General features: G+C 38.0%; 3 protein-coding genes across 3 annotated transcripts; 2 read left to right on the top strand and 1 right to left on the bottom strand.

Moving 5' to 3' along the window:
* Positions 1 to 23667: 23667 nt before the first annotated feature.
* On the top strand, positions 23668 to 62221 carry LOC307157421 (uncharacterized protein). Its single transcript, XM_079869359.1, has 4 exons — positions 23668 to 23843; positions 28271 to 28569; positions 59809 to 60111; positions 61037 to 62221. Exons 2-4 carry the CDS (start codon positions 28542 to 28544, stop codon positions 61189 to 61191), a joined length of 486 nt encoding a protein of 161 aa, XP_079725485.1. The 5' UTR covers positions 23668 to 23843; positions 28271 to 28541; the 3' UTR covers positions 61192 to 62221.
* Positions 30635 to 36660, bottom strand: LOC307156985 (uncharacterized protein; the record flags this gene model as incomplete). Its single annotated transcript, XM_079868715.1, has 14 exons — positions 30635 to 30875; positions 31757 to 31959; positions 32100 to 32153; positions 32337 to 32405; positions 33343 to 33402; positions 33518 to 33586; positions 34131 to 34199; positions 34500 to 34553; positions 34655 to 34723; positions 34851 to 34925; positions 35423 to 35479; positions 35906 to 36048; positions 36211 to 36304; positions 36468 to 36660. 14 exons carry the CDS (start codon positions 36658 to 36660, stop codon positions 30684 to 30686), a joined length of 1401 nt encoding a protein of 466 aa, XP_079724841.1. The 3' UTR covers positions 30635 to 30683.
* LOC307157422 (uncharacterized protein) lies at positions 37705 to 54272 on the top strand. The gene is made up of 8 exons (XM_079869360.1): positions 37705 to 37813; positions 37980 to 38109; positions 38184 to 38324; positions 38474 to 38637; positions 39654 to 39792; positions 41245 to 41400; positions 51218 to 51300; positions 54125 to 54272. Exons 4-8 carry the CDS (start codon positions 38606 to 38608, stop codon positions 54138 to 54140), a joined length of 426 nt encoding a protein of 141 aa, XP_079725486.1. The 5' UTR covers positions 37705 to 37813; positions 37980 to 38109; positions 38184 to 38324; positions 38474 to 38605; the 3' UTR covers positions 54141 to 54272.
* Positions 62222 to 72089: the final 9868 nt, after the last annotated feature.

Raw genomic sequence — 72089 nt, 5'->3', positions numbered from 1 at the left:
GGAATGTTCTCTTTAGGTTATAAATTAAACCTAAAAATAACATACAGGGAACGTTCTGGGAACGTTCCCTTAAAGTTATAAAACTTGGTTGGACGTGCCCGGAAGACCTTCCCAGGAAGGCGTCCAGAATGCATCCGGAACAGATGCCCGAGCCACCTTAGCTGACCTCTCTCGATGTGGAGGAGCAACGGCTCTACTCCGAGTTCCTCCCGAATGACTGAGCTTCTCACCCTATCTCTAAGAGATCGCCCAGCCACCCTGCGGAGAAAGCTCATTTCGGCCGCCTGTATCCGGGATCTTGTCCTTTCGGTCATGACCCCAAAGCTCATGACCATAGGTGAGAGTAGGAACGTAGATTGACCGGTAAATCGACATGACCTTACGGCTTAGCTCTTTCTTCACCACGACAGACCGGTACATCGACCGCATTACTGCAGAAGCTGCACCGATCCGTCTGTCAATCTCCCGTTCCATCCTTCCCTCACTCGCGAACAAGACCCCAAGATACTTAAACTCCTCCACTTGAGGCAGGAACTGAACCAAACTGAAGTGGGCAAACCACCCTTTTCCGACTGAGGACCATGGTCTCGGATTTGGAGGTTATAAAAAGTTATAAAAATAGAACTTAAAAATAACCTGCAGGGAACGTTCCCAGAATGTTCTCTTTAGGTTATAAAATTAAACCTAAAAAATAACCTACAGGGAACGTTCCCAGAACGTTCTATTAAAGTTATGCAGATAGAACTTAAAAATAACCTACAGGGAACGTTCCCAGAACGTTCTCTTTAGGTTATAAAATTAAACCTAAAAATAACCTACAGGGAACGTTCTGGGAACGTTCCCTTAAAGTTATAAAAATAGATCCTATAAATAACCTACAGGGAATGTTCCCAGAACATTCTCTTTAGGTTATAAAATTAAACCTAAAAATAACCTACAGGGAACGTTCTGGGAACGTTCCCTTAATGTTATAAACATAGATCCTAAAAATAACCTACAGGGAACGTTCCCAGAACGTTCTTGTTTGGTTCCCAAAAAAATAACCAAATGGGAACCAAACGGGAACGTTAGGGGAACGTTCTGTGTTTGCTGGGGTCTTCGTGTCATTTGGAGCGACCACTCATCATGTGGTGCGACCAATATAAGCAATCACTGTATTAAATTTAAAATAAAATATCTTATTTCTGTGGCTGAAATATCATTGATACAGTATGCTTTAGTAAATGAAATTTTTAAAACATTTCTATCAGTTTTATGTGATTTTCAGGAAAAATAAGTCTGTTAACTAGATTTAAATTATAGAACAAAAAATGAGATCATTATTTACAAAAACTCAAAAGAAATGCAAATACTTGGTTTCTAAACACTTTAATTACTAAGAACTTGTAAAAAAAAATTAAGCATGTTAAGAAGATTTATGAATTTTAAGATAAATCACGGTCGCGACACATGATTTTTTTTAAGGCTATTGACAATTCATCTGAAGAAACACTAAAATCACTTAAATTACATTTTTTAAAATGAATTTAGGTGTACACAACATCCTTAATTGTTGTATTTTAAAATTGGCCATTCGAAAATCCTTATACGTCTTTCTGGGATGTATGTTCATTTATAGATCAGTTTGTCTATGATTAATGCAGAAAAGTCTGTTTTAAATCCTCAAAAATATTAGACCCACCTAAATAAATATTTTTTCTGATTTAGCTAGAGTTCTAATATTTATATTAGTTGTATGCCTGAGATTTAGATGCAAACCACAAACACATGCAATTTGGTTTAATGCTTTTTCCAAATATCTGCTTATCTTCCCTCCCTAAAAATGGTTTAGTCCGATCTAAAGTATTTATTAATTATTCAGTCAGTCACAAACATCAGATGGACCCAATAAAATTGTAAGTCCCACCCCAGCTCGTGAACAGAACCAATCAGAGTTGAGTCGGCAGTGCCTGAAGTTAACGATGAACTTGGTGGAAGAGCAGGAGACTGACTGACTGAATGAAAAATGTTGGGGAAAAGAAAACATAAATCAGGGAACCAGAAATGCCATGAACAGAAGGGGAGGGGGCCAGGAGAGTTGTTGTATCCCAGTTGATCAAGACAGGTTGTATTGTTATTTCGCTGGGAATAAGAAAACTCCCGTCTCCCGTGTCCTGTCACTCTTCATTATCGGCGCGCACCACAATCGACCGAATGATTACGTGGTCAAAATTCCTGTCTTATACACTATTGTAAATAGAGTTTAAATTTTACACGAGAAACGATGCATTGCATTATGCACCTGACCTGCCGGCTGATGATGTATTACATCAAGAAAACACGAATACAACACATTGCACTTGGTTGAATACATTTATTAGCTTTATTTAATAATATTTTTATTTAACTGCATTCTTGTCAATTTCTAAATGTTTACTTTTTGATTTATGAATTATAACAGACTAATGGGAAAAAAACATTATTTTGCTGTTACTTTTTTAAAATTGGTTTTATTATTATTTAACAATTTCTTGCTTTTTGTTAGTTTTTATTTGTTGTAACTTATATATAAACATTTAACTTATAAAATAACATCACCATCTTCAGTTATATGTGGGCCTCCATGCTCATCTATTGTACAGTATATGATATTGGTGGTGGGGGCCCACATCAGTATTTTTTCAGGGGGCCCCGAATCCTCTAGCTAAGGCCCTTTGTGGGACTCATTTTCTAGTTGAGGGAACTTTCACGTAATATTTCACATATTTTAAAAGTAGCCTATTGCCTATATCTTTCGTCTTTTTCCGTCAGTTCACCGCAGAGAAGTACGGAAGCCCTGAACTGCAACGTTAAAAAAAAAAGTTAACAGAATTTCGAGAATAAAGTCGAAACATTTCGAGAATAAAGTCGAAATATTACGAGAATCCAGTCTTCCGTAGAAGTTGCGTGTGTGTGCATTCATAACGGTGCGCATCCACTGGCGCAGAGCGTGTGTTACCAATTCATTACTCACGGTGTGTGTAAAGAAATGCGCTTGTGAAGTCGAACTGCCTCGGACATGGATCTACACAAAATAGCTTTTTACTTTTATCTGGACTTTCAACAAAAGGAAATTCTACACAGGTGCCAATCTACCATCATGCATTACCATGGAATTGCCTATAGACGAGCACAGACTCCGCCGGAGTAGGTATCACAATCTGGTCCAAACTTTATGTGGCAGTGTTTTTGACGTGTTTTCGTGCTCGTCTATAGGCAACACCATCTGGGTCGAGAACACTTGTAGCAGGGTGGTTGAATCCACCTATTGTAATGTCATACACCTGCGCTTAGTTTATTAATTCCCCTCCCTTTTTGTTGGATATATAAAGGATGGGTTGTGGCCACTTGGCATGCGTCTTGGTATTGCCTTTGTGACGTCATCCGTGGTTGCCGCAGGTATGTGATTTGTTTGGGGTGAACTTGTGCTTCTCGTGCTGTGGAGGCGGTTGATGTGAATTTCTTTCGTTGTCAGGCTTAGGCTGTACGCTGGTTTCCCCGTCTGCTGTGTGCTGGCTGCCCACCCCTCACAGGTATGAGTAGCCCTTTTTTTATATAACAAGAAGAAATTGACCACGGTTGGTTAGTTGCGATTTGTTACTTCAATTTGTAATTGTAACATAGCCATGATTGTAACATATTATACCAATTATTAATTGAACAAAGTATTTGATTTTTTTAATAACTATGAACTTATGTGAATGTGTATGAGCAGACCTACACAAAACCATACCTTAAACAGAGATGTTGCTTTTTTAAAGGCATGCAGTGGAACAGTGTCAGAGTCTGAGATAGACCATAGGACAGGCAGCACGAAGCAGAACACTCCTGATCCCCTGTCAATGATTGACCTACAGCCTGACATGGACACTGCCTTGACTGTCACAGGAACTACCACAAAAGCTGAGGCAATGCTCATGATTATGAGCCATGCAGCAAAGCATAAAATAACTGGTTGCCAGTTACATGATTTACTGCAGCTGATAAATAAATTGTTTGGGCAAGAGGTTGTACCTCGATCCAAGTATCTTTTTAACAGAGTGTTTAAAAAGGGAGTTGTGAGGGAGTAGAATTTCGGTTCTACTGTGAAAGTTGTCACTTAAACATAGGAACAGTCCAGAAAATCAGTGACGAACAAATTGATGAATGTGGATCATGTGGCAACACTTTTGATTCTGGTTCTGTGAATGGTGGTAACTTCTTTATCAATGTTCCTCTTGCCCCACAAATTCAGACTCTGCTCGAAAGCACAGAAGCGAGTGCCCGTTTGAATTATAGGTTTGATAGGCAAAAGAGTCATAATAAGATGTTGTCAGACATCTATGATTGTGAGAAGTATAGACATTTGTCTGGCCCAAATCAGATCCTCTCAGATTCTCACAACCTATCATACATATTTAACTCCGATGGAAGCCCTGTGTTTAATTCTTCAAAGTTCTCTATATGGCCCATCCACATAATGATCAATGAGCTTCCCCCTGAACTTAGGTTTAAGAATGTATTGCTTGCTGGCCTTTGGTTTGGGCCAAAAGACCCTGTGATGGAAATCTTTCTGAAGTCATATGTGGACCAGGCCAAGACCCTAGCTGACACTGGTGTCACAGGGCATAAAGAAGGGTCTGTTATTAACAGCAAAATAGTTGGCCTCTGTTGTAGTGTTGATTCCAAAGCGAGACCGCTGATGCAAAACACTACCCAGTTTAATGGATATTATGGCTGTGGATTCTGTCTGCATCCTGGGAAGCTGGTTGATAGGGTAGTAAAGTATCCAGGTTCAGCTGAAGAATATTGTGACAGAACAAATGAGGAAATGGTTAGGGATATGGAGTTGGCTGTAGAAGGTGGGACAAATATTAGGGGCGTAAAAGGTCCTTCTCCACTAATCAACTTGCCATACTTTGATGTAAAATGCAGTATGTATAGAAACAAATGTAAATGTCAGGTAAATGTTATTGAGCCATTCTTTTTCTGAACTATTTTGGCTTTCATAAAATATTATATTTGATTTGCTCCTTTTTTATCTTTATCTTTGATTTAAAGCAACCTGATGTAAGTATTTTAAATAACTAGTGGTATTATACCATGGAGCCTAAACATGAACTTAATAAAGTAATGTCCACAGAAATATCATGCATTATGTGTATTATTTAAATAACCTCCTTCTGTATACCTGACCGATTGTATTTTTTTTTTCTACAAGCCTGCTAAATTGAAGTTTGAACAGAGAGTTTCTCTAATAGTGTAAGTGTAAGTGTAACCGGTGGGCCAAGCCTGACAGATGTGCATCCAAGCAGATGTAGCTGGGGTTAGTGACACCAGTTAAAAGACACTAATAACCTCTGCGTTGTGTAGATTTGAAGTTGCGTGGACAATCAGAAATGGAACAGCAGGCCTTCGTTCGCTCCTGATACAACACACAAAAAAGAATTGCCCTTAATGTTCTTTCTCATGCGCTTACAAGGCAAAAGGACAGAGGAGAGTGAATCTTAAATTGAGTGAAGAAAAATCTATTTAAACAAGAATATAGTATAAAACAGAAAACATACCTGATACAACAAACAAGCAGCCCCTTTGAATGAATTGCCCTTGAAGTTCTCTATAAAATAAATATGATACACTGATCACCATGTGCTCTCATATCTACGTTGAGACAAAAAATATTGGCCAACACAAAAAATGGTAAAATTACAAAAAATAATCACACAGGTAAGTAAAATAACATTATACGCACAAATTGAGGCGAAAATATGTGAATAAAAGTGACAATTACAATAAAGATTAAATAAGATTATCAGAATGTCAAAATAAAAACTTACCTCTCCCATAATAGGCGTAATTTGCGGGTGAGACATGTCGCCACATCTTTTTGCCACAACTTTTTGCCTGGGTTTAGATTATTGCCCCCACCAATTTTACAAATGTATCAGAGACAAATGAAGCATCTTTAGTTGACAAGCAGAGTTAAATAAGAGGCGATCTGGCACTGGTTTAATGTGTTGTTTTTAAAATCATGCAGTAGTAGATGTAAAGATGATACTATCATAGTAAACATGAGTTCAATGTCGATAAATTAAACTTAATGTGCTATTGAAATTGGTTTCTGGATATCGTAATGTTATTACGTGAGCACACACACACACACACACAGTGAAGTTCTCACTGACTAAAGTTGAAGATTACGCCATCAATCTACATAGGAAGTTGTGGGCTACTGGAGCTTAATATTAGCCTGGGTGCCAGCCCGAACCCCGCCCACAACATTTTTTGGTCGGGAAGTTCGGTCTGGATCCGTTGAGGAGTAATTATGCTCGGCTCCCAGAAGGCCGAGCCAATCAAATTGCCAGGGCGGGCTGTAATCGATGATGGACAGATGATCTGCAGTTACGTAATCACCCACGTCATCAAAGAGCGCTTGGGTTGAATTTATTTACAACAAAGATGAGGTGAAGGGGCTGTTGATGAAGGTGGGCCAACAAGGGAGTTCTGTCGTCTTCTCATGGGCCAGCTCCAGGAGCACCATATTTTTGAAGGGCCTTCCGAATCACGAGCTTTGGCTCTAGACAGTGTTGGTATGTTTGCTTTCCACACAAGATTTGAAAGCTGAGACTTTGTTTCATATCAAAAGTACCCTGGTCTGTCCTGTCTGTCAGTGTGTTGTCAGTGTCCTCTCTCCTCCGCGATGTGTGTTTCACTGCGTGAGAACATGGTGTGGCGTGAGAGCGGTGTGGCTTGTCGGACATAGCAACAGTAACTAAGGGAGGTGGGTCTTTGCGAACAGTCAATTGTCTATAAAGGACAAATGGCTTTGAGAGTTTGTATAACTTCAGAAATTTCCCATAAGTGAAGCATCAAATTCTCCTCTATTGTTAACATGTTAATAACATCTTAAGAAGTCTATAAAAACTCCATAATAACCATCTGTGACAACTACAAACTGTCTAGCACCCCCCAGCAACCGTTTAGAGTAGGGCTGCACGATACAAGGAAAAGCAGCGATGTGCGATAACATTGTTTAATATTGCGATGACGATATGACTCGCTATAAATATTCAAATGTGAATGTTAGCTATACTGTTCCCATGTCTTAGTGCTTTATTGAATAGCCTATTGCCACTGAATAAAGAAATCAAATAGATAGTTTTTGACATGCTTTTATTGAACAAATTACACATAAATGAGGGGTGGTGTGGCGCAGTGGATAAGACACATGCCTTTGGTGTGAGAGACCCGGGTTCGAATCCACTGTGAGACACCAATGTGTCCCTGAGCAAGACACTTAACCCCTAGTTGCTCCAGAGGCGTGCGACCTCTGACATAATTAGCAATTGTAAGTCGCTTTGGATAAAAGCGTCAGCTAAATGAATAAATGTAAATGTAAATGTAAATAAATGAGGCATTATAACTATAAGAAATTAACGTTCAATTTCCCCTGCTCCTTTTAAAATATTTTCTTGTAAACTCAACAAAAACATCTCTCTTTGAATAAAACAAATGTGGGGAAAATAACTTTTATACTCAAATAAATAAATATAAATAAAAATGGCCATTTAAAATAACTGTAATGGCTCATAAAACCAGCAAACAAATATTATGCCCCTTAGGACAAGTTACTGCCTTGGTTATCTCTTTAGGGCAAGTTCTTGGCCAAGAAAACCAGCATTCTTTGCTAGGTTTCAAACATGTACGTTGACATGTTACCACATTCCCAGAAGTGCTGAAGAGCCTCTCGGAGGGAGAACTGGTCGCAGGTATACAAAGATACTTCCGAGCAAGTTTGGTCAGCTTAGGGTAAGTGACCTGGTGGAGTTTCCACCAGGCTAAAGGGTCTGCTTCACTGTGAATGATGGGGGAGAACAAGTAGCTGTTAAGTTCAGCTTCAACAGCTTGCTCCAGATGCATGAAAGATGCTGTTGGAGTGGGGCTTGGATTTGTTTTGAGCAAACTGCCCAATGATCGCTTTGTCTTTTTTTCGCTGGGTGGCTCCATGGTCTGGGCCTCTGTGTTCTCAGAAGGTGTCCCCTCCTTCTGTGCTGAGTCTTTCATTTCTGACATGATCCTGTTCTTGATGTCCTCAACTTTTACACTGCTGATGTATGTGACCTTGAACCTGGGGTCCATGAAGGATGCGATGTCCAGAAGTTCTTGTGTTCCTGGGTCATCATACTTTGTATTCATGTAATCCAGGATTTTCACTTTAATGGACTTGGTTAAATCTGTGTCATCTTACTTTTCTACAAGAACCGATGTCTTTAAAAGATTAAGGACGGGTTTCACATATGAAACACTGACATAGATTTCCCCGGAAAGAGCATCAGTAAATTCCTGCAAAGGGCGTAATGCCAGGTTTACAGACTCTAGCACATCCAGGTCCTGCCAGGAGGGAACCAGATGCCGTGTTTTCCGGTCTGCTGATAGGACATCAGAAATGGCCCGCCGCTGCTCCAAGACCCTCTCAATCATCTTTTGTCTTGAGCCCCACCTAGGCTGCATAATTAACTACAATTCTTACACAGTGATAATCAAGTCCTATTAGATAAATGTTAGATAAATGCTGACCATGCAGTGGGGAAATACAACTTAAATTAATATGCTTAATTTTACAAGTGCTCAGTGTTTGCTATTGTTTATTTCAACTTCATAATATTCAGACAGTTGCCTACATGACATCACATGCTTTTCCCCACATATAACTCGATCTTTGTCAACACAGTGCAACTGACAAAAATTAAATTACGTAATAAACCAGGGCAGATATAATCATCTTATGATATGACTAATATGGTCTGTTGTTCAGGTAATAAAATAATACTTGCAATAGCCTACAATCGTACCATTTATTACGTGGCTTGGTTGTAGAATGCGGTCTGTTATTTCTTGATAAGTATAACAGACCGTTGCCATGAAAAACAGAGCGTTGCTATGGACTCACAGGATTCTAACCGTAGAGACGAAGCGTACTATTTTCTTTAGCGGAAGCAATACAATTGTTTTTAAATCAATAAACTCCTTTTTAAATCAATATTTTGTGTCCAATTATTTATTTGGAAGGTAGACATGTAATAAGCGGTTACCGCCTCGCTCTATCATCCCTTACGTAAAGAATATATCATTTACACTTACCAATGGCAAGATGCAGCGTATGGCCAAAGCACTGAAGTCTGACCCAGTGGTTGAGTTCTGTGGCTTTCACGACGTTTGCCCCGTTGTCGGTGGTGATGCAAACCAGCTGCTCTTCCCGCAAATGCCAGCTGGCCAAAGCATCACTTAGTCCACAGGCAATGTTTTCTGCGGTGTGCTGTCCGGGGAAGTAGGCTGTCTGTAGACATCGTGTTTTAAGTTCAAAGTCTTGATCCAGAAAGTGCACAGTGAGGCTGATGTAGGGCTCTGTCGTTCGACTGGACCAAAGATCTGTGGTACACGCGTAGTGTTCAACTTGACTCAGTTCCGATTCCACGGTCTCCCTGCATGTGTCATACATTTTTGGAATGGCGACTTGCGAAAAATAAGTCTGTGATGGAATCTGGTATCTTCGGTCCAAATTGGTTATCAGGCTCACTAAACCTTCTTTAGTCACTGTGTTTATAGGCATCATGTCCTTCGCCAAATAACGAGTTATGGCTGCTGTGATTTCTCTGTGGCATTTGGATGTTGTGTCATAAGGAGTCACACTCGCAACTCTGAGCAATTGACTGTTGTTGTAGTGATGGCAAAGTTTTAGATTTGTTACTCGATGTTTTTGATTTTGTCGTTTGGCTAGTTTTGAATTGTTCGTGTAGGTCTTTATGATTGTATTGCAGGTGGTGATGGAGGTTCGTCGTGTTTCCTTTTGAAGTTGCCACCACTGTTCGGCATGTCTTACACAGTCTGTGTTTGTAACGCGTCATCTCTCCTAAATCCAAAATATTTCCATATAGCTGAAGTGCTGTTCTTTTTCACCACAAGGTCTTCGTCAGCCACCACATTTTCCTCACTCCTCTCTCCTCCATCGTACTTTCTAACTGCACAGTGTCGCAACTAAATTGACACCTCACAAATCAATCTGAGAGTAGCTTACACTTCCTGGGGCTTCACCTGATTGGCCAAATAGCATGAACGTGCCAACCATGTCTTCAGGGCTAAACGTGATAGGTCAAAAGTTTAAATAAACATATAAATTTCAATAAACTGCTTTCCCTTATTCATCGTGTCAAGGCTGTCTGTTGCGATGTGTTCATCGCGATGACGATGAAAATTCAATGTATCGTTCAGCCCTAGTTTAGAGCAACCTAGAAACCATATTGCAACATATTTCACCCCCACAATATCGTACAGACATGGTTGTTGGCTCGTATGCAGTCATGTAAAGCACCCTAACAAACGATTGCTGAGTTTTGCCACAGCAAGCACCACTCATATTTTCTCCAGAAAATGTAGATATCTGCCTTCCATTTGTGCTTTACATTCCTTTCCTTCCTTCCTTCTCATACTAGATAGCAAGTGCTGGTACATTAGAGGAGGCCAGAGAGGCAATCACTGGAGCCACAGATGAGCTGTCTGTTATGGGAGCTTTATGCTACCTAAACTCCATGGCCCAGAGAGACGAACTGATGACAGCAATCCTGGAGTTTTACACAGAGGGCCGTATTCATGCCGCAATCCAGCAGTAAGTTATGGTTTAAGGAATGAATAAAAATGATGAAGAGGAATTCTCTTGTGTGGCAGATACATCAATAAGTCTTTATTCCAGCTAAGAGACGTAATGAAGCTTGTAAAGCATTCAGATTCAGGGTGTGGAGCTTGTTTTTACCATGATAAGATTTCTTAATTTCTTACAGTAGTAGTGTGATTTTAATAAGTGTAGTGCTTGTGAAATGGACTGTTTTTATAGTACATGCAAAGTTGAAAATTTCTTCAATTGTGTTAACCCTCTGAGGATTTTCTTCACATTGTAGCACTATAAACTTAAATTACTCCGTCATTTATGGTCATACAGAAAAAAGAAATATAAAAAAAGAATCTGTGATATTTTTACTTTTGTAGGTGTCCACTTACAATCAAATCAAAACATTGTGCTTTTGTAAAATAAAGAAAATAAACAGGGTGTGCGTTCTGCCTCTCCGTCGCGGTGAACTTTTTTTTCTTGAGCACATCTATAAACTGAAACAAAACTCAGCGAATACTTGTCACACATTTATGAGCCATATACCTTTATAAACATTTAAGTGTGTACTTTTAAATGATCGGATTCAAACTGAAAACAAATATTCTCTGTTTAAGTAATTTGTATAAAACCAACAAGATGTCCAGCTTCTCAAACGCTTGCTCATTACAGTTAATTTGGCCACGCCCACTCGCGCAAAAGACATTCACATGCAAATCTCCACATGGGACGTGAACGCGCTCGTTACTTCAAAAACAAAACACCAAAACACTTCACAAGTCTCTGCTTTTCGTCGAGTTTGAAAGACGCGCCGTGAGCTTACATTGGAATTACCTCAGAAGAAGAAGAACGCGATTTGAAGACAAGAAAGATGTAAGGTAAGAAATTCTTACATATTAGTTTGCATAAATTTCACATTGCAGTTGAACTGTTGCTAGATATATGGTGAATATTATAATATTTAGACCCGTGTTTACTGTTACTGTGTTTGTGGATATCTGCTCAAATGTAGATATGTATATGGTAACCATAATGTTTTATATTTGAGCACGATCGCGTTTGAATGTATCATATTTTGGATCGCGATCGCGTTTGAAAAGCACCAAACGGCTTCATGTCATGTCATATCATCATAACGAATGGAAACATTTGAAGTAACATGATAATCAATGCATTTTTCTCTAGCTTAGTTGTTACTGAAATATTTTGGAAGATTTATTGGCTGCTATGGTTATTGTTATTATTATTTTATGCAGCACTGCACATAGCCAATGCCTACAAGGCACAACAAACCTGGTGTTCATTATATTATATATTGTTGGAAACATTTATGTGTGTGTGTATTCTGTGAATTTTAAAAAGCAATTTTAACCAGAAAAATCTCAAATTTATTCCCAAAATTGTGCAGGCCTATAGTTTCTCTTGATATCAGTATGTTACCTTTTTTTTTTTTTTTTTTTCAGGGCCCAGATGCCACTCCTGCTGACTTCAACATTCACATGAGTCTCTGTACATGAACATGGTAAAGTGAAAATCAAACACCTTGGAAATGAAAGGCATGTACAATGTGTAGCACCTCTTTGCTCTTATAATAGTTTTGAATATTGTTGGAAAAATTTCAAATAATAAGTGCAACTATGATTTTTATTTGGACCAGTTAGATTCGACTATGGAGCCTGTGATTAATGTATCTTGTGATTAAAAGACTTGTGCAGATAAAATGATTAGAGTTTTTTTTCACCAGCTGGATATTTACTATTTTAAATGGTAAATAAGGGAAAATATGTAAACATCCCAAATGGAACAATCAGACATAAAGATAACAACAGGATAAACAGTATACCGGTATGACAGAGTACAAATGTTAGATTATGCAAAAAAAAAAAAAAAAAACATAATTGATTAACATGATTGTAAATAAATCACACTTATATGTATATAGTCAAATCAAATTGGGTTCACATCCGTCCAAATGTGGATTGCACAAATTCAAAATGTGAATCAGTTAGGTTTCTTAAAATCAATAAAGATTTAGTTCAACAATTTCCAGTTCTTTGTCTCCAGTCAATTCTTTGCAGTTCAAGAAAGTTAATTCCTATCACGTGAAGGCGCAGTAGGGAGAAGAATAAAAATAAAAATAAAAAATCCTTTAAACGATCCAGGAAAACAAATTGCTCTGTTTCAGTCGATAAAGGGGGAAAAAAATATGTGAGCTGAGATCCCACCTCAAGTAGAAGAAAGACAGTAGAAATCACTGTATGACGTTTAGGCCTACTCAGTCAATCTAGTGTCCAAATCCGTGGGGGCTCGCCATCAATTTAATTTCCAGAACTGGTTTCCACAGGAACAAAAAACCTGACCTGTAGTTTAGGCCAAACGATAACATTTAATATTTCAAAGAGAAATAACAATTAAGACAGTGATATGCTAGATTACTATCTCATTACAGCAATAAACTAAATAAACATCTCACATAGAATATAGGTTAGGACAAAACCCATATTAAAACCATAAATACAAATTCAACATTCTCAGAAAAAGACATACATACATATTTAGAAAACATAAATTTAAAAGATTATCACACAACTGTGTAGACACTTGTTTACTGATCGTTATCGGATTAACGTTTGTCTAAACCTTGACAAAAACATACAAAAACGTTGAACACTCACCAAATCCGTGCTAAATGATGATTTTATAAATGTTTAGTCTCAAAGTTCGAGTTTTAAGCACATTTATCTGTAGCAGCTCTGCTTTGGCACCTCGTCACAAAATGGAGGATTTAACTCTCCCTCTGCAAGAGAGCACGTTCTTCTTCTTTTCTTCTTTTTTTTTTTTATTGGCGGGTGGCAACCGACATTTAAGGTGCATAACCGCCACCTACTGTGCTGGAGTGTGGGCCAAAAATGCAAAGAGAGCACGTTCTCCAAAGAGCAGGCTTAAAGGGCCAGTAACACTTTTTTTTACATACTGCAACCAAATGGAAAACTCAAATAAATTAAGAACTCATACAAAAACATTTTTCCATTTTTTTTTTCACTCAGAATTAAAGGCATAATAAGAAATAAATGTTTTTTTTTGTTTTGTTTTTTAAATAAATGAATTATAAAATTAATGAAATAAACATAAAATGCATTAAAACACTGTTGTGTATTGTGTTTCTTTTATTATGGGGCTGAATCTGAGTGTCTTAACCACCTGTGCTACAAATGTTTTTAGGAATGGCACAAAGGTCTCTGTCTTTGGATAATTGTTTTCAATGAGTGCTTATTTGTCATTTGTTTTGTATCTTTGGATTATGTTGTGTTGTAAATAAATCCAAAAAATCTAAAAGCCATTCTTTTTTAAATCTCCTCATTCTTTGTGCAAGGTTGCTCAGAATGATAGGGCCTGATAGCTCCTAATAGGGCCGGTTAGGGGAGTGTCTTTGTCTTTCTCAGGCTCAAGCTTTTTCACACAAAACACGTCGTAAATTTTTTAAATCAATATATTGTCTTATCTGAATGAGCAGTCAGGGTGATTTTCACATAGTTTTAGAGCAAATATTCTAGGCTACATCATACAATTTTCAAAAGTCTTGTGAAGAAATAATCTGTATGGGTTTCATGACCTTATTTCAGTGAGAATTTTTTTTTGTATTTTCACAAACCACGCATAAATGTCATTATCTCAAAACAACAAACTTTTACATACATGCTGCTGATATATTATTGTTTAGCCATGAAAATGTCACAAGTAACAGAAATAAGCACAAATGTCAGAGCATGTCAGAACACCTCCAAGGCCCAGAAAGGGTTAATATTAATCAAAGTTTACAAAAATTCTCAAAGAATTGCACATTGTACTTTCTGGAACCCAGATGTCATTGAGTGGTCAAATAGGTTTAAAAATGTTTACTCTGTGATATATTTAGTATTTACACAAAATATTTTTCCTACTACCATCTTTACTTTAGGTTCAAAGAAGGTCTAAATGCCCTTGGGCTCCTCGATGAGCTTGTGGCTCACCCAACAGTTTTTCAAGAACAATTTCTGAAAACTGAATTGATTCAGAATCGTGCAGCTCTACTAAGTACTTAAACGAAAGAGTTTATAATCATACATATTTCTCATCACTTGACAGGTGGAGATGCAGCTCCAATTTCTCTACCCGATATTTTAATATTTGCCACAGGATTGGAGAGGGTTCCAGCAATGGGGTTTCAACCCCAGCCAGAGCTGTCCTTCCTCCATGAGGGTGATGAACGACTGGCAATGTTCCCCACTGCAAACACATGTTTACTTATTTTAAGAATTCCAGTCAAGAATACCTGTAGGGAGTTTAAAAGTGCAATGGAAACAGGGATTGGCTGTTCAGACCAGTTTAGTTTCTAGTAAATGTTTTATTTTTTTGTAGACAAGTTTTGTATTTTTTCTGAGTTCCTGTCATGTTTTGGTTTTGTTTCATGTCTGTCACAGTCCTGTTATAGTCATGTGATCCTGCCATGTGTTCCTCATGTGAATGTGTCATGTTGTCCTTGATTGATTGTCTTGATTATGTTTACAGGTGACCCTTGTCTAGTAATTAGTCTTGTGTATCTAAGCCCTCATGTTAGCCGTGTGTCTTTGTCAAGTATTGTTCCTGTATTCACTGTTTGTAAGTCTATGTTCACGTTTTTTGTTTTGAGATCCAGGCCACGCCATGCCTTTTTTTTTTTTATCTTGTTCTGAATAAATACTTCACTAGGGTTCTTCAAACTCGCCTTCAGTGGATATTACTTACATTTGTTCCTTTCTAACAAGTTCATATTTTTTTATTCCTGTTTAACGTGTTTGGATGTTTTTACTGAACTGTTTCCCTGTTCACTATGTTCACACAATAAATAGGCTGAAATATTTTATTATTTTCAGGCACATTTTCAGGTATGTTTTGAATGTAAGCAAGTCCCAGCCAGGTTCATCACTTATTGGGGTCCCTGGAAACATTTCCGTTGTGTTGTGTGCTATTTGCAGCGCATTTCTGTATTTGGTGGTGTTGTGAGTATATGGAGCACACGTGTTGTGAAACTGATGAAGATGTTTTCTTAACTTGCGGCTGTTTTTCCATTTGCATGTGTTTTCTTCAGTTGGAGCGCATTGAGCTCTCTCGGCCACCGTACACTTCAGATCACAGAAAGAAGTTATTTCAAACACTCGACTGACCAATAAAGTGAGTTTGGAGTAAAAACATGGCTTTAATCTCATAAATTGTCATGTTTTGATGCTGTGCTAAGCTAACATGTTAGCTAGCTCTTATGCACCTGTTACCAGGAACGATTATGTTTTGATTAATTTCAAAAAGTAAAGATCATTGGAATGCCTTTCTTTTTTTTTAAGAAGGGCATTTGATACAAAGTCACAGAAGGTGAAGTTTGATCAAATAAATACTGGGTTAAAATATTGTGATTAAAAAAGCTGAACATAATAAAGACAAAATAATAATAATGAGAGGAATATCCAGACTGGAGAGGTGTGAATGTGTGCAGGGAAGACTGAAACTGAATGAGGCAGTTTACACCATAAAACAATAGAGACAATAGACTGAATGATGCTTAGAAGATGACAATAAACAGCATTTTAAAGTTTTCTCTAAATTAAAGCACATGACATGGCATGTCTTATGACCTGAAAGACATTTCATACAAATAGTGATTCTTCAATTAGGGGAACTTTTATGTCCCCAGGTTATACATTCATGTTAAAAATACTATATTATAAAATAAATAGTTTAGTTATTTCAAATAATATTTATTGAACCACCAAAAAATGTTATACACTAAAATCAGTATGATTTCCATTTTTAAAAATGTTTTCATCACTAACATTTGGCTACTAAGGCCTTGTCCCCAACCCAGACTTTAAAACTTATCTGCTCTGAAAATGTGATAAAATGTTATCAGTTCATAAAAAAATCACAATATATGTTTAAAAAAATAACTTAAAAAGGCACTTGATGCATAATTCGGGTTCATATCTGTGGAATTTGTGAATATTTTTAACAATTTAGTATTGTCCACAACAATACTGTCATTACCACGACAGTCTACGATTACAACAAGGATATTTTTGAGGGTAAGACTTGTTTATGCTGTAACCATGGAAATGAAGACTAGCAGAGGAGCACATGTCAGCCATGAAAGAACAGTGATATTTGATGTCTGAAAAAGTAAGTAATTTAATCATGAATTCCTTCTGATCATGGAGTAGACTTATTCAGCGTCATTACTAGGGATGTCCCGATCCGATCCACGGCATCGGTATCGTGCCGATACTGGCCCAAAATGCTAGATCGGATATCGGAGGGGAGAAAAAAAATTATCCGATACCTATGATCCGATACCCATTAGGGGTGAAACGGTATGTATTCGTACTGAACGTACGTTCGGTGCATGGATTTACACAGAGAATACACGGTATAAAAATAAATAAATCTCACGTGCACATTAATTAATGTAATACGGAACTAACGTTACTGTTAGATACGCGCATATGCGGGTTCTTTAGGGACACCTAATCTGTAGCCCGCCTTATCTCTGAACGCGCGTCTATATCGCTTCAAACGCTCACTTTATCATTATACGCGCTCGGCGCGTCCTATTCGCTTTGGACGCGCGAATGAATTCAAACTGTTCAAGCATCGAACTAGACAAGATAGACGCAAATTTGACGCTCTATTCGCGTTTGGTGTGAACGCAGCAAAATGAACAGGCTGCGATGTCAAGATTGCAATGCTGGAGTGTGTGTGTGTGTGTGTGTGTTTGTCTGTGTGTGTGAGTGTGTGTCAGAGAGAGAGAGGCACGGGCGCGATCGAACAGTGGAAACATAAAAACATACTCCGTCATTTTCATATGGACATCATTAAAACTGCAAAAAGTGTATTTGTGTATTAGCTTACTTATATTTGTGTAAAACACAACATTGTGCTTTTGTCAAACTGTAAACTCTTGTCAAACTGTAACTGTCACCCAACCAAAATCACACACACACACACACGCTGTTTAAAAGCAAAAATGATCTCATCTTTTGGACATTCATCATTGCATTGGTTTTCATTTCTTGTCCTAAAACAGAGCACTAATCTTTTTATTTTTAAGTTACACATTCTACATTGAATAAAAAAGAAAATCAAACTTGTTTTTAAAAGTAGTATTATTTTATACGGAAATAAATTATTTATAATTCAGATGAGAATAAAGTTAAAGTTAATTAAAATTTTAAGGAAACAAATATATTGATCTGAAATATAGCAAATTAATTTTAAATTCATTCAGGTTACCAAACATATCTCAAGGTCTTTTGAATAAAGGCTGGCAGTCTTTTATTATCAACTGTTATTGTGGACTATATACTGGAGAAGTATAAGAATTTGAGTGAGATGTTTTTATGTGGCTAATTGAGCAAAGTGCTTCCATTAAATTTTATTATTATTAGTATTAGTTCAAGGATAAAATAAAAATATCGGGTTGATATCGGTATCGGCAAATAGCCAAAGCTGCGGCATCGGTATCGGTATCGGAAGTGAAAAAGTGGTATCGGGACATCCCTAGTCATTACCATAAATGCTGTAGCAGCAGTATTTTGATAAATGTATATATATATTCACATGCTTTATGTGTATTTAAAGTTCTTTTTGTACTAGCTGCTGAGTGATGTTAGCAAATCCATGACCTAGCATCTTTTTTCCTGAAAAAATTTAAAAATGTCATTACCGCAACACGTCATTACCAACACAAAACTTGTTGTGATGGTAATGACAAGTGATGGTGGTAATGACATGTGCAAAGTCTAAATTCTAAATAAAACCTAATTTTACAACAAGGACAATTCTTTATGAAATTAAATTAGCTTATTTTAATACCATGAGCAAGATCCTAAGCAAAAACATTGGGTTACCACAATACTCCCACATGACACACACTGGCATTGCTCTTTGACACTTTGCTCATTGAGTGACTACACTATGCCTGTCATTTAAACTAGGGCCCAGTATCTCTTTCTCTCCACATCCCATCCATCTCCCTTTATCATCTCTAATTCACATTTTGAATGTTCAAATACATGTTTGAAAGCAAACACATTTTATTATGCATTGTTAGTTTTAACCCAATGCAACTTTTATGAGTTTTTAACCCAAACATATAGTATTTCACCTAATGGTAATAGTCATAGTTATGAAATGTTTATGAAGGATATTTTTATGCTGTTTTATCCCATTGTGACAATTGATTCTCTAGAAAATATTGTATGGTTTCTTCATGATTGAAATAAACACGTTCAAGTTAATGGTTGTCATATTTATATATATATCCTCACATCTGTCCATTTCTTTCAAAAACACTCACCAGAAATCATTATTTAAGCCTTTAAATTTGCCTTATGTATCAGTGCACTTTTCATTTATGTCATTACCAAAACACTATGTCATTACCAAAACAGTATGTCATTACCGCCACGTTGCTTAATTTACAAGAAATATACCTTTAAAACGGTTTTATGTTCAATCTTGAGGTACTAAATGAAAAGCCTAATGAAATACTCATCCACCTATTCAAAGAAAAAACATCTAAAATTAATTTTCCAGAAATTAAACAAAAGTGTGCTTTGATGAACACAGAAAAACACATTTTGATGGTAAGAACAAGAAAATATATGTAATTCGCTGAATGGAAACATTTTGTTTTTTTATACGTATTGTTGAAGGTTAATAATGCTTGCAAGATAAATGAGTTTAAATGATCTCCTTGATACATTCTTTGCATTATGAGACTTTTTGATGTTGTGATGGGAATGACGTTTTGCAGTGCCAGTTGGCAAATAGATATAAAATACTCAAATTATATTTAAGCTCAGTCGCGGCCATTATTATATCTTTACATCAAAGCATGTAAACATTGTCTTGACATAATTCTAACAAAATTCAACCAAATTTCATTCATCAAAATGTAAGATGGCAAAATAGCCCCCAATTGAAGAATCACTTAAGTTTTTTTCCCCCTTTATTACAACAATTAATTCTGACTTGATGACAACAAACTACCTGTGGCTGTTTACACCTGGCCACTTCATGTGTTTTCTCAGATCGGATAGCTATCTGATTTATCAAAACGATTCCATTTACACCTGGTTACATAAATGTGTTTTTGCGAAACGGATTTAAATCCGATCTTCAATTCACGCGCTATATGCAGATTTAACGGAGTGCACGTCACGAAAGCAGCAGATATGAGCTGCATTTTTTTGATCATCAGCTAAATTTTCTAAATCAAAGGCCGCAACAATTGAGAGCAGTAACAGCCCTGGTGGTAAGATAATTTCGTTTCTTTAATTTTAATGATGATGATTGTGTGTTAAAGGAGAACTCCGGTCAATTTTAACATTGAGCTCATTTTTTTGTACATTTGGAGTGCTGTCAATACAGAGAACAACGACAAAAATCGGTGTTGCCTACACCGAGTTATTCTATTTTTAAAATTTGCACCCTGTTGACTTCATCCTTGATGTGTCATTACAAGTGCACAGAAAATGTGAGTGATTCCTTCTGAGTGAACACGAGTGAATCTGACTGCAGTAAATGTGAAAGATATGAATAAAAATGATGTTATTTAAGCCAGCGCAAATACATGTGTTTACATCCTGTTTTTCGGTTGAAGTCCAAAGTAGTCGATTGCAGAGTTCACACGCATAGGTTTAATACCTATGATCACGCGCGTGAACTCGGCAATCGACTACTTTGGACTTCAACCGAAAAACAGGATGTAAACAAAGGTATTTGCGCTGGCTTAAATAACATCATTTTTATACATTTCTTTCACATCTACTGCAGTCAGACTCACTCGTGTTCACTCAGAAGGAATCACTCACATTTTCTGTGCACTTGTAATGACACATCAAGGATGTTAAGAGGCTAAAAGCAGGTTTAGTACTTGCCCCATTGAAGTCAACAGGGTGCAAATTTTAAAAATAGAATAACTCGGTGTAGGCAACACCGATTTTTGTCGTTGTTCTCTGTATTGACAGCACTCCAAATGTACAAAAAAATGAGCTCAATGTTAAAATTGACCGGAGTTCTCCTTTAAGCGTCTGCGACTTACTTTCACTTTGATTTGCGATAGTTTGCACGTTGGATTAATGAATAGATGCTCTGCTCATCTGCGGTGACGCGCGTGTTCCAGTAGCGTCGTCATATCTGGCTATAACATTACATACCCAGATAGCAAATAGTAATTGAAACGATGTTAAATTAACATCCCGCTGTCAACAATAAAGTCATTGAATCAACGTCGAACTCTGATGTTGATTCTTCATCATGTTGCACCCTCTATTATCATTGAAACAACGTTTAAATCATACCCAGAGATCAACAGAATTTCAATGGTATTTCGATTACAATGGATATTGAAACAATGTTGAATTCCCAGCATATCAACAAAACTTCAATGGTAATATAATATTAAAAACATTATTATTAGGCTATAATCCTGCTTTATCGACAGCCAGGATGGGCTAGCAAAATATAGAAAATAGAAACTATACCTTTAGGCTATAACCTAGACTAGCACAAATGACACCCCACGCATTCTTTAAAAATTAAACAATCATTTTTATTGTATCATTTCATTTTTGTTTTCTTTTAACGTGCTAACTCCTGCTGCATCTGTCTTCTGTCTTCCAGCTCCTCCCGCTCGGTCTGGGGCGTAGCGCAGCCACTTCTGTACAGCTTGAGCGAAGTCATAGTGTTTGCCGTTGTAAGACGTTGAGTCAAGGCATCTAGAATACAAGTAAAAGTATGTTACTGTGATTTAGTCAATGATTTGTTCAATCAAGCTGTCGTCAAGGATTGGGAGCAGAACATGGCACGAACACAGTACACAATATGTGTATACACACAGTGTATAATACACACTGCCCAATATGTTCATGGATGTATTCGAATTAAAGGGAGGCAAAAAGGATTAGCTTGCAGTGACATCTTTCATAAGGACAATTTATGAGGCCAAGTGACTCTAAAAAAAATCATGTTTATTATTTTATTAAATCAGAACTAATTGTTAACTCAAAAAATTAAATATAAATAACTGGATACTTATAACTAATTAAATAGTAAATGTATTGATTAGAGTTACCATAGACAAAAGATTTTTCTGGTTGACTAAATTGCACATTAATTTCTGCTTAAATACTGGGTGCATGGGGGAATATGCATATATCTCACCGCAAAAACAGGCTAATAATAAGGCGATGTCTTTAAAATTAACGAGGCATTTTAATTGTTTCTAAATGAAGTATGTGGGGCTAAGCCCCCCTTGACGCCAGGCCTGGTTGTCAGGCGCTGTATAATAACAGTGCGCGCGTGGCGCGCGCGCTTCCCCGCGCTCAGAAAAGGTGCAGAAGATCATCAAAAATCATGATATCGCATAAGCACTAGTATAAAACGACTGTTATCATCTCTGAAAACAAACACAATGGAGTTACAAAACTGTATCGCACGCATATCGCAGCCCTGCTCGAGGATTATTCATATTTTGGATTTGTAGGCTATTACGACGAGATGGTCTAATCGGCATTTCCAGTTAACGTTACAACTGGAGACAGTTCTGCATTGAATAAAGTAAAGGTAAACCATGTCTTTTGTGTAATTCTGGCCCGCCGCGGTCACTGCTGTGGGATAGAGCACTATGCTAGCGTTGGTTCCGCCGGTGTTCTCCGGCGGTCAGAAGAAATAGCGGTCCTGTGTTAATAGATTTCACGACACTAGCAATGGGTAGGCTACAGACATGTATTTTGAGCTAGCTGTCACAAAAATAGACTGGACCAATGAGGTTTTGCTAACTTTATAACCTAGAAGAGAACCACAAAGTACTTTTGGCAGATTTTGACACATTGGTAAAACAGAAATCTATTTCAGTGTCCTGCAGCACTGCGTCGGTTACTACATTAACCATCATGTTAACGATCAACCTAACAGTAGCCTTTTTGATTTGGTAAAATTCATTCATATCGAACATTAAGCAAGCTTACCTGTACGCTTGTGCCAAGGTCCAGAAATGAGCTGTGTCGGTGCAGTACGTTGGTGTTGCTCTCCCGGTCAACCAAAAATCGATGGATTTTCAATCATATTTCCCGGTCAACTATCGATGCATTTTCAATCATATTTCCCGGTCAACTATATGCCGATGACTTTTCAACAACAGCGTCGTTTCCCGGTCAACTATAAATCAATGACTTTTCAACACATTCAGCGATCGCCCGGTAAACCAAATATCAATGCTTAATCAATCATAAAGATAACTATAGATCAATGTTGTTCCAATATTGTTGCCATCAACATTAATAACATCAGGTTTTCATCGATATGGTAATGGTGATTCAACATTTATTTTACATTGAAATTTCAACATCAACCATAATGATGATTCAGATGGAAAAACAATGTTTATTCAATGCTGGCTTGCTGTCAGGGTATAGCCTATAACACGCTCTCACACGTTTATTTTTTATCATTTTTGGGAGGAGTACAATTTACATATGTGGTTTCAACAACCAGATGCATTTACACTTGTCCAGTTTCGTCTGGAATGCGGCCCAGACCACCTCCTGAAGTGACTTGAGCGATCGGATTCAAATCCGTCTTGAATGCGTTTCGGAGGGCAATGGGCATTTACACCTGGTCTTTTAACGATCGGATAGCTATCCGATCTGAGAAAACGCATGAAGTGGACAGGTGTAAACAGCCCAAGTGTCTACTTTCAAATGAGACCAAACTAATGTTTGCAGTGCAAAGGCTTCATGAACTGCATCTATTTTAATTTGGGTGAGACATTTCTTCATTTTTTTTTTCAAAAGACGTGGTGGGGGGAAGCTAACAGGCTGAGGGATGTTTAACTTCTCAAATAAAGTGACCATGAAGTTCTCACTGACTAAAGTTGAAGATTACGCCATCAATCTATATAGGAAGTTGTGGGCTACTGGAGCTCAATGTGGTAACCTTCAAAAAAAAAAAAAAAACCTCTCACACATCAACTCGGTTAAAGACGTATGGTTGTTTTTACACAGCAGCTGTCATTGTATTGTACTAATAAACCTGTTTTTTTATATTTGTTAACTGAAACTGTTGCAGAAAATGTTTTGCATGGTTTGGTTCTGTCTGTGCTTGTGGCGTCTGGTTGGTGAGTTTGAAGTGTTTTTATGACTTTAGTTCTTTCTACTTCAGATTTAGTGTTGTTTTCTTCTACATTTCCTTTATATAACAACACTGAAGCTCAAATACAAGCAGCATTCAATAAATAAGCAAGAAACAGTATGTGTGTGGTGTGGAGCTCAGTTCAGTGAATCTCCACAAAGATAAACTTTTACTTCAGTAAAACATAGAACAATTCAAAAGTCTTACTCTTTTTTTATGTTTGTTCTCTTTAGGTGTGTTTGGTGTTACAGATGAGATGAATTCAGTGTCAGTGATGCAGGGAGAGTTTGTCACTTTACACACTGACAGAGAAATGAGGAGTAATGATCTGATTCGCTGGAGGTTTGGACCTGAAAACACTTTAATAGCTGAAATCAGTGTAACGGACAGCAGTGTGACCCTAAATGATGGTTTTGATGTGAGATTCAGAGGCAGAATGAAGGTGGATCATCAAACTGGATGTCTGACCATCACAAACACCACAGCTGAACATGCTGGACATTACCCAGCAAACATTGGTCCGACGGCAACGTCGTGTCCCTGGCCAAAAATAGTCGCGGTAGGACGGCATAAATCGATAAAAATATGTAACACAGAACATTTCCTAAAAATGCATTCAGATACATTTGTACATGTCTACAGTTCTCTGGGATTGCATGTATAATTGTTATTTTGACTTTTAGCTAAGTGTAGTTCAATATATAGTGTATCGGGTGAGAGGACGTCACCTGGCGACGTCTTTTACACGTGCATCTATAGTCCATCATGACCCTCTATGAAATCCTTGTGAAATATGCAAAAGCTGTGCTTAATCCTTGCATGGTTAATACTGCAATAATTAATTTAATTGCCCAAGTAGTTTTTAAGAGGTTGTGAAGACGTCCACTGACGTCCTTTACACGTCTAGTCAAGGCTGTGAATACACGTCCACTGACGTCTTTTACACGTCTAGTCAAGGCTGTGAATACACGTCCACTGACGTCTTTTACACGTCTAGTCAAGCAAGACAGACAGAAAAAAAACAGAAAAAAAACCCAGGAATTATCTTTATGAAATACACGATTTGTATACAAAGTAAATATATTTACTTTATCTTGTTTAAGTAAATTATAATCACAAAGTGCCCAGTGTGGTTAAGTGAATGCAAAGCCACTGCATTTTAGTCATTATTTCAACCTGTTGTACCTGATGTATTCGTTGATTTTTTTTTTATGGAATGTATGCATGTAAAACAGAAATATATCCGGTCACCATTTATGTCTGAGTTGGATGTAATTGCCAAAACTGTGCTGCCAAGATGTAACAAATGATCTCGCGACATTACAAAATCCTACGATAGGTTAGATTATCTCACGAGATGTTAACGCGTTTTCCCCATAGACTCACTTGGGAACACTGAAGTTTGAACAATCACGAGGAGAGGAGGAATATTATTAGAAATCTACTGTTGGGTATGTACATTTTGTATTATTAGATTAACGTGCTAGAGTTTTATTTGTTTGACATGAATGAACCGAAAGAAATGATGCCCACATTGTCAACTGAAATTGGCTAACTGAGTTTGGCTAAAATTAGCTAGTAGGCTAAAAGTTACTTTGAACTTATACAACGGTATACCATAAAGTATGTTTAATGATAGTCAAAGTTATTACTGTAACTTATTAATGTAGCCTTGTGAGAGTTTCTTTCAGAAAGTAAATTATCTGAAATAGAATGAAATGTTTAGCTGGATTTGAACATGTTTTCAGTAACTGCTTTAAAAATATTTTGTAATTTTAGAATTGCTAAACATGTCTATTCATGGGACATCACAGCCCACCTGTCTTTATCAGAAATGTCCTGTTCACTTTCTCACTGTTACACACCTAGTTAAGGGTCTTTCTCAAGGGCACCACAGTGGTATTGAAGAGGCAGGGGACAAATGCTGTTCCCCCCACCCCCCAACACCAATTTAAAGCAGAACATCTTTTATACAATAAAATAAAAATGTAATGCATGTTGATTACCTTTTTCTAATGTTTCATTCATGATTCATTCATCTTGTTCCATGGTTTTGCATGTCATTTACCTCAATTTTTTTTTTTTTTTTTTTTTAAAAAGAAATATATTCTCTTCCCTTAGATGCTGTGAAGAGGTGGAGCCCAAATGCTACAGACTCTGAAACTGATGCAGCAATGGCAGAACACCTGAAACACGCTCCAGGATGAGCTGGGGGTGGTGGATACAAAAAATGAGCCAAACAATGTGTTTAAGGGATAGTTCACCCAAAAATGAAAATTGTCATCATTTACTCAACCTCATGTTTCAAACCTGTATACCTTTCTATGTTATGCTAAACACAAAGATGTTTGGAAGAATGATTGTAACCAAGCAGATGTCGCTTCCCATTAACTACCATAATCATTTTTTCTCCAGTAATGGTAGTCAGTGGATGCTCTATTTGCTTGGTTACAAACATTCTTCAAAATATCTTCTTTTGTGTTCAGCAGAAGAAAGAAACTCATACAGGTTTGGAGTATTGAGGTTCATGAGTAAATGACATAATTTTCATTTTTGGGTGAACTATCCCTTTATATAATAATTCAGTATTTTGTAATTGGTATTTTACTTTGGTTAACAAATCGAGAGCTTGGAATTATAAGGTTCTATCTCCGTTTATTGTAGTTTATTGAGCATCAAAGTTTTTAAACACAGTTTATTTTTTGTGAGATGGAACCTTTTTATTTTATTAATAACTACTAACAAAATAATTTTTTTTTACAAAAATAACACCACACAGGCATTAATAAACACCTAATGGATCAGACTGTCAAAAACTCAATTTCGACCAAAAGTGGAGATAGAACCTTATAATTCTAAGCTCACGAAATGTTAAACATTGAAAAAAATAAGAGTAATTTTGGCTGTTCAAGATCAATAAAATGTTATGCTAAATCAGAACTGATGCTTCTTTTTTGCTTATGTCCACAAATAATGTGTTCTTGTTTGTGATGTACACGTGATTAACACGTTTTATTGACGTTCGGGTCTGACTGGACCAATTTTGGACCTTTTTCAAGATGTGTAAACCTCAAGACTGGATTGCCTTTCACGATGTTACACAATAGGTGTGTGATTATTTTATATGCAGGCTTATATATACACTTAAATTATGCAGCAACACATTTAAACACACAGATGATGACGCATTTAGACGTCCAGGGACGCGCAGAAAAGACGTGGAATTTACGGCCAGAAAAGACGTGGAATTCACGGCCAGAAAAGACGTCGGTTCAACTTCCATTTTGGAACTATTTTTCAACCATGACGGGACGTCTCTGTCGGACGTCTTTTCAACGGTCATTAAACGTCCAAATGTTTGCTGGGTATGAACTACAGACCTATGAAGAAGTCTATCCTTCTCACTGTCCATGGTCAATTAAAGCTGCAGTCGGCAAGTCTGGCAGATTGAGTGGACTTAGCCAAAATTTTGAATGTTTACAACTCTCATGCCCCTCCCCACTACCAACGAGCACCCGCCCATCGTCAGTGCGTGTGTACCTGATTTTCTGTGAACGCGTCCGTCTCTTCAGCATCGATCAACACCAGGGACTCGGAGGTAGGCTGTCCTGGCTAATCTACCCATAGAGAGCAATAACCGAGGAATTGGAAGCTTGTTAGTAGATTTTCTCTCCGCCATCAGGCTTCGTACAATCTTCAGGCATGTCGTGTGCATGTGATATTGTAATGCGAGGGAGGGGGGATCTGTGGCGTGTGCACTAGTGATGCGCGGGTCGTCTCATAACCCGCGGGCCACGCGGTTAGCCCGCGGGTCGGGGCGGGTAAAGAAATTGTCACTTTATTTGCGGGGCGGGTCATTAAAAATAAAATAAAATAAAAATCCATATATGTTGCATGCAATGTCCAGCCTTTATTAAATATTTGGGAATATCAATCTAATCATATTTTAGTAGGTTCTTTGATAAGGCCGTAGCAATGCAACTTGCGTGATTTCCCCAAACCTTTGGCGTCACGTGACACAGCTCGCGCAAAGCAGCTCGCGCCGCCAGCCACAACAACAAAGACGGAGAAATAAAAGTGAAGATGGAAGATGAGGTGCGGGAGAAATTGAGGTCGGGATTTTACATAATTAAAAGAAAAAAAGGTGAATGATGAATTAGATGAATACAAACGCTGCTTTTTAAATATTGAAAATGTTTAAATCATTATCTTATATGACCTGATTCATGGTTCATATTCAGAATCGTCTGTTATTGCCAGTTTACAATACATGGCGATGTTTCCAAGCACTTTCAGGCTGAAATAAAGGCTGTTTTCATTTACATTACAATGCCTAGTAGCCTATGTCTATTTAATGGTCGCGGGTGCGGGTGCGGGTGCGGGGCGGGGCGGGTTGTAAAAATAGTTCTTCAGGTGTGTTTGGTGATAAAGATGAGATGAAGTCAGTGTCAGGTGTCAGTGATGGAGGGGAATTCTGTCACTTTACCCACTGATAGAGAAATGAGGAATATTCTCTGGAAGTTTGGAAACTATTTAATAGCTGAAGCAGGAGACCGCATATGATGATGTTCTTGATGGGAGATTCAGAGACAGACTGAAGGTGGATCGTGAAACTGGATCTCTGACCATCACAAACACCAGAACTGAACACGCTGGATTTGATCAACTACAGAACAACCACACTATGAAGTTTTTCATGCTCAGCGTCTATGGTGAGTTTAACATTGGTTTGAACTCTTTTATTACAGCTTAAAAGTGAACCTAAGGAAGTATATTATTACTTAAATGTTGTTTTAAATGTCATTTACAAGTTTCAGATTATATGCAGTTCAGGTTTATGCTCTTTTTGTGACCAGTCTTGGTCAGAACAGTTTTGTCGTCTTTCCTTTTCTACCCAGCTAACAATTTATTGTTCAAAGAACGTTTTCCAAACATTAAACGTCAAAATGTCCAGGTTTTTTTATGTTAGAGGAAAAAAAAATTAATGTCACTTAGGGCTGTAGTCAACCAAAGAAATGCTTAGTCGACCAAAGTCATGTCCTTTTTTAGTCGACAAAAAAAAAAGAAAAAAAAGATGCGTTTTGACATTTATTAAACATTAATTAAAAAAAAAAACATTTATTAAACAATTGTCATAGAGCATTTATAAAACAACAACGAAAAAAAATCAATAATACATAAAACTATAATAATAATACAATTCTTTGAAAATTAAGTGATTTTTTTTTAACTGCAAAGTGAGGAGCTCTGTCCTAGGTCTATACCCAGATAGCACACGCACGTCGCGCAGACATCTGTGTGACGTCGTCGTTTTCATCTGGAAGACGTTTATATTAGGGCGTGTGCTCATATGCTTTACGTCGCCGAGACGTCCTTGCCAGCTGTTAGAACGACGTCTAGGCTATGTAAATAAGACGTAAATAATTTAGAACGTCGGCAATCCGCTCTTATAAAGATGTTCATCAGATGTCCATACATCTCCAAGACATCTGATTTATGTAGCCCAGACATCGTTTAAATATATAATTCCTTCCATTAACAAAATTAATTCCCATAAAACACAGCCACTACAAATGTTCACGCTGTACGAGAACAAACGCAACTTCAGAAGGCGTTTACCACGTTAAACACTGCAAACAAAACAATGTTTCCTAGCAACGGCAATAAACAGCGCTAAAATCTAATGAGAAAACAAAACACTTACAATCTGCTGTCCTCCTCTGTTGCTTGACTGCTTCTTCTAAAAAATACTTGCAAACACGGTAAATATGTAGCCGACTTTTACCTGTCTTTGGACATAGCTACTCTTCCTGCGTGAGTCTACATTAAACCACGTGCTGCTGATGCTGCGTGGAGAAGACGTGTTGACGAGTTGTGAGGAAACATGTGCTTGAGGTATGTATAAAACGAATATACTTTTAATACTAATTGTGTGACGTTTGTGATCGGTTATATCTTTAAAATTACGTTATGTTGATTGGTTAGATATGATAATCACCTGTTAGTTATAGAAGTTGTTTTGTGCACGTGAAGTAACCACGCTTTCCTGAACCTAGAATAAAACACGCATTTGCTGTCGTTTTTAGAAATACGTTTATTATAGGCAATATATTTATAATTAATCATTTATATTCATTTTTAATTAATTATAAAAGGCCACATTAACAGAACGCTATGGCTATTCAAATAAAACAATACACTCTATATTACTACAATACACAAATATTAATAACATAAATTACACCCTCCCTGGGGCCAAGCGTAGGAAATCTTTGATGTATTTCTCTGCCTCTGCTTCCGTTGGCGACAGCAGGACGGGATTCCTCATGGCTGAAGCTGCATAAAAAAGAAAAAAGACACTTTAAATTTTTTTTTATCCGAATATATTGGTCAAAGTCAAAGATATCAAACGTGCAGAGTTCATGCGTCAAGCTCTTCCTGAGTGAGTTTACGTAAAACTACTGAAGCTGCGTGGAGAATGTGTCCTGACGAGTTGTGAGGAAAGATTGGCTTATAAATCAAATATTTTTATACTAATTGCGTTTGTGATCGGTTATGTAATAACTTTGAAATTACGTAATGTTAACTGAAATCACCTGTTAGGTAGTGAGCACGTTGTTTCGAGCACGTTTCTGTGGTTGGTCAATACTTATTTAACTGAACGTTTAAACCTCATTTTTAATTTCTTAACAAGCTATTATAATTGCTAGCTATTTTTGAAAACGGCACGTTGCTGTTGGTATTACCACATGTTTGATTATTACCTCACATGAACATGTTAGCAAGTACTTAACGTACCTGACTGGCTAACTTCCCGCCATCAAATCTAATGCATATCTGTACAACATTTGAACTTGCCTATTAAGAGTGAGCCGACGTTTGATGACTTGATTCCCCGCTTGTCTCCTCTCCCGCACCAGTTCAGTTCCCTGGCGACGTTCGTGGTGAAGACCTTGAAGCAGATTCTCCACACGGTCTTCTTCATTGTTGGCCCGCCACTGATGGATAATCTCCTCACCTTCAACAGGTAAATTTTAAGTAATATTTGAGCATATAGATGTACCTCTTCTGTACTTTTCTTAGTATCCGTCAAAAGTTTGGAATAATTCTTATTTTGTAATGTTTTTTGAAAGTCTGTTCATTGACTATAAGAACTGTTTTCTATTTTGAAGTTTCTGCTTTGCAAAGCTGAATTTTCAGCAGCACTTGATCCTTCAGAAATCATTATGCTGATTTGCTGCTCAATAAACCTTTCTGATTATTATCAATATTGAAAACAGTTGTGCTGCTTCATAGTTTTGTGGAAACTGTGATGAACAGTTTTTTGAAACATTCAAAAGTTTAGGTAAGTAACCATTTTAATCAGCAATGTTAAAAAATGACAAACACATTTATTACATTTCAGAAGATTCACATTTCAAATAAATTATGTTCATTTGAACTTTCATTTGAACTTTCTGTTCATCAAATAATCCTAAAAACAGGATAACCGTTTCTTCAAAATTATGAAGCAGCAAAAACTATTTTAACATTGATAATAACCATTATCAATAATTGAGCACCAATAATAATTGCTTTTAACCAATCAGAAAAACAGAATATTAGAATATAATATAACACTGAAGACTGGAGTAATGATGCTGAAAATATAGTTTTGATCAGAAAAAATACATTTGACAATATATTAAAATTGAAAGGTTTAATCATATTTAACTGTTGCTGTTTTCACTGCATTTCTGATCAAATAAATTGCAGCCTTGCTGAGCAGAAGAAACTTCTTTAATTATTATTATTCTTTTTTTTTTACAATCTTGATAATCTCAGACTTTTGACAAGCGTGTAAATATGCACAGTACATTTCATTATTAGTTGTAGGTTGAAAATTCAGTTGATTCTTACCATTCTCTGCATAAACCCTCTGTCAACTAAACTTTGTTCCAGCCGGTCTAGCTCTTCAATAGATGCAAGTGGAAAGACGTCATCCTCTTCGTCATTCTGCATCTGCGGTAGAATGCGTCTGTTTCCCACTAGAGACTGGACAAGTGAAGTCAGGTGGTTGATCTTCATGTCCATTTTTTCTAGTGTTTCCAGAATTGCCCTTGCTGCAATACAGAAGATCATTTAAATCGATAAATGACTTGCATGGTACAATACTCAAGACTGGATTTTGGTAAGTAAAAACTTAAATGCTGATGATGATTTTCATAACAGCATAACATAATATAATTTGTAGGAAACATACTCTCCTCTCTTCCTTGGTGGTTCCCTGAAGGTCTCAGGACAGAAAAGGTTTGCACTATTGATTGAACAGATAATGTAATTATATGTGTGTATATTTATTTATATATATATATATATATAATATATATATATATATATATATATATATATATATATATATATATATATATATATATATATTGTCTTTAAATGTTGTGAATGTGTTTGATTTCCTCATGCCTAATGAATTCTCTTTTACCTTGTGTGTTCGGTGGATCAACACCCCAGCTGGCTCCATGATGCTCTGCCTGAGAGACGCCCACTGGAGCTGAGGAAGGTGGAGTAGGTAAGATTCACTTGTTACCAACACAAGTTAACACACTAAAATATAAAAACGAAAAGCATAAAACAGATTTTTGTTCACTTCTTATAAGAACAGTATGGTTAATTTGTTAATTATTACACTGGCATTACCAACAATCACCAGTCAGTACATCAGTGCTCTTTTGAGTACAGTTAGGACTCTAATATTTCCAAATTTGAGTGTGACTATTCCTGGCACCCCCTGCAGCATTGGTCTCGTCACTTGATTCTGTCAAATCCGTTTGAAACAAGTATAATGTTTATACTTTTGCCTGGCTCCTCACTACTGACTGCGCACGCACCTCCCAAAATGGGTGCAAAATCACAAAATGGATAAAGCGTTTCTACTTGACATGCTCTCTATTGTACAAATCTTTGAAATGACAGGGGGTGACTAGGAGTAGTTGCTCTCCAAAATAGGGATACATTGATATGAAAATTTTGTCCGAAACCGATAACCATTAATTCTTTTATATCTGAAAGCCGATAACGATATATTGGACGATAAATTTAAATCCAAAATTTTATATACTTAGAGAGCCTAATTACATAAACAAAATGCTCTTCATTAAAAGTTTTGTCCTAAACACAACATAAATCAAACATATACAGTACAGAAGCTTAGTTTGAACCAGTCTAATATTCCTTCAAATTAATTTTACACTCATATGGCCAACAAAAAATTGACAACACTTTAGAAATCCAATCGGTTATTCAGATACAGTGGCCACTTAATGTGAACAAATGTAAATGTGCCATGTCCTGATTGGCTAATGATCCAATCTGCTTGATTGGATCACTGTGAAAGCATGTTAATGCCAAGTGTAAACGCAGCCTGTGTCTGGTAAGGACACTGTCAGTTATTTGTTGTTTTTATTTATTTTCATTATTTCTTATCTTACTCTGTGATCTTCCTTGGTGGTCACAATCACCTGAGGGTCTCAGGACAGAGAATGTGTGCTCTATGGAGTGGAAAAGATCATAAAATATACAGTTTTAGATTTTGTTGAAGTGCTGTGAATAAGATTTCTGTTTTTTTTTTCTCTCCCTTTTCTATTGTAAGTAATGCTCTTTTACCTTGTGTGTTCGGTGGATCAACACCCCAGCTGGCTCCATGATGCTCTGCCTGAGAGACGCCCACTGGAGCTGAGGAAGGTGGAGTAGGTAAGATTTGCTTGTTTCCAACACAAGTTAACACACACTAAAATTAGTAAATGTGTAGTTAACTGAAATATCAGAAAATAATAAAACACTGGATTTGGACAAAGATGGAGAGATTCAAAAAGAAGTGACAACATGTAGAGCAAAAGGACTTTTCTGAATGGTCAGTTGATGAATTTATGTTGCTGATGTGGAGTTAACTATCTTCAATTAGCATATTCTGTCATGATAATCTATAAATCGGTTGTGTGGGAACTGTTTTAAGATGCCTACAGAGTGACTTGCTATTGCATTTGTGTTAGTACTGTATTGCATGTGAAAAGACGGATCCGACAGCTTGAGCGGACTCACAAATGTGCTCTACTACAACAACTCTTCCTATTCTCAACATGTGTTCCCGGGGTCAGGGTTTATGTAATTTTTAGGGTTAGTGATGCCACTAACCCAGGAGGAAGCTTGTGTAGTCCCTACCAGTTTTTTACAAGCCTGTCTTGTTTCCTCCTACTTATTGTAATAAATGCTCTTTTACCTTGTGTGTTAGGTGGATCAACACCCCAACCGGCTCCATGATGCTCTGCCTGAGAGACGCCCACTGGAGCTGAGGAAGGAGGAGTAGGGAAGATTCACTTGTTAAATTTGCAAATTAACACACTAAGGCCTGCTTCACACTCAGCGGGACACATTCATTTCAGAATCTATCTTAACAAGGGTGGGTAATTTTGAGTCATCCCAGTGCCTTGAGTCTGGCTACATTTGTCCAAAAATCATTTTGCAGTTATTTTACTGTAAAGTGCATTTCAATTGCAATTTGAACTGTGATCTGTTGACTGACTCTATTTGAGTGAGGGATGTCAAATTGTAAAATTTACTTAAGTGAATTTATGTGCAGTAATCTTACTCCGTGTTCTTCCTTGGTTGTCCCCTGATGTTCTCAGGACAGAGAATGTGTGCTCTATGGATTGAACACACATATGATGTTATTCAGTTTTATATTGCATTTAAATTCTGTGAATGTGTTTTCTGATTTACTCATCCCTGATTATGCTATTGTACCTTGTGTGTTAGGTGGATCAACACTCCAGCCATCTCCGTAATGGTCTGCCTCAGACACACGCACTGGAGCTGCAAAAGATGGAGTTGCACTTGTAATATGTGTAATTGTGACAGGGCATTACCCCATAACTTACAAACTTCAAAAAAGCATTTTCATTTGAGCATACCCAACAGCCAGATACAACTAATAATTTACCTTGAAAGCTGGGGAGACTCTCACACCAGGTCTGCTGTTGCTCTTCCGTTTCCCTTTGTTGCTGATTGACAAATACTGTTGACAGTTGGGGGGTCATTAGCAATGTTAATTTTGATAGCTATATTTGTTCAGCTGCATGTTTCAAAAATTACATAGTTCAGCGGTTCTTAATCCTGTTCCTGAACAAGAAATCTGTTGAAGTTTACTTCACTTAGGAACATTTATTCACAGATTTTCACAACGCCTCTGCAGGGTCTTCACACACAGACAAAACTTATTAGAGAAGTGTGAAGTAAGATGTAATATACCTCTATAAATAACTACAATTTAAGTGCATGTCTCGTGCACTTTTATGCCCTTTGAATGTAAAATATATGCTCCCTTCGAACTGGAATCCTGTGAAGTCCACAGTTGAATAGTCTGAAGTGATAAGAGATGCAAACAAAATGTGCAGAGTGGAGGGTTCCAAGGAACAGGATTAAGAACCACTGACATAGTTGTAGCTTTGAGTAATCATTGTAGGTTTGGATAAAAAATTTAAAAAGATTAAAAAAAATAAAAGAAAAACTTACAGTTGCTTAAAGGGTTTACAGCTTTGCTCTGGAAAACCTGAGTTTGCACAACAGGACCTAATAATAAGGAAATTTCGTTTATTGTAATCTGGGTGTTATGCACTTTTAATCTTACTTATTTCATCAATCATCAAATCAACCAAATTTCAGAAAATAAAAAATAGTATAATATTGAATGTCATGTATGAATTTTTTTTGGAACTGTCATCATTGACACATGCAGCAAAAGATTGCTGAAGTCAACAGATTTTACTTATAGACTACCAATCTCTCTGTAAAAATAAAATAACGATGCTGCTATCTTTCTAACCCCCCTGTGTTTTGGCTCAAAATCTCTGGTCAAAATCGTAATTTTACAGCCTCTGCAGAATCGTAGATATATATTTTTTTTTCGACCTTTGGTTGAGTCGACATGGAAAATGTATTGTTATTCATAGCATTCATTTCATTAACATTTATTTTTTTTAAGTTATTTTCCATTACCTTTTTTTTTGGTGCGTTTTGGAAGTGCTGGAGGTTTCGGTGCTGGAGGAACACTCTCTGTGTCTGCGATTTTTCTTTTTTTAAGGGGTGGTGGTTCTGGTGCCTCATCATCTGATGAGATGTTATCAGAGTATGTTTTCTTTCTAGGAAAACAAAGAAAAAGTACAATTGGATGCTCTTCACTGTTTAAAGTCAAAGCTACGTAAATATGCTGAATGGTCAGAAAGCTCAGAGATTTCATCAAAAATATCTTAATTATTGGATTTTCATGTGTTAAACCATTTATTTTGTCTTTTGTTACTTACTTGGGAATCCTTTTTCTGGCAATTTCAGGTTCTGAATTTATGTCAGATGTGTAGCTGGCCTTCTTCCAGTTTTTGGCCACATTTTGAAAAGATGCTGACAAATGAAATACAGTTTTGGAGCTTTTACATGTTGTTTATTAGAGCTATGTGAGATCACATTTTACAGTGTAGAAAAAAAAAATTAAGATTCTGAACAATGAAATACAGGTATGCTGGGCAAGATCATGTTTAATTTACACAGTATAATTTACTCTTACCTGACTCATGCAGGATTCTGGTTCTGTGACGGGTCCACCCTTTCTCTGGCTGTGGTTCCTCCATGGTTCTGACGCTCTTCAACACCCTGTCAAGGTCTTTATATGGAGGCCACCAGGAGTAGCCGTCTGCGTACCATGACTTGGCAATTGGTCCAGTTGTACCTTCTCCCTCAAACTCCACTATTAGGTACATTTTTTTTTTTTCTTTTTTTTTTTCAAGCCTGAAACCCATATTATTTAATTACTCCAATAAAATTTTCAACTATGTAATTCAAATGCATAAACTATGTTACAAAAAGCACTGATAAAGAATTAATTTTTATGTAAAAGAGGAATTGCAACGAAATGATGTTGATATGGGACAAGAAAAATTTTGTTCTCTATTTCCTCAAACTTGCAGAACTCAACGGTTGTTGAGAGGCCGCCAACTAAATGGATGCCGAGTGTAGAGGATGGTAGAGGATAGTCAAAGAAAGATTCCTGGTTGTTGAAGGTACTGTAGGCAACATAAACTTCATCCTTGAATGAAATAATGTTCTGGAGCTTAGAAGCTTTGCCGCCGATGTAGACGTGACAGTTTGCCTGGTCTAGTTTAAGAGTGTAAGGGCTTGTCCTCAACTCTTTATATTGTGTCGCCTCATGAAAGGATGCAGGGAGAGGACCATTCTCATGCTGTTTTTTGAGCAGATGTGGCCTGGTTTTCTGAGGTGTTTTGCAGCTTCTTTGCATCTCTGAGAATCTTTTTATTATTTGACTCAGAGGGCATGTTGGTTTCCTCAGAAGTCTTTTGAGTTTGTTTAGGTGATTCTCATACTTGAAAGCACTGAAGTTGTCAAGAATGCCATGCTTTTTTGCATCATCTGCAAGATGTACGAGGGAGTGTGCATTATACGACAAGAACTGTGGACCGTACAGTTGCCCAAAGTGAGTGACAAAAAGAACTAGCATTTCATTTGCGTAATCACAGTAATCATCAATGAAACTGTTGTTGCACAGGATGAAGATTCCCACAAAAAGCAGCATGAAGTTTTTGTACACCTCTGTGCTGAGGAGATCCTTCATCATGACCGGTCCGGTATACAGTAAAAACTGCCTGAACTCTGTTGCCTTCCACCTATCAATTTCCCTCAGTGCCCTTGGTTTCCGTGCAAACTCCATGGGCACATATCTTCGCGCATTCACCAACCTTTCTGATAATGTGTTTATTTGAAAACCCGACAGCCTACAAGTGAGAGGACCCATCTTCAGCCACAAGTGGAGAAGCCGTCTCATGACTCCGAGGCACACGAGGTGCATGTAGTCGAGGGGGAAGCCAGAGACCATATCCAGGGACGTTTCTTCAAGGGGTGAGGTACCACGGTGATGATCAGAATCGGTTTTGTTTCTGAAGCTCTCATTTGTTCTTCTAGGCAAGTCACTTCTTGGAAATGTCATCCTGTTTTCCAGGTACATGCCATCCTCTGTGCATTTTTCGCATCCATGATAGCCTGTGTGACCTTTAACATTTTTCAGGAATGCACGAGCAGGTGCATCGCAAACCATTGATGACAGTTGTAAAGTTAACCTCACTCCTTCAAATTCAAATCCATTGGCCAATTCATTTACTTCAGCGATGAAGTCTTCAAGATACTCAGTTAGCGAGGTAGGTTTACATGTACCACAAAATAAGCCTATTGTCACTGGTTCCTCTTGTCTGATATTTTGCAGTGTTCCTAGAATGGGCCAGAACTGTGTTGCTGAGCTCTTGAAGAGGGGCAAACCATCAATGTTGACCTGAAGCTCCAGCGTGTCAATGCTGCTCAGAATGTCGATGTTCTGGTGTAGCACCTCTGTAATGGATTCCAGCAATCCGAAATGGTAATATTGGCCACCAGCCTTGTCTTGTATTTCAGGGTTCAAATGCATTGTTCCCAGCAATGTCCTTGAGTCTTTTGGCAGATTTAAACTATGCTGACGCAGTATATCTAATAATGAATTCAATGCAACGTGTGTGATTTTTTGTTCAGCTGCCCAAGTTGCCAAATCGTCTTCCAGGGAAGTTGGATCAGATTCGGACTCCGTGTCTGATTCACTGTCGTCAAGAACACTTGCCATATTGACACCTTCATTCTCATCAATATGAGAGACACAGTCCATAAATGTCTCTTCATCCTCAGTTAGACATTGACAGGTATTGTCACTGTGCATGCAGCCCAACTCCTCTCCCCAAGCTGTAGTTTGTATTGTCTGCAGTTGTTGATCCACCTTGTCCTTTGCTCTTCTTCTCAGTGTCCAATAGGATAGTTCATTGCAAGCCATAGTTTTAAGACCTTAACAGAAAAAAAACCCTTTTTTGTTGTTTGTTGACTGGCCTACCAAGACTAGACTAACTAAACTGCATTAACACAACTGATGTACATACACTTCAAAACATCCTCACTTGCACTCAAAGGATGAAGACTTCAGATGCAAAAGCCTCTAAGCTCCGTCTGAAATTTTCTGAATGTGAGTTTCTTTAGCAGGCTCCTATGTTTTTAATGGAGATGAACAGGACCTTTACCTTTCCATTAAAGTGAAATTACTGAACCTAAGAAATGTCTGATAAAAATGCTCTTTTCATAGGAAATTGTCAGACGGCCCTTAGAGGGTTTTGCATATTAAGTCTACACAGGCACAAAAGTTTAAGACTGGTAAGAAAGACATGTATATAGCTTTTGAAATAAGTATCTTATGCAAAAAAAAAAATAAACAAAATTGTTATTTTTTACAATTTAAAATAATTGTATGTAAATATCTAAAAATGTTATTTATTCCAGGGATGATGGTGATAATCCTTTGATAATAAAAAATGTTACTTGGGCATTTAATCAAATTAGAATGATTTCCGAAGAATCATGTGACACTGGAGTAATGATGCTGAACATTCAGCTTTGCCTCCCAGGAATAAATAGCATTTTAAAATTAAGTTATTTTAATTTGTTATACAATTTGACGTTTTACTGAATTTTTTTTATTAAATAAATTGAGTATTTAGTTAGTTTATATTGTGGAGTATAAATAAGACAAACACATGTTCTTGTTATAGCAAGATATTTTCTTCTTGCTGTCTAAATGCATTTATGTATTTTATATTCTTCAATCGAATCTTCAGATGATATTATTGAATTAGTCTCTCGCGAGAAGTGAATTCCGATTCTCTTGTTTCAGGGCATGCGATTGGCTGTTCGATGCTGATGTCACTTTTTCGTGTGTGCGCGCGCGCGCGCTCCGGGCTCCGGATCAGGTGAGTGGAGAGGAGTTCGAGACGAGTCGACGGAGAGCGTTGATGTGTGTCATCGTCATGAAGGTAATCGTGTTTAACACGACATGTTAACATGCATGTTAGGAAATAGTGTGTCTTGCATAATGACCATCATATATGTTTAGTGCTTGTTTAACTTAATTCATGCACGCTTGTGTTATCGGGCCTCTCTCTCCCTCGTGCACACATCGTCCCTACATTGGGCCGCTAATGGCGGTTTTCCACTGCATGGTACGGCTCACTTAACACAGTTAATTTGGAGGAGTGAAGGAAAATGAATAAGCGATTTCGGACAGCCGTTGAGTGTGCAAAATTGGACTGATTGTACACTCGATAACGTCCACTAACGTTAAGGTTTCGGAAACCAGTGTTAAGTAGCACAGTGCTTCACATTTGTACGTTAACTTTTCTCATCGTCTAACGTTAACCAGGGGCGTCCAATTTTGCTCCTGTTGAGCCTTTGTCCTGAAGAATTCAGCTCCAACCCCAATTAAACACCTTAACAACCGGTAATCAAGCTTTTATTAGCTGTGTTGAGGCGAGTTGGAGCTAAACTCTACGGGACAGCGGCCTTCCAGGGCCGAGTTTGGACGCCCCGGTCTAAACCAATCAGAACAGCTTTTTTTTCCCGCTCCATGTGTCGTCACTCACAGCTGTTTTGTGAGGAAAGTAAATAAACGCACCCTAATCTTTTCCGGTATTTGTTTTTAGTGTTTGTATTCGTGGTTTATTGTGTCTGTGTGTTATATTAATGTATAATAATTCTTTATAATAAACTTCAACATATCAAAAGGCTGCTTAATTCATACTTACCAACAATTTGACGAACTGACGACGAACTAACGACAAACTACAAACAAACTAAAGCCGGCTTATAATGAATGAATAAAACAACAGAAGTGAAAACACGTATAACGAATGAACAGATACAAAATATATACAGTTAATTGCTAATTACAGGTTATTGATGCAAGAAAATTCATAAAAATGTTGAGGGTACAGTATGCTGAGTAAATAATAACGGTCATCTGATGCAAATTACAATGGTCGTCGTATATATATAGCCTAAGGTCACGTGACATTCATTCAGTTTATTTTATTTATTTATTCTGAGCTACATAATAAAAATCCAATGTGCTCATGACTAGTGTTTATTAATTTGGCTACATTTTAATGTATTGCTTAGTAGAAAATTAAATTGTTTTATTTTTGTCCTTGCTTATGAGGTTGATAGAAGTTACCCACTTTTGTTCCAACAGAGGATGAAATTTCAAATCACAATGCATATCGTATCTGCACCCAAGTCGGGAGTTGTATTTATTATGTTATATCTAGTAGTTATTAATTGTTACTAGCATAACATTTTATTCAACAACCAATCCTGAAAAACATAATTTAATGATATAAAATATGATAATTTAATTTATGGAAGAATTCAGCCATGGAAGGTCATGTACTAGTGATTTTACTTTTTGTTTTAATACTGTTTATTTACAGTGTATTTTATTCTGCTTACCTGACTCAGAACTGCAGAACTCCAGTCCTGATTGGCTGTGGCACCTCCATCGGCGACTGATCTTTGTATGGAACCGCTGTGAGAGGCCATCATTTTGCTATAGATCTTGTCTCTTCTCCCACAAACTCCACTATCAGGTACTTTATTTTAAATTTTTTTTTTTTGTTGCAGTAATGATGTATTTAATCTACAGATTTTCACAGTCAACAACACCTCTTGCAGTTCAAAACGCTTCTGCTACGTCATACACTTCGTCAGTTACGCTTTCAAATTTAATATGCAAGGCAGTCTGTCAGAAGATAGTTTTACTTTATAAAGAATTAAAAATGGATATTTTTATTACAAAATCCCATCGATTCACTTCAGAAGGCCTTTATTAACCCCTGGAGCCGTGTGGAGCACTTTTATAACGGATGGATGTGCTTCTGTTGGTTTCAGTTGGCCCCCCCATTGACTACCATTATAAAGCTTGGAAGAACCAGAATAAATTAAAATAACTCTGATTATATTCTGTAACGGTCACTTTTTAAGGGCGTAAAGCTTGTTTATGCCCTTAAGAAAAGGAAAATCTGTCAAATAATTTTTTTTTTTAAAGAAATGTTCATTTAAAATAATAATTATTAAAATAAAATTTTATTAAAATAAAATAATAATCTCTGTTAATAATCTGTTAGACAGAACTTTAATCGCACAAGATTTGTCAACACAGAAAACATTTAATCATTGGATAGGTTTTGTTTTGTTTATTGAAAGTGTTTTTCATGTCAGCTGAATGGACGGAACGCTTTTCAAGGAAGATAAGACAATGGAATAGGGCTGGGCGATTTAAATCGCGATATTGTCATGCGCATCTCGTCAGTAAAGCCGGTTCCTTGATTAGTAGTAAATCGCCATCACCTGCTTTCAGATGGAGCGGCATTTAGGGCTGAGGAGATAATTAAGTGATTAATTTAGTGATGATGATTGAGCATTATTGAAGACACCTGATGTTAACAAGCAGAATCGCTGAAGAAGAAAATCACAAATTGTAAGTTACCATTAAGGTGATGGGTGTTTGCTTTAGTTGGGCTCTAGACCATTATATGTTTACTTTAATATTTACTGTTGTTTGTCTGCTGTTATTGATTTATAACAGTTAAATGAACAAAGTAAAATGTTATCTTATAGTGTTGGTTATGTTTTGCCAATAAAACATATTAAGATAGTTTGGTTTAACTTGTTAGCAGCAGTTTAGTGATTCTTCAGCCTATGATTATCAGTACTTTACTTATAATTCAAAATATTTATTAACCATTGTTCTGATAAAAAAAGACATTCAGACATATCCATTTAAAACACAGACATCAATAATCAGCCTGTGAATCTCAACAATGGTGACAATAATAAAGCATGTTGCAGTGGCTGCCACCAATCACAACTCATTAATGGCTCCCATCATGCATTGCGGTATGAATAAATTATGATCTGAATTGTCTATGTCAGTGGTTCCCAAACCTGTCCTGAAGGACCCCCAACACTACACGTTTTCTTTGTATCCCTAATCAAACACACCTGATTCAACTCATTAGCTCATTAACCCATGTGATAATAAGCTGATGAGTTGAATCAGGTGTGTTTGATTAGGGAGACAAAGAAAACGTGTAGTGTTGGGGGTCCTTCAGGACAGGTTTGGGAACCACTGGTCTATGTAATTTACTTTTCCTCATTGAATATTTTGCTCCTCACCATTGTTGAGATGCATAGACTGAATCTTGACATCTGTGTATGCCTAAAATAATGATTTTTTTTTTTTTAAACAACTTTAAAGAAATCCTTTATATTATATCAAAAATTCTGGGCATTTATTCAGATTCACAGTTATGCTGTAAGCAACAACATAAATCGAAGTCAGAAAGAAGGATTTTAATGAGTTCAGTGATCAAGTTCAAATGATGATTGTCATAATATAACCAACACCATCAGATCACTTTTTAGTCTTTGTTCAACTGGCAGTTATAACTCAGATACAACAGCCAAACAAAATCTAAAGTACACATAAAAGGGTCAGAGCCCAACTAAAGCAACTACCCATCACAATAATGGTAACTTACAATTAGCAATTTTCTCCTTCAGCGATTCTACTTGTTAACATCAGGTGTCTTCAATAATGTTCAATCATCACTAAATTAATCACTTAGTTATCTCATTAACTTAAACACTCTAGGTTTTAACACTGGAGGTTTTGCTGTGTACAAAGAGCCGTAGTTAACTGACAAGCTGAGCCATATCGCATTAAATATCGCTGGCGATACGTCCGCGATATTAATGCGATATGGCTCAGCTTGTCAGTTAACTACGGCTCTTTGTAGTAAATGCCGCTCCATCTGAAAGCAGGTGATGGCGATTTACTACTAATCAAGGAACCGGCTTTACTGATGAGATACGCATAACAATATCGCGATTTATTACATGGCTGGGCTGAATTCCCATGTAGAATGCGGTCTGTTATTTCTTGATAACAGACCGCTGCGGAGTATAACAGACCGTTGCCATGAAAAACAGCACGTTGCTATGGACGCGGAACGGACTATTTTCTTTGGCGGAAGCAATACAATCGTTTTTAAATCAATAAACTCCTTTTTAAATCAATAATTCGTGGCAAATTATTTATTTATTTTGTAGGTAGCCATGTAATAAGCGGGATAATGTATAGAGAGGCGGTCGTTATAGCGAATAACAACCCCTTCAGGCTGCTTCGCGTCGGGGTCCTGTTCAGCCTGTCGGGGTTGTTATTCGCTATAACGACCGCCTCTCTATACATTATCCCTTACTTAAAGGACACCCCCAGAGTGAGTTTTTTCAAGGCGAACGTTCCCTTTAATGTTTCCATGGCGACGCGTCACGCGATACACCGAAGTCTACTGTATGACAGATGTGTCGCTTTTATTTCGCTTTTCCTTTTTTATTCAAAATATTCACAAACATGCTTACCATGTCATCAATCAGCCTATCTGATATTCCGATTCTCACATAAGTTACGTGTAAGTGAGTGTGTTTGGTCGTTTAAAAATCAATAATCTTGATCTATAACATGAGATGGGCGCCGCAATGTTGTCCTGTCAGTCGGATTTACAGCACGTGAATTCAGTTTCTCCCGAAATGAATGCAAGAAAGTGGCCGGTGAACTGAGAAGAATAGAGTAAACTTTATAGTTACTTCCACTATGTTTGTCTGATATGAATAACACATGTCGGCAAATTATATTTGAATAGATTGTTATTGCTGCTTCCACAGACATCAGTGTGTATTTTACCAACTGCAAATGTATTGTTTTACTCGTGCTTGTGTATTTAAATATCTGAAACCTAAAATAAACATTATGAGGTTGAAAACACTGCTTAGTTGTGATATATGACAGCGCTGAACGCGTCCGACTCTGGCTCAGCGCCAGCCAACGCGCGAAAGCACAGTTTGAATCTGGCAGTATTGCGACGTCACTGAACATTATAAATGTGGCACCGTAACGTTACTCTCAGGGGCACAGAAATAAAAATCCCATATATGAGACCGAACCGCTCAAAAGGTTAATCATGCGGCGCCCGAGTGCATTTGACCGGCATAAAATCGGCATATGTCAGACTGACCGGCCGGTCGCCAGTCATGGCCGATCACGTGAAAATCGGCCAATTCCGGTCACCAGCCGATCAATCGGTGCATCTCTACTTTACAATGTTATATTTAAATGTCTGGGTAAAAAAAAACAACTTTTTTTTTTCCAACTGAACACAGTATATTTTATTTTAGGAAACATATAGAACATTTTGTAACATTGAACATCAGGCAAAATAATTAAAATAAATAATTTAATCTTCTTAACTAAATTAAATTGCAGTCACTTGTGTGAGCCTAATCCTGTAGCTCAACAATAATCAACATAAACATAAATAAAATTTTCAAAAACCGCCTTCTAAATGGAAAAAATGCAATCACTAATCAAAACAAAAACATGACCATTTGGCACAGTTCCAAAAATAAATAAATATATAAATAAATAAATGTAGTCATTTTAGCAGCTCAGCAATTTTTGTGGACATGTACATCTTGGGGATTTCATTCTTTGAAAAGAATTTTCTTGATGGCACTTTGTATAAAGGTGTTGCTGTTTTCATTAGTTTTAAAAAAACAGGTTTCTCCACAGTTTGAAAAGGCATCATGTATTTTGCAATAAAGTATGCCACCGCACTGTTCAGGTCCTTTGCAGCCTTGGATGTGGGTGCATAAGCAAGCTGTTTCTCAAAAGTTTCTTGGATTGTTGGCTAACCTGCAGCTTTTGAGGAGGATGGTCCTTTGCTGCTGAAGCCACAGCTGCTCTACAAAGAAGAAAAACAAAGACTGACATGTTAAAATTTAAGCTAAATCTGTAACTAGTCTTTTTTTCACTTCATCTTTTAATCAGTATACTTTAAAAAAATATTTTCGATGTGGTCATTTACAAGATTTAACAAAAACAACTAATTACATTATTTAATTTGTGTGTGTAAAAACAAATAGTACTGCTAAAAATATCAAAATAATGCTCTAAAATAAATTTTAATTTCAGTGTTGATGCATATTAACGCAGAGTGCGAGTGTACTGCACACATGCACACACACACACAGTCTCATCAGTTCACGAACACTCAAAGACACGTGAGAGCAAGCGAGGAGTTTTTTTTGTTGTTTTTTTAATGGCGTGATTTTGAAAAGATGTTAACGTGGCAGAAGGCTTAAAAGCAAAGATGTGATTTTATCCTTAACTTAATTGTTGTACTAATGTTCAATCACAGAAACGTAACGTTAGTACATATAGTCTGCTATTCCCCACTCTGTAAAGTAACGTGCAAGAGGAAATTATTTGATGTTAGCTAATGTTTATTAATTAGCCGTGTTTAGGGTTGGGTACCGAAACCCGGTTCCAATAGAGAACCGGTTCCGACGTAAACGGTAGTAACCAGACCGAATAAGAACGAAACTTTCGGTGCCTGACGTTTTTTACCGCCCCCTATAAAACATCTCGCGGCACGAATGATCCAATAATAAAACATCTCCAGTAAACCAGCAGAGCATTTAGTTCGTTTGTTAAATAAGAGAGGATCTAACGCTGAAATGTGTTTTTTAAATCAAGTGATCAAAGTGCTCGTTGCCGCTGCGATCAGTGGCGCGGATACAGTGTTTTCTCTTGTGGCTCGCGCACACTGCACTGTCTTCATTCGGACGCGCGCTTCAATACGTTGCGGAGATCTATCTATTTATGAGGCGCCGTCTATGATTATGTGCGCGGAGAGTTTGTGTGTGCGTGCTCGCGTCTCATATGAGTGTGTGCGCGAGTTTGTGTGTGTGGGTGCTCGCGTCTCACATGAGTAGGCTACGTGTGTGGAGAGTTTGTGTGTGTGTGTGCTCGTGTCTCAGATGTGTGTGTGTGTGTGTGTGTGTGTGTGTGTGTGTGTGCGCGCTCGCGTCTCAGATGAGTATGTGCGCGGAGAGTTCCGCGTGTCTCGTGTGTGTAGAGTTTGCTTGTGTGTGCGTGAGCGACTTTAGATGTGACGTTGTGCATTTCATATGTATTAGTTTTAGCATTCAGCAGTATACATGTATGTGTGACTACTTATGTGTATGCAAGGGTTTCATATGTGCGTGAATGAAGTGAACCTCTGACACGCTTGACTAAAGTTCAAGTTCAGCTGCCAACTGCAAATCTTGCATATTAAGTATGAAGTATATCAGTATCAAGTATATTTATATGAGGCTATACTGTGTGTGTTAAACATTTATGCTCAGTGTCAGATATTTCTCTGTTTTGTAAAAGTCATAATATGAGAAGACAATTTTGATCTTAACTCAAGTGTTTTCGCCTACATCAGTAGCCTTTTAAACGGCACATTTTTTCATTTAATCAGAAATCAGAAAATCTTTTTCAGAAAATCTCACACACACACACACACACACACACACAGAGGTATTATTTTTTTGATAAAGTGTGTGCGGTTTCGTTTTCTTAAGTACCGTTTCAAGAACCGTTTAAGCACCGGAACCGTTTGAAAAATACCGAGTAGGTACTGGTATCGGATAAAACCCAACCGATACCCAACCCTAGCCGTGTTATCTGACTCGGTAACTTAGATGTTTGCAAAAGTTCATTTCAAGACAGCTTTAAGTTAACAACTCACCTTGAATTTAGCGAAGAGTGCTGGATGGTGCTCCCGTAGATGAGAAATCATATTTGATGTATTGCCTCCTTTAGCAGCGACTCTTTTTAAACATGATTTGCATGTCGCTTGACCTTCCTCTTCCAAGCCGTGGCCGTCAGAATTTTTCCGGTTTTTCTGCTGACTTGGTCTTTTTTGATGGGGGGAAAAGTTGTGGGGGTTCACCTCCTTCGGCCATCCTGAACTTAAATTACTGCTGAGTCTCTGGCTACGTTCACACTGCAGGCTGAAACGACCCAATTCCGATTTTTTTGCCCCTATGCGACCTGTATCTTATCTTTTCATGACAGTCTGAACGACACAGATCCGATCTTTTCAAATGCGACCCAGGCCACTTGGGTATGTGGTCCCAAATCCGATACATATCCGATCTTTTGAAATGCGACTTCAGTCTGAACGGCCAGGTCGCATGTATCCGACCCGCACGTCATTGATACGCGAAAAACGTCATAATTCTGCATTGAAGTAGTCGTCGGTTTGAAAACGGACTGCATATTCGTCGAGCTGAGGTAAATCTGCCGAGCGGGTCGACCTCGACGAGCCCGTTAATAAAAAAAAAAAAATAAAAAAATAAAAAAAGCCCACGGCCATTATATATACGTTATGTTAACTTATTTGTGCTGAATCTGATATTAGATAGGTCAGCGGCTGCTGTCTGGCTCTTGTGTAACGGTCGCTGCGTGCGCTCGTGTGTGTGCGCGTGTGTGTGTGTGTGAGTGAGAGAATCACAGTTAAAGCAGAGACGGGCTCTGGTTAAAGTTTAGCTACTTCTGCAAACAACAAGTGACGTCGTTGACCGTTGAGTACTCTTCTGCGCATGCGGGTCACTTCTGGGTCATTTCACGTTCACACAGGAGATCACAAAAGGTCGCATTTAATTGGAATTGTGAACGGCCTTGCAAAAAAATCGAATTTTTTCAAAAAATCGGAATTGAGCATTAAGCCCTGCAGTGTGAACGTAGCCTCTGACTGCGGATCACGTGCACAATCACATACACGCGCCTGCCAGCAGTAACCGGTGGGGGAGGGGCTGCATTGTTTTCGCTGCAGGTACGCACACACACAATCTAGTAGGGAGTCCTGCGCTTTCACTTTGACGACACAAAAAATGCACATATCGTAGGAACGGTATAACTTTTTTTGTTTGCGGTTTTGAAACCGTGACTTTTTCAAACCGCGATAAACCTTGAAACCGGTTATCATCCCATGCCTAGTGACGAGCTGGACGCGCTCAGAGAGAAGACCGTTAAAATCAATTCCCTATTCGAAACTTGTGTTGGTTGGTCCGATTGATTGTGCAATCGATTTTCGAACGTAAAGTGACAGCCCTACTTCCGATGCGCCCTAAAAAAAAATTAAACAAGAATATGTAGAAAAAATGTATATATTTTCAATCGTTTTCTTAAGAAGAGTAAACAGCCTGTCCATCCTCTCCCTACTCTCCTGTGCTCTCCTCGCCTCTGCCTCCCTCTCTAGTTGCCCTCTGTCTCGCCTCTGCCTTCGTGCTCCTGATGCTGCTGCCCCTGGCTCCTCCTCATCGTGGGCACCCACTACTAAATTAGTATGTTCATAAATAAAAGTAAAATACCAATAAATTACGTTATTGGTACGTCATGTGTGTTGCTATTTATCAGGAGCAGTTTCCATGTTTCTTTACCAGTTCTTCTAAGTATTGTGTATCACCATGGTAGCCTAATTGTTGTTTGTTTCCGTAACAAAATGCCACTTACTGGTTATTTTGTATATTTTTATATGACTGGTGGCTCATACCAAGATTGTATTAACACAAACTAGTTTGGGACTGCTATGTAATAGCTTAACCTCGCAGTGCCTACTGTCTATCAGTATTTGTGATATTCTTATTTTATTTTTTTTAATAAGTAAAGGGGGACAGAACTTGTGTGTCAACAATTTTTGTGTAAACAAATGTATTATAATAGGCCTATATAATTCCTAAAAAGGTGGGTCGCGGCTTGATGACCATGGGGAAATGTGGGTCCCATGGCCAAACTATTCAAAACATAATTCAATGTTGTGATAATCGTAATTAATCACAATTACAATTTCAAGGGAATAATCAACAATTATCATTTTTGTCATAGTTGTTCAGTCCTACCTATTAAAATAAAATGTGAATGCATTTGACATTAATTTGTGTTTTACTTGTTTGTTTATATCCATAATTAATTGATACCTGATTACCTTACAAGAATTTTTGGCTAAAAAGTCACTGAATCGATTTCAAGTCAATGAATCGTTTCGGATCGTATCGTTCTAAATGAACCAATATCGTCCTTGAATCGTATCAACAACCATGAATCGCGAATCGAATCGAATCGTTGTTAAAACGAATCGTTACACCCCTAATAAATACTTTTCGGTAAGTTGTACTGCATCTTTAAATAAAAAGTAACAGATGATCGGTTTACTTGAACTGAGGCGCTACAGCGATCGGTCACGTCACATTTACAAGCGCCAAAACGGTATTTGCTGTCTGAATTTCGCAATAAAATGTACAGAACCTGTGAAAGTAACCTAGTCTGTCTGTCTCCGTGTACACTTTGCTCTGTGATTTTTCTCTGCGTGAGAAAATGGATGTGAGGCACGAGAGCATGTAAAAAGTGTAAATTGCGAGTCTCACACTGAATGCATAGTGTTGACACCCCTGCTTTTAGAAGGGGGATAAATCGACGGCAGCGTTCCTCCTTTCGCCATGCTTCTTCTCCATGTGAGGATTGTTTACATTAGACTGAGTGCTCACGGCGCGCATGCACACAGAGCTAATACATGTGGGGATTGTTTACATCAGAGTGCGCACATGTTTCGCGCAGCATATACGCGGTGTTTGTTTAAGTGGTTGATGGAAAATAAGCTAATGCCCGTTGTATAAATATAAATTCTGATCTATTATTTTTCATGGTATTTTAAAGTGCACGCGATAACAATATCGTGCATATTCATTACCGCGATTTATCGCATTACCGAATACCGGCATAAGTCTACTTGCATTTAAATGTGAATTTGCTGTCCACCACTGAACTCTAGTCTAAAAAAAAAGTAGTCCCTGACCACAAACAGCAACAGAAGTTACATACATTATTTCAGCAAAAATCTATCTTTTATGAGTGAGTCAGTCGGTAAAGACTAGGGCATGGGAAAACCCCTTTAGTGTTAAAATTACAGGACATTCAAATGGATTCTCACTCACTTTCTCAATCCCTCACAATAATTGACTCTAGCTTCAATATCAATGAACAATATCAATGAGATCAAACATGTTTAAGTTGCTAAGAGTGGTTGCTAGAGGTGTTGTGTACTAGTGACACATAGAACCGTTGGGTGAAGCATCTGTCAAATTTGAACTAGCAGCAGCTTTTATGACTGGAGAAGCTAGGATTATTTGAGTCAGGCATAATCACAAAACTGACAGGAGCAGAGAAAGTGCTTCTAATAACCAAGCATGTAGTTTATCGTGGTTAGCCCTGTCAGATACTTTGACAGATGCGTGTGGACTTGACTCGTTTCTCCAGTGTATAACTTGCATTTGATGGTTGTGTGTTGATGGGAGTGCAATAATTCTGACTAAAACATAAGTTTTGCTAAAATATTTATGAAATGTAGGTTTAATATTCTACATGTATTTATGAGCCGTAACTGTAAACGGGGTATACATGTAATTACCACAATTGTTACATGTAATACAATGGCTATGCTCATTTACTTCTTTCAGACGAGTGAATATGTGCAACACCGTGTCCTAACCAGACTATTTCTGCGACGTCACCGCTGGAACAGAAAGTATGATGATTTCAGGTATAGTAATGTATATGTGCATTATTTAATGTTATACTACAGGGCCGTTGAATGCTTGAATCTGATTGGTTGACGAACGTTCTAAGGTGTGCATTATTTTCAGGGAAACGCACAGCTAAAGTAGTTCCAGGCAGGTCTTGACCACATTACAGTTCCATATCACCAAAGATATCACTTCGCGTAGTTAACTGTAATAACAGAAAATAGGATACAATTCATAACAAGAAAAAACATTTAGCCCCATGCGCTTGATCTGGAATTTTCAATGTCTAGCTGTCTAATTTTCAATGTCTTTCAATGTCTAGTATATTCCTATCTATAATCAATAGAAAATTAATCTGAATATAGGCAAAATAAATGGATAATCCTGCAGCACGGATTATTATTGCAGATAATATAACAAATAAATAATTATTGATAGGCCTACTTGTTAAAAGGGCTTTGTGTTTCATTTATTTGGCTAGTCTGTCATCTGTCAATAATAGAAAAAGAAGAATGAATTCGAATTAATTAAAAGGAATTGAATTAATAAATAATAATATTGACGCACATGCTTTTCTGTCTCATTATTGCAACATCTCTCTCTCTAATAACTGCATTAATAACTGGGGACACACTTTAAGGCCGGTTATGAATGTAATTTGATACGTATGACTGATCATGCCCAAACGCGTGTTCAGCGCGTTCAGTCTGTGTTCAAAGTCTGTGTTTAAAATCTGCTGCAGTCGATGAAAACAGTCAGAGAATGTGTCAGCTAGTCGTGTGTCCCAGCATTAGTCTGCTATCAGTGGCTCAAACCTCCGTTACTAACTCTAAAATGACGTTTTGGAATTAGCAACGGAGGCATTGGATTAGATGCGTAAGAAATTAGTCCTACATACAAGAGCGTTTTAATGACAAAAACTTTAAAAACGTCTTGAAATACATAATCTGAATTATTTTTCTAATAATTCAATGGCCTGTCGTCAATTATTCCTTAAAAGAGTATGCAAGTTTGAAAATCATTTTGTTTGTCTTTTATAGCTGTACTGAAAGCAACTCACCTGTGAACAAAAAAAGTGAACAAGAACGTTCAAACTGTTTGTTAACAGACAATTGTTTCAGTAACTCTATGTATTTTTAATAATGTTAAAAAGGTGTAATATTCATGGATTTGTGTATTTATCCATTTTGTTGAGTGCTTGGAGCTTGCTGAGCGCGCGCTCTTCTGATTGGCTGTGATTTTTACCACTGTGACAAATTTTTGTCGCTAGAATCTTATGGTGTCTGGTTAGGACACGGTGCTGCTCCTACCAGTTAACATTTGATCTCAGCAATACTGGTAAATGAGCAAAACAAAGTGTTGTTTTTTTTTTTTTTTAAAGGTGCTCAAAGTGATGTTGGGTGACGTCACTTCTTGTTGACGCTGAAAGTTTTGTCAAACAAAACGGAGGCTAGCTCGACCCTCCCTCCTCCTCATCCGCACACTAACCCCCCAAATCCTTCTTGTTGGTTATTGGCTGGAACATTTTGTTGGGTTTCGTGGTGCGGGTTAGCCCAGTTTGTTTTTGTTGCCGTTTGTGGAGCCTGGGCTGTCTACAGAGACTACGTTTCTTTACAGTTTTCAGGGGACAGGCAGCTAGCGGATAGTGAGGAGATGTTCGCTGTATGTGATAGGGGTGTCAAAATTTATCGTTTGTACGATGCATCGCGATGCAGACGAGGACAATTCGGTATCGGTTCAGTAATAGACCGTAACCGATTATTATGTACTGACACTTTTCTGACGTCATTTGTCGCGTACGTGCTTTGTCGCGGTAGCATACAATGGCAGAGGGAGGTGAGACGCGAGTGCGAGTAATTAAAAATGCTCCAACTACTTTTAAAGCCTACATCTGGGCACATTTCGGCTTTTATGAACAACCTGGTAAGCACGACCTGCAGAAGACACGCGCTGTGTGCGCTCATGTCACACACGAATTGAATATACAGGAGACAATACCACTAACTTGATAAACCACGTTAGCCGTTTTCACCCCGAGCTGTTAACGCCTGGCAGAGTCTGACTGCTTTAGAGATGCGCGGATGAGCTCCAACATCACCCGAATCCGTAGCCAAAAATAAATCATCCACCCTGACCCGCCCCAATAACTTTCTCTGATTTAAGTATCCGCACCCGATGGTCAAATTACAATTATTCTGTGGTGTTATGCGTGATTATAAATGGATGATCGTCACCTTCAACAGCGGATTCAGCGACGGTTGATGCGCGCATCTTTAATGGTAACATAATACACTGATTAATGAGCGCTGCTTTTAAATGAACATTTCTTTAAAACAAAATGTATTTGACAGATTTTCCTTTTCTTAATGGCATAAACAAGCTTTACTCCCTTGAAACTTAAACTGGAATGTCACTGTTTGAACAGGCGTGCACACACACGTGCGCACACATTACTTTTGAAGAAAAATTTCAAATTGAGGATGCGGTGCATCGCGATGCATTGTGATATCGAATTGAACTGAATCGATGACATGATAATCGTAATCGAACCGAACCGTGAGACCAGTGTCGGTTCACACTCCTAGTATGTGACAAATGTTTTGGCCTAAAAAATGTGACATCGCTTAGAGCACCTTTAATTTTTAAATTAAATACTGTGAGAATCATGTTCAATCTGATTTCAATTCCACAGCTGTTTAGTATCTATTAAGGAGGTTGTTGACAGTATTGTGTTCATGTTTCTACCAATGTTGTTTGTGAGAAATAAGTATTTTAACCCACAGTAACTTTCCTTATAGAATGCTCTAACATCTTTTTCATTTTCTTTTCTCTACCAAACAGCTCAGGAGATAGTTGATCCTCAGATGCACAGATCTACCTCTAGTCCACCTTCATTCCCACACCCACCTGGCCATCAATGTTTCATTAAATAATAAATATGCAATAAAATAATAAATATGCAGTCCATAGCCAGTGTCTGCCATGCACGATCTGTTCCTTGTTCATTGCAAATTTACATTTACATTTACATTTATTCATTTAGCTGACGCTTTTATCCAAAGCGACTTACAATTGCTATACATGTCAGAGGTCGCACGCCTCTGGAGCAACTAGGGGTTAAGTGTCTTGCTCAGGGACACATGGTGTCTCACAGTGGATTCGAACCCGGGTCTCTCACACCAAAGGCATGTGTCTTATCCACTGCGCCATCACCACCCCTGGTGTTTTAGATTGTTCTATTAAATGTTTTAGATTGTTCTATTAAAGCTCATTATAATCTTTGAGAACGGTATTATGGTAGCTGCAACACTTCCTAGGGAAGGGATCTTTCGTGAAGGTGTTCTGGCAGAACTCGTCCAGCAGGAGTAAGTTCTGTGTCATATCGCTCCAAGATCCTCCAATCAGCACCAGCTCATCAGCAGAAGCCAGACTTTGTGACTATATTATTCACCTTTATGCTCTCAGCAGTTACTACATTACATTGTGTATATTGTGTCCTTAATTTTTTTAATATATTTAAAGTTGAATCAACTCTCTGGAAAGTAAATGTCATTAAATATTAAATATGTGAGGTAATATGAATCAAATTAACATTTGCATATTGTTTACTCCTAAGGCTTCTTCCTCGTATATCTACAAGGGTTTTCTTAACCATTGCCAGCTTTGCCTTGCTCATTGGGAGTTTGTAAGCATCATTATTTGGAACAAAATATGAAAATGGATTGGTGTGTGTTTAACTATTTCCGTGCATGGCATAGTCAAAGAACCACCTGACACAAAGCCATGGATCATGGAATAAATTAAATTGTTACTCAAATTATCAAGCTTGTTATGCTACACTTTACGTTCTAAGCAGCAGCCAGGCATGGTAGTCTAAGGGTCTAATTTATGCTTTCTGCAAAATACATTCAGATTTGTATCCAGTAAGGATAAAGTTGCCCTTAACAAATCATTGAAAGCATTATTTAAATAAATCCATGTGTGTAATGCTAATATATTTTTCTGTACTGAAAAAAAAAAAAAAGCTAAGTGTCCTTCGTAAATATATGTAGTAAGACAAAATGAAAAAATGGTGAAACTGCATTAGCCAACACAAAATCTCTTCGGTAAAACTCAGTTTTGTTTTCACATGTACTGGTAAGGGGAAAATGCAACAATGTTTTTAATGCTTGTCGAATTGTATGCTGATCAACGACGAACAATGAGCCATGTATGTATAATTATTTAAATATATATATATATTCCGTGTTTTGGATGCGAGTGGCACAATGCAAGCCAGACACTCGCGGCTGCGTCTGATCTGCTCGATCCGCGTGGCAGCATGCAATTTAAAATATTTAAGATTCATCGTATAGACATCGTATAGAGGTAAGGAAGACGGCTCATTAATATTAAAAAACGGTCGTTCGAATGCGATGTTTACCAGACGCTACGATCTTTCAAAGACGTCTCCGCGATGTACGTGTGCTATCTGGGTAGTGACAGTCACAATCGCGCACCTGACCACACCACACGCTACAAAAAATATAACTGCTAAAATTGCCAAATAATGAAAAAACCTAACAAAAGCTCTCGTTTATACTGTAACTTATATTCTTCTTTACTTTCAAAGCTATGGGTTAACTTTTGTCCAGCCGATCTAGGCATTTTAAAACAAACACACAAAAACCCCAAATAGCCTAAAAAACAATCATAATAATAGGCTGTATAGAAGGAAGGCCTATAGGTTTATTTTCGTTTTGTTTTGTAATAAATAAGAAGCAAATACGGTATAACAGACAATATAATCGGGCGCCCGCGCGGTCACATTGCACGTTAACTGGAGCGCATCTCATCCTAACTTAACGAAACTAAGTGTATGCTTCACACAGACATGAGGAATACATCAAATACACAAAGCTTAAAATGTCTTTAAACGAAATAATTCAAAAAGAAAAAAGAAATAGGCTACTCTCTGATTATGATCCATTATGTGCATTTCTCGGCTCGTTCACGGAGATGGCGATCGTCAACATCGGCACTCGTCTCCGGATTTATGCACATCTTGCTTTTTGCACGCACACATATTATGTCGAAATAACGAGATATTATGTTGAAATAACATTATTAATAATAGCCTACATCTTTTAAAATATTTGATTGAATGCTGAATGTTGCGCTTGTTCAATTTAATAATAATTTAAAAAATTTAATAACTCCGATTCGCGTCGTGATCGCATTACCACCTCGGGTGTGCATTATTTTTCTAATAATTCAACGGCCTGTCGTCAATTATTCCTTACTTGTTCCGTTACCTCCAACCCCCGTTTTAAATCGCCGGATCCACCTTTCCTTTGCACTCCGGGACCTCCCACTTTACAAATTAAGCACTGGTTCTAACTGAATGAATACAGCAAAACTACCTAAATTCCTTACTGAGCGCGAAGCAGCAGTGCAGCCAGCCACAGGTGCGGTTCCCGAGTGTTCTACGTGGTGCGCTAAACTGTGGCGCTGTTACAAAATAGCCTAAATTAAAGCATTTAAAGTTGGGGATAAAACATAGGAGGCTAATTATATTTAGAATACAGTAATATATAACTGCTTATAAAGGAATACATATCAAGGAGTAAATCAATGAAAATTTATTTATTGGTGAAAAAAAAAAAAAATTATGCAACTGGTCGACCAATGAGAATGTCAGTCGACCAAGACGGCATCGACCGATTAGTCGACTAAACGACTAAAGTTGACAGCCCTAATGTCACTACGATGTTCCTAAATCTTTAGTTGATGTTTGGTTGAAAATAAGTTTTATTTGAAAATCAGTGTTTACTTTAGTTGACGCTTGACTTTTGTTAACTTCTTTCTCTTTAGCAATTGAAGTAGTGTTTTCACAGAATATTTGTGCATTGATAAAGATATTGATTAAAAAGTCAGATCAACATGCCTGCTTTAATAAGCAGTTAACTTATTTAAATAGTCATGAAGTTGAAGCTTTAAAGAATATTTTTTTAAAAAGTAATAAATATGGCCATTGTGATACGAAGGTTACTTGTAAAACTGAAGGGGTCTCTGAGAGATTTTCCAAAAATGCTACAACCACTTGTAAAAAAGTTGAGACACTCCATACAAACCTCAACAATTGTGACAAACCAGATCAGTGAATCAAACCACTTCACAAATGACATTAACTTACAGCCAACATCGTCTGATGTTATTCTGCCTTTAGTTTTCTGAACACACTGTTCAAGCAGCTGGAGAAAAAAACTAGCAGAACAGAACAATCAAGTGTCAAGAGCCTAAATACAGGAAACACTGATCACCACAATGGTGACATCAAATGTTTGTGCCTCTTTGTTTCAGTGTTTCATCACTAATACTCAATAATTCAATTAACTCCAACACTGCTTCAGTGTAATTGAACAATCTGTAGTGTGGACACATGAACACTGAGCGTTTGTCATGAAACTCATGGGATTTTGCTTTGTAAAATGCTTGTCAGCGAGCCTGACTTCATCATACTCATATTTGATTATGGGGCGTATCTCAACCAAACCAGGAAAAAAAAAAACAACTCTGCACTCAATTGCAGGGTTTCCCATACATTCATTAATTTGTGGCGGCCCGCCACATATCAACGCTGACCGCCACGGATTGATTCAGATTTTTTAACTATTTAATATGGGTAAAATTGTATTTTATTCGCGCTGCCTGCTCCCCCTCTCTCTCACAAACTGACAATGGAGGCACGACTAGCCCCTCCTTCTCTTACCGCACGATCTGAATCAAAACATGAGCATGTAGAGGGCGGATTGTTGCCGGTGCTTAATGCTTATTCCCCCAGCGAAGATTCCAGAATCAATCCGGAGTTGAATGGTTAGTATAATGAACACTGTTGCTCAACATAACTCTGAGAAGTTGTCTAGATGTTAAGCGCGGTCACGTTTCATTACAGATTCGCGCAAAACTATTGCGATTTTTTTTTTCTTCTAAATATCAATTTAACGTTACAACTATTGCGAAATGACGGCGTTTCCATTAACCGATGTTATGAGACTAAAACGTAATTTGTTCCTCTCGCGATCAGTCATTCCAAAAATCATTGCAACGGACGTTGGTAGGTTCATATCACAGCCACCAGACTAGACATTATATTATTATTATCTCCAGGTTCAGGTTGGTGTGTGTTGGTTTTTGTCCACCTCAATCTCCAAGTGTGCGTGTGTGTGTGTCTGAGTCTGTGTGTGTCCACCTCCAGGTCCAGTTTGGTGTGTGTGTGTGAGCCTGTGTGTGTCTGAGTCTGTGTTTGGGTCTAAGTGTGTGAGTGTGTGTCTGTGTTTGAATCTGTGTGTGTGAGTCTTTTTGAATGTGTGAGTGTGTGTGTGTGAGCCTGTGTTTGAGTGTGTCAGTACGTTTGTGAGTTTGTGTGTGTGTGTGTGTCCAGTTCCAGGTTTGTGTGTGAGCAAAATTTGCAACAAAAAGTCTGTGGAGCAGTCATAGCATAGAAAGTGTAGCAATGGCAAAGTCTTTAAGTTATCTGACACTAAGTGTTGGCAATGGGAATGTGTACTTGTCAATAAAAATATATGATATATATATAAACATTATACATATATATATATATATATGATATATTTAACTTAATCACCCCCCCCCCCCCACCCCCCCCGGTCCCCGGTCCCCGGTCCCCAAACACCACACCACCGCAAATAGAATCTAATTCTGTGGGAAACACTGAATTGGATAGACCGGGGGGGTATGATTTCGTAACCGCAGATCATCTGTCCATCATCGATTAAAGCCCGCCCTGGCAATTTGATTGGCTCGGCCTTCTGGGATCATAATTACTCCTCAACGGATCGAGTCCAGACCGAACTTCCCGACCAAAAAATGTTGTGGGCGGGATTCGGGCTGGCACCCAGGCTACTTGTCAGCCATTTTATGCCAGAAAGTTAGTGATCCTTTATATTTTAAATGACATTCGAAGAAATTTGTTCAAAGAATGTTTTCTGCCAACACGATGAGAACATTAATCAAAGACTTCAAACAATGTTCATGTAATAATCACGTATTGTCAAAAGTGTTTAATTCTAAGAATTTTTCTAAGAACACAAATTTTACATAAATTTAAGTGGAAAGTTAGTAACAATAACTACTGGACAGGTAACAGAACTTTTCCACGTTACAATGATGTTCTTTTAAAACAGCGCACACAACCTTATTCATATGAAGTTGGTTGTCATTTTAATGTTTAAAGGATGTTCCCAAGAATGTTCTAAAAATGTTTTCTCCCAACATTATGAGGACATTTAAAAAACATATAATTTATAAATAACATTTTTGTGCTAACCGTTTGAGAACATTGTTCAATGTTATCTGGTCTTCAATAATCTCTATATTAACGTTACAGTAGGAACGTTTGTTCATAACTTTGAGAGAACATTGCCAGAACGTTAGCCAAAGTTATGAGAATGTTTCCTGTTAGCTGGGTAATCAGATCATCTTCATTTATCATCATGTTATCTTTATTCTTTCATGTTTTCCAGTACCTCTACCTGTTCCTGTCATCTTCAGTTACTGTCCTCAAACTTCATCATCATCATCATCATCATCAGTGTCCAGATGTTCATTGCTGTGTTCAGCTGTGAATGTGAGTCATGTGACTCTCTCCTGGTACAAAGGAAACGGTTTATTGTTCAGCATCAGTGTGTCTGATCTCAGCATCAGTCTCTCTCTGCCTCTGGAGGTGGACTATCAGGATAAAAAACCATACAGATCTGTATTGAACGGTTCATTCACTGAGCAGACTCAACATCTGGACATCACTCAACTCTGTCACACATGTTCAGGTACGGCAGTGTAAGGCCCGTGAAATTGGTCCAATCGCCGGTTCACCAATAACACAGGGAAGGTTATCACGTGCTCTGTCCTCACTCATGCAAAGTATTGGTTGGTTAAATTTACAATACATTTAGTTATGTATTCTCTCGTTTATTTCATCTGACTCCATAAATGAAAGGGTTTTAATGATATCTGTGGATCATTAATCATGGGTGAATGTTTGACTATTCCGTTTAACTCTTCAATGAAAATAATATCAAAGTCAGTTAGAATAATCAAATGTAACAATTTATTATGTCAGGTAAATGTATCATGCCAATTCCATAATCAATTCAAAGATAATCGATACAAAACATCAAATGCTCTGGAATAGAGAGAAGATGCAAACCCAACATTAAGAAATACGTGAGGCTGAGAGATCTATATCTCTCAGCCTAACGGACCGATCTGAAATACAGAAAAGGCCCCGAACTCTCTGCTGCATCTCATTAAATAGTCAGACCTCTTTCACATGGAAACATGTGCTAACAAAAGAAATTTGCATGCAGTGGTCGCACCTTCATGGGGGTGGGTGACCATTTGCTTGAGAGACCACCTTCCTTTGTAAGTCAGTTATCCATAAACTCTTAAAACCTAATTACCTTTTATTTTATCTATCTGGATATGAGATATCTGTACCACTCACTTTGAGACATTTCAAATGACACCAAAAACATAACAGTCAATGATAAGCATTCACATTAAACCATATTCTTGTGTGAGTTCTTAGTAGTTTGCGGAAGTGAGGTCGTATGGGGGAGGTCAAATGGTAATTAGCCATTTGTCTCAGATCAGGGCCTCAACCAGTATTTTCAGTCTTACAGCAGCGCTGATATTCCTGATATTAGCATTCGTTCACTGAGCTGATATCAGTTTCATGCTTTTACTCCTCAGACTCAGTCCACGGTTGTGATGCTGCTGAAGCCGTGATCCGATTGGTCGTCACTTCGCTGGTGGGCGTGGCTGCTGTGGTTGCTATTGTTGTGCTGTTTACGACATCAGATCCAGAAGAGCTGAACAGAATCCAGCTCAAATTCCCACATCAGTAGTGATGGGAAGTTCATATTTTTCTGACTCTCTTGTTTGACCTCTTTCATCAAAATGAACGAATCTTTTTTCAAGTCAGTTCATTCATTTAAGTGGCTTTAAATGTTATACTGTTAACAGCCAAAATTCCCAGAACACATACACCTATGCAATCTTGATCATATTCTGAATCTGAATTCTGAGAATCCAGCTCAAATTCCCACACAAGGAACATAGATGATTTATTTCTTATTACATCTTTTTTTTTGTTATTGATAAATCTTCATTTATTTTTAATGGATTTATATATGCATCTGCTGGTATTGATGTTGCTTTATCAGTAGCTCATTTTCACCCTTAGAAGATGATTTGAGAACAAAAACCTCATCCTTCCCTCGCTGGTCAAAATTACCTGAAGCCCTAAGATTACAAAACAATTATTATTATTATTATTATTTTTTTGTCCTGTAAGCTTATATAATTTCATTTTGATCGTATTTTTTTCTACTTTTTAATGCTATGTTTTTAGATTTTTTTTGTTATTTTTTATTTTATTTACCTCTAAATTCCTTGATTTTTATCAATAATTTTAATATAAACCAGAACATTCTACACATTATTACAAATAAATAGCATGCATATCCTTTTAAAGCATCTCAGTAAACCTCACATTTGGTGTCTTTGCCGACCTCTTGTGGTCATGTTACAAAAAATTGTTTTGGCCTTCTAGCTCTATATACAGCAAATGAGCTGGTTCCTATAGTCCCATTTGAAGTCAGTTTGCTTCTTTATCCATTTAGGTACATGTTAAGACATTACAAAAATCTTTTTTGAAGAAGAAGAAACTAAATTTGAGCATTTTTAGTTTTGTATTTGTTGAAGTGACAGATTTATGTAATTCAAGTTAGTAAGGTGGACAGCAATAATGAATAACAATACAATAATTAGCTCCTTTAGACAATAAAATTACTCCCACTGATTGTAAAAGTTAAATTTGACATTGAATGTACATTTTTAATAAAGAAATAATAAATAAAAATGCTAAAAATACCTAAAAATAAAGTAAAATACCTTGTCTAAGTTGTCGACTCCTCCTTTGGCCCTGTTGTAGTCCATGATTATCGGGCTTCTTATCGGGTACTTCCGCTTCTGAGTAACACATGCTCATTACAAGGACTTTTCTTTCTGACAGGACGAGACGAGAGTATGCTTTATGAGAGTATCCATGAAAACAAAGAGAGAGGAGAACCGACAGCTGGTTCTTTCTGACTGTTTATATATATAGAATATTTCTTTTTTTTTTCTTTTTTTTACAAAAATACAACACAGAACACACCTAACACTCACTGGCTTATATAAAAAAATGACATAAGCCTAACCCTAACCACCAACACCACCATCTAATCCTAACAACTACAAATTAATACTAATTAATAACCCTAACATACACTAACCCTATTATAATTACTAACCCTACCACACTAAACCTATATAAATAACCCACCCTAACCGTTCAACATTGTATTGCGTTTCCTGCAGAACGCGTTGTAGCTGCGCACAGGAACACTCGTGGACTGACACTCAACAATGTACTTTGCATAAGCCTGTTTATAAGGCACTTCTGGATTAATTTCAAGAAGTGCCAGTTCCATACTACTCCATCTGAGGGAGCAGTTCACAGGCAGAAAGCGTGTAACAAGCTTTCTCACATTTTCCACCTCAGTTGCACACTCAAGCTCAACCACTTCCTCTTCCACCGGCTCAGACACGGTATTTCCTGCCACAGAAACCTTTGGTGCATCAGAAGCAGCTGTGACCCTTAGCTTGTGAGGTATGGTCTCATGTAAGGCCCACAGCTTCAAACTGTACATCCTGGGCAACAGAAAACGTGACAGGACCTGTAGAGTCCTCAAACGTGCCTGGGTCAGAGGAAGCTCCTCAAGGAGAACTCTAAGTTTGTCAAAGCATATGAAGTCCCCGTTCTGTATCATGGCAATCGAGCTGACAAAAGTCATAACTCTGACAAGCTCCTGGTGGTCAGTCAGAGTTTTCGGCAGCCTCTGCAGCACATCCTTTACCCAAGGCATGCCATTTTCCATATACTTAGTAGTGTTTCTGATGAAACTGAGCCCCCTCTGCTCCATCTCCAGACACACATCGCTGACCAGGCTCACAGCTCGTGCCTCCACCGACGGTTCATTAGCAGTGTCATAGATCTCCCAGTAATCTTTAAAGTTCCAACTAACTCTCTTGTTGTTATGGAGACTGTAAAATTTCAAAGCTGGGAAAAAACGCAGCTTGTGTCCGCGTATTCCACACTTTAAGGACGCTTTGACATCATGGCCTGCTTGGGACATCATGTCTTTTGCCCTGCAGAAGGTGTGTGGATACACAAACAAACCTTCACCTTCCAGGGTCTCACAGAGACCCTGGACAGACATGAAGCCCTTCAGTGTACCCGGGCAGCTGCGATTCTGCAGGGACGAGATGGGTATACGATCATTGCGATCAAATAAATCACAAAGGAGAAGCATCACCAGCTCAGCCCCCGCAACACCCATTCCCGCACTCACAGATTCAGAAAATCTAAAGAGCCGGAGAATTCTGCTCTGCTGGGTCTCATTACAAGTCCAGTGCTCTAGGGGAGGTGGAGCAAGTCCAGCACTCACACTGCTGGCAGGGGCAAAACCAGCAAACCCACGCTGACATGTGAGGCTTTTGGTTTGGTCAGAGCTGGTGCCCAGACTCACACTGTACTTGAAATCCCGATTAGAGAACGGGTGGCCGAAGAACAGTTCTTCCAGGCCTAGCTCGCACTGATAAGCTGCCCATGTCTGTTCATAGCCACCCTTTCCTGTATAGTTTTCGAAGAGTGACCTGAGCTTCCCCACCATGTGCTTGGCCACGTTCTGTACTACACACATGGCCCCAGCATCACCATCGACGTCGGTGAAAGGAACAAGTAAAGGCTTGTTCCCAATCAAATTCAACAACCCTTCCTCATCGAAGGTCGACTCACTATCCATGGCATGTATGATGTCCTCCTCGAAAAGAGCAACCTGCTCAATTCTAGCCTTAACTGTTGGGCCAAACTTTAAACAGAGATCAGACATATAGGTAAGATATGTGTCTGCCCTCGACCACATCGTTTTTCAGGTGCCTTGGGTGACACGACCCACAATTAACCAAGCACCCACTTACTGGGTGCACACTGACCTTGGATAACCTATTGTGAGGTGTAGTAGCATACATCTGAACAAAGGTTAGTGTGTAGCCAAGATCCACCTCCTTAAACACCCCCGAAGTGCCCTGGAGATGTCAAGACCTCTGTGATCAAGGTTTGAGGAGAAGTTGGCCGTCTCATTCATACAAACAGCTGAAAACAAACTGCCTCTGTTGCCCACCACCTCCTGGACACCATATCGTGACCACATTAAGTGGATCCGCGGGTCTTTCGAGTGAATATTGCATGCTGTATGCAAAGACACAGACACAATGTACTTGGTATCCATGAATCCACTATAGTCAATCATATCCTCGCTTTTCTGGCCAAACATGCTCAATGTCAACATAACATCAATGTTCAGCCCTTTGGTCACCTCAGAAATGCTCCTTTGCAGCAGCATGAAAACAAAGCCTTGGTCACCGTCAAGAACATTAAATCGTGACACATCATGAAAGTTGGCCTTGAGCATGGATGGCCGATCCATAGTGCGTGGGGCCATTGTACGCAGCGCACACTTAAAATGAGCAACAACTGCATTTAAGATGTCTGAGGTTTTAACCTTGGCAGTATGCTTGTCAATGAACATGTCATCAATTGTGCCATTTTTTTGGGGAACAACTGATATGTTCAGGAAATAACCACCTTCAACATGGCCCAGCGTCCAACCACTGCAGTTATGCAGAGCATGTATGTGATTTTGTGACAATGTGCTCAGATTAACATGCTTCCTCAGAATGTCAAAATGCTCACTCAACATGTGCACATGAAACTCTGGAAGAAAGACATAGTGTACACGTCCAACCACCACACACAACTCCTTGACCTGCACAACCACCCCATCAACATCATACGTACATACTGTCACGGTCAGCACTTGTACAATGAATGGGGATTTTAACATTTTCATCAGATAAAAAAATTCTCCATTTCAGGAAAACATGCAACAGCAGACAAAATATTGTCTGTGTTCACCCTCCCTGTCTCGTAAAGCACTGACATGGCCATAATCTACTGTAATTTTTGAAATTTGCTCTGAATACATCCACACAACCTCTCTATTCAGCCTCCACACACCAACAAAGCTGCTGCAGTCTGTGACCCTCCTGAACCAGACAATGTTTGTAAACAAAGAAAAAAAAAACTGCCATTCCCACAGTCTTCAAACTCAGTTCAGTATCATACAATATATTTTAATATATATCTAGAATCTTTGCTGTGTATGTTCAAGCAACTCAATCGTCTCGCACGTTGAGCTGGCAATGTTTTACAGATGGTCTTGAAGTGGTAAGTGGGCAAAGCAACAAATCAGCATTGAATTAGTTATCAGATGATATTAAAAGGTAGTGGGATTATTTGTGGTTGGCTTGGAAATTTTAACTTGATCAAAAAGTTATGGATTTGATATTAGCTGTGAATTCAGAGCATTAACTTAAGTTGTGTCAGTGTAACGTTATCGATAGCTAGTCTAGTCTAACCGTAAACTAGTTGGCTAACGTTACTGCCATACAAAGCCATAGTAACGTTATCTGATCGTTTTTGAAACATCTGTTCTGTTTTGTCTTGTGTCAAAGTCTCCAGCTGGTTCAATTGTTTTCAGTTTCATAGAAACGAGGGAGTTAAATTTGTTGTAGGCTAACTGCAAAATCCAACCTAACGTTATCAAGGCATCGACTTGATGTTTCTCCCATTGACTGTTATTCACGGTTCTTCACGGATCAGGCAGCTCATTCAAATGCAGTGAAAAAAGATAGGCAAACATGCTTTAATGAAGTAGACTTCAAAAGCTTTTGAATTTGAGCTTACAGTTCTTTCATCAACCTGTCTTTTACATAAACTTACAAAATAGATACTTTAACTTAGTCCTCAGATAGAGGAGGGTTGCTGCTAGCTCCGTTAAGGTATTTCTGTCCCTCCCAAACTGCGTTGAAATGGTATGTTTAGCAGCCAGAATTAAAAAATTTTCAGGGGGAGAAACCCCCTGACCCCTCCTAACATGATCCATATCACCCGTCAGAAAACAATTGCAATGTCTCAGATTGTGCCCCCCCAGAATTTTGGCTTGCATGACGCCCCTGCCTACCATTGCCTTTTTCCTTTGTAGCAGCTCATTACCAAGAGCATACAAAGTGAAAAAATTGTTGCACATGACTGTGTGACCCCGGAGACCTTGTTAAGTCCAACATCCCTTGATTTCTTTCTGTCAGCCCACTTGCAGCTTTTCTGGTATAAACCTGCATCCTCTAAAGCATAACTGGATTTTGAATCACATGCTGCCCATATTTTGATAGCGTACTTGCCTGATTTAATAGACAAGTACTGCTTGAAGGGGGAGAGACCTCTGAAAGGCACCAGGCGTAGGTCCTCTGTGATATCTGGCCCTGGGTTGTAGAGGAGTGGCAGATGATCAACTGTCCCTGACTTCCCCTAAAGACATCAGGTTTAAAAGTGCTGTATGTATGTTTTTGACAGATTGCCTGAAGTAACAGGCAGTGTATTAGGCCACAACCTATTATAATGCACTTTCTCTCTATCTGATATGTCAGCCCCAGTTTTCGTAAGGTCCCTTCCACTGGGGTGCCAGCTTCATGCGGCTCTCCACTGGGTTTTTAAACCACACCTCGGCACCTACGGTATAAGGCTGGTGATGCAATCCTTCATCATGGTATATTTCTGACGGTCAAAAGCTTGCCTCACTGAGACACCCCCCAGGACAGCGCTTGCACCCCCCATTCCCATCTACAGGTGAAACTCGAAAATTAATAATATTGTGCACAAGATAATTTATTTCAGTAATTCAACTTAAAAGGTGAAACTAATATATTATATAGACTCATTACATACAAAGTGAGATATTTCAAGCCTTTATATTAGTTATAATTTTGATGATTATGGCTTACAGCTTATGAAAACCTCAAATTCAAAATTTGAATATTGTGAAAAGGTTTTCATAGCTGTAAGCCATAATCATCAAAAACGTCATCCGTCACACATTAGCTATGTTTCCATTCAAAGTTGTGAATATACATTATGCACAAAATTGGAATATTGCATAAAACATTTGTGAATAGGACTGCAGTTATTCAGAAGTTCTCCAAAGCATCTTTTGGCTAATTTCAGGAAACGTCCCTTTGAAAGGGATCCAATTGTTATAAAGGTCTTTTGTGGAAACTGCAAACCACACAATCCTAATCAATCTCCAAGACTTTCCTGAGGAGGTTTCCACTCTAGAACAAGGTTTCACTGTAGATGAGAGGACATTTCCTTTGTCCCTGGACTGATTATTTGTGATACTCCTGCATGATCATTAATAAAACAAAGAGAGGAGCATGGTTGTGATCGTTGCACACAGGAGGGATCATATGTGAGACGAAAAATAATGTTTCCTGAAACACATGCCACCCGGAGAACAGACGAGTCTGTGCAGAACTGTGTGAAATTTGGGATTGGTCACACAATTTTTTCTCGACTATATACATGTTGCTTGTCTTGGTGTCTTGAGAAGATTTCACTTATAAAACCCAGAGATATATTTCCCTCTTTTATTTAAGGAAACGTGTGCAATTTTGAGGCTTGATTTGAGGAACATAATAAGCTAATACAATTAAGGAAAAAAGGCTATTATTAGTTCGATTATGGGGTTTTATTTAGAGACACCATTTCATTTGAAAGTGAACGGTAGTGATCAGACAACATTTTGACAGAGCGGTTGAACGTCAGTCACATACAGAGATAAGCCTTACTAAGTTATACGTTTCTTAAATGAGCTCATTCAGAATAGACCAGTTGTGTTCATCGCTTCAAAGAAGTCTATTTATAAGACTTGTTCTGTTGAGAAAATATGAACGATTGTCTTATCTCCAATGTGCTCCGTTTTGTTAAGACTATGGCTTGAGCATAGACTGAACTTTTTAAAACTTTTCAAATGAAATCTTTCTAAACATATTGTAATATATGATTATTTAAATTCTTGTATGTTTACTTCAAATTTCTAGAAAAGTATCTTCTTTTTTTTAACAAAATGGCGTGATGTAATATTGCATTAATACTCAAAGCCAGAGGGAAACATGAAGACAACTTTATTGCGGCGGTATTATCTTGTTCATCAGTCCATTTCGAGTATGTTAATAAGAATATAATATATTTATAATGCAGTGTTAATCGCAGTAGTATATGTCTATATCGCATCAGATCAAGTATAAAATTGTTTCAACCACTCCATGGCGTTTTTTAAGTGAGTGTGGAGAAAAAATATGATTTTAATCTGTAAGAATTGAGATTTATAATCATACATTTTAAATGAATTTGAAATATTTTTTCTTTAATGATTGTAATTACTTCTGACAATGACAACAAACTGACTTTTATCTTAAATGAGACCACAATTAGACTTCCAGTCCAAGGGCTTTATGAACTATTTATAGTATCATTTGGTATATTTCTCGAGTTTGGGTTTAAAGGGAGAGTGCATAATGTAACAATTTATTTTTCTTCTTACAGATCAACTTAAGGCTCCTTGTAGCAGAATCTTTGTAAGCATTCATGCATTTTCAGTGCAAGTGGTGCTTTTCTACTTTCTTAAGGCTATATTTTCAGTTTAAATATGCTGCATTTAAAGCTTCGATAATGTAGCTTGAAATCACGGTACACTCCTAAACCTTTGTGAATATTTACTTGCAAAGTGGAAGAACTAGGCTGGATTTTGAAGACTAAAATGGATGCCGTGCTGCAGGTACTTTAAAAACATATCAATATTTTTTGTATTATTATTGGGTGCATAACCCCCACAGGCTGCAACATAACAACTTTTAAAGGCCCAGAAAGATATTTAAGACATCTTTAAAATAGTCAATGTGACTCCAGTGGTTCAACCCTAATGTTGAAGTGACGAGAATACTTTTTGTGCGCAGTGACCTTAAGAATCGTGAATCAAAACGATTTGCTGTCTACCCAAAAGATTGACAGCCCTACTCCTTTCTGGGCCTTGAAAGGTTTGATCCAATGTGACGGTGGATGAGTGCCTGGTTCCATTCAGGGGACGGTGCTTTTTCAGGAAATACATCCCAAGCAAGCCTGGAAAATATGGCATCAAGATGCCCAGCCTGTGATACCAAAACAAGTTCTGCTGGAATATGCAGGTGTACACAGCACAGCCTGAGAGAAACCAGGGCAAGCGAGTAGTAATTCATCGCTGTTTGCTTTCATGGAGTCACATAGCATCGTGTCATATTGTGCAAAAAAAAAAAAAAAAGTGCTTCTCATGAACATCGTCCACAAAGAGCCAACAAATCAGCGAGCGAGAGGACAGGAAGCCTCAAATGATTTTGGATTACAACAAAACCAAAAGTGGAGTAGACACTCTTGACAAGGTATTTGCTACTATGCATTTATTATTATTATTATAATTATGAATGTGATTGTTAACTTTTTTTCTAAGCTAAATAGCATACAAAGTGAATTGAACTGTCACAAGCAGAGTTGGGGCCCCATACTCTGGGCACATGGCACAGAGAGGACGGACGCGCAGGTCTATGTGGGTTCATGAGATCTTGAGAGCGAGAAAACATCTCGGAGAGTACCATCGTCTGGTCCAAGAACTAAAGTTGGACGGCAGCCGGTTCAAGGATTATTTTTGGATGAGCAGGACACAGTTTGAGATGTTGTTCCGGAAAATTGGACCTTCTATTTCGAAGAGAGACACAAACTACCGGGAGACCATCAGCTCGGAAGAACATCTTTGCATTTGTCTGAGGTAAGTGCATATAAGGCTATTTCAAAATTATTTCAAGTGATATTTTGTGTTATTGAGCTGAAAATTAAAAGTCTTTTGTAAGTGAATGCAGTGAAGTAAAAAAAAATGCAGTGTTTGTCTCTTTGCTATAGTGAATTAGGAGTAAAATAGCTCAAATAATGTAACGTTAATGTTACAAGTGACTCAAAATTGTAGGCTACATGTAGACATTTATTTATTTAATGTTAGTTTCGTACATTCATCACTGCATATGAGGTACAACATATCTTATTTTACTTCTTTCCGGTATTTATGATTCAGTGATAGCTACTGAAGATATTTTACACATCCAAACACATTTATAATTGAATAGACTTTTATATAAATAGGCATAATATAAATAGGCTAGAAGTCTTATTGAATTTATAACTAATGATGAGTATGATTTAAATTGATTATTTATTTAATGTATAACTAATTGCCCTTTGCAACTTTTTTCTGTATTTATTTCAGATATCTGTCAACAGGAGACTCATTCCGATATATCACTTTTAGCTACAGGGTGGGTTACTGCACAGTGGCAAGGGTGGTAAAAGAAGTGTGTGAGGCAATATGGTCACTCTTGGTCCAGGAATACATGCCCTTCCCTGAACAACATCACTGGAAGAGGATTGCTGAAGACTTCCATAGGCTGTGGAACTTCCCCAACTGTCTGGGAGCAATTGATGGGAAGCATGTTACAATACAGGCCCCATCTTCAACAGGGTCCATGTATTTCAATTACAAAGGGAGCTTCTCCGTAGTCCTTCTAGCAGTGGTTGATGCCCGGTACCTTTTCCGGATGGTGGATGTGGGGTCATACGGGAAAAGCAGTGACGGCGGGACCCTCTGTGCCTCCGAATTTGGCAAGGCTCTCCAACAGGGAACGCTCGACCTACCAGAGGATGCACCATTACCAGGAGCAGAAGACCCCCAGCCTGTGCCACGTGTTTGTGGGTGACAAGGCTTTTCCTCTGAAGAGGCACCTTCTCCGACCCTACCCAGGAAAACACTTCGACAGAGAGAAGCGTGTGTTTAATTACCGTCTTTCCCATGCGAGACGGATGGTGGAGTGCACATTTGGGATACTTGCTGCCCAATGGAGACTCTACCACAGAGTGCTTGGTGTCTCACCAAAAGTGGCAGATGCAGTGGTGAAGGCCACTTGCATCCTTCACAATTTCCTACGTTATGAGGATGCTGATGAAGAGGAAGTAAGTTGTGCCCCCCTGCCATCAGAGCCACAGTTTGCCATGCAGCACAATCAGCGAGCAGGCAGCAACAATGCCTCTAGGGAAGCAGTGGAAATAACCGCCTACTTCTCCTCTCCAGCAGGTGAAGTTGCATCAAGCCTCATAATTACTCCCACCACCATCAGGACCACTGCCATCAGTACCATCCAGGACCACCACCAATTAAAAATAAAAAAGGGCTCTTTTAAGAGCCACCCATAACCTCAGAAAATTAGCATATTTCCTTTCACTAACAAGCTGCACATAAAGAATAAAAAAAATTAGTAGTCTAAATCAAAAGAGGAAAATAAATGACTGGAAAAGATGAATGCTTTTAATAATTATTTTAATGATAGCTTTCCATGTACAGATTGATAAATACATTAAATTGCCTTATAAAAAACTGTTTGTTTTACATATGAAGTAATTTGGTGTGCCTATTTCAAATGTTACTTTTGTGTGTGTTTGTGTATGTGTCTGTCTGTATGTTCGTTGATGTGTGCATGATAGTGTTTTATTGATTGTTAAATTCTGCATCATGTACTATTTGTTGGAATTTGAGTTTAACCTCAGAACGACCGCGTGGGGGAAGTCGTCTCAAGGCACCAACTAAACTTAAAAGAAAGTGCTCTTCCTCGTATGGCTGGTTGTTACTGATGGCGTTCAGCACACAGCGCTGGTACTCAGTAATATCTC

Source organism: Squalius cephalus (assembly GCF_949319135.1).
Source record: "Squalius cephalus genome assembly, chromosome: 4".
NCBI classification, from domain to species: domain Eukaryota; kingdom Metazoa; phylum Chordata; class Actinopteri; order Cypriniformes; family Leuciscidae; genus Squalius; species Squalius cephalus.
The sequence above is the reverse complement of the archived record's forward strand: the minus strand, read 5'-3'. Positions and strand labels throughout refer to the sequence as shown.

Coding starts and splice junctions, on each gene's coding strand:
- LOC307157421 (XM_079869359.1), top strand. CDS start 28,542: ATGAAGTTTTTCATGCTCAGCGTCTATG. Junction 28,570..59,808: donor TTTCATGCTCAGCGTCTATG/GTGAGTTTAACA, acceptor CATGTTTTCCAG/TACCTCTACCTGTTCCTGTC. Junction 60,112..61,036: donor ACTCTGTCACACATGTTCAG/GTACGGCAGTGT, acceptor TTTACTCCTCAG/ACTCAGTCCACGGTTGTGAT.
- LOC307157422 (XM_079869360.1), top strand. CDS start 38,606: ATGTCTCTTCATCCTCAGTTAGACATTGACAG. Junction 38,638..39,653: donor CCTCAGTTAGACATTGACAG/GTATTGTCACTG, acceptor CTCTTGTTTCAG/GGCATGCGATTGGCTGTTCG. Junction 39,793..41,244: donor TGTGTGTCATCGTCATGAAG/GTAATCGTGTTT, acceptor GTTTATTTACAG/TGTATTTTATTCTGCTTACC.